Genomic DNA, 56310 nt, shown 5'->3' with positions numbered 1-56310 from the left:
ATTCATATGCGCAACATTCTTGGAATCTTCGTTTGCAAACATTCCTGGAAATTTCGTAGGTGAAGCCAACTTTACGGAGCTCTCGCGCAACCCTGTGGCTCAAAACACTATCCACTATATGCCACTTTGTGCCAAAAATATGCAAATTAAGTGGAGTTTCTGGAGACTTAGCATAAGGGATCAGTTTTATCTTATATGAGTCTACCGAGGAATGTGATATAATGTCTAGGAGAAAAACAATGGTTTTCAATTAATGATAATGAACTTGGCACTCACTGCGTATGTAGGGGGGGGGGGGGAGTTTTGAATGGAAAAGATATTTAGTATTTGGGATTTTAAGCTTTGAGAATTGTATTTTCCAGTTGAATGTCGGAATCTTTTTGCCCGTCGTCGCAGAAGTCCGTCCAGCGTCAGCAGCAGCAGCGGGTTCCCGAGGCAACACGATGGCCCCGCCGAGGTCGCACGCCTTCGACGTCACGGTTCCTGCTGGGACACCCGTGGACGGCATCATCGCCGCGGCTGCGGCCATTGTAATGGCGCGTTCACACTGGAAGCGGATCTGCGTTCGCGAAGCGTTGCGTATGCGCGCCTAAGCCGTCAAAATTTTACAAAGATATAATCGCGATGCACCGGTCTATATCAGAACAAGCCCCGGAGGTCGAGGTTCGAAACGTTCCCGTGGCCCGTGTCACAGAAATCCTCACGTGCAAGGAAATAGCCCCAAACCGACAGGCAAGCATCAACGCGTTCCACTGGACAGCCCTCACGGCCGCCACCTTACCGGTCGATGTCGCGAATTTGAATGGAAAAGAGGATGTAATGCTCTTCGGACTTACAACCAAACATACAGATGGGGTGCACAAGGATCGCCCAGCCCATTGTGCATAAACTGCGGTCAAATGGAGACAGCGACACATGTCGTTGCAGAGTGCGTGGTCGCTCAGCAATTGTGGGCGCGGCTAACACGAGGATTTGGGCTAGACATACGCAGATATGTAACTCAAAATAGCCACCCCAAGAAGCCGTGGGACGGTTGGAGAATGGGCACTGTGGAAGAACAGATGCCAGGCGTCGGTGCAACAAAGACGGCAGAGAGCAATGTGGCCCATCTTATTACGCATGAGGGAGAAATTCCGCTTATTTCTCGAAGAGGAATTTGCAGTCCGAAATCGCGAGATTTTGGAAAGAAGGTAGCGCAGTCGTGTGGTGCGGGTGGTCGATGGTCGATTGTATTGCCCTACCCGCCGTTAGTCGCTATGGGCTTAGGAAGGCCAGGGAAATTATTTTGATGCTTCCGGGAGCTGTGGTTAGTGGCGAAGCGAGACAGCGGGCCCGGCACAAAGTCGCAGTGCACGGGGTCACGGAAGTCTGGGGGTGGCCAGTAGGATCGTGTAATTTTGGTGGTAACTCCGGGGTCGGTTGTCGTTTCGATGGCCCATTTTATGTTCATTGATGGATTCCAATTGACCTGAATTTTAGTGGTATCATTTCCGTAGCACTTGCTGAATGGGGGAACTGATTGTCAATGAACTATTCTATAATTGAAAACGAGCGTGTTGGTTAATAAGCTGAAAGATGTCCTGTTCCCGTCCTCGTTCTCGCTGTTTTATACTTTCAAGTTTTGTAATTATTCTAAACACCATGATCTACTTTTTTCATCGTTTATCTTGTCACAAAGGAAAGAAAACACGTCTCCTTCCTCCAAAATTTTGCGATTCCGCAGCGTAATCGCGAGGCAAAAGTTCGAATACTTTCCGACCTGCAGCCGCGAGCGGCGAGCATGAGAACCACGCGGCATGACGTCAATGAGAGACTGGTAAAAGGATACGAAGTTGTGCAAATACCTGCGCAATAAAAGGCAATTTTTTTTATGAATCTTGTCATTCCAACATACATATAAATCCGTCAAAAAGCTGGTATCATTGACAAAACTTTTATTATACGGAGTTTTAGTGGATCCATCTATCTGAGGTCCACAAAACCGTCAGCTCTATCTGCTATCGCAAACAACCGCCAGAAGCCGGAGGGGGACGGGGATAGAGCCGGACGTGGATAGCCGGACCCGGACGAGATTTTCCTCCTCTCGCCTTGTTCATCGCGCTGCGCAAGCACGTGGTCACGTGGTCCCGAGCGGGTGCACAGTTCTCGCTGCTCACTAATGGCTCTAAAGAGAGAGCTTTACCGGAACCCCGCGCGTCCCCCATTTACGTCACAGCGCATGTGACTCGGAAGATCGTGAAGGAGTTGTGAGGTGCCAGAAACCTCAATCTTTCTCAATTAAAAAAAAAAACAAAACAAAACAAAAAAACTTGAACATGCAGGCAATAGCGTTTTTTTCTCCTTTTTTCTTCTGGAGGGTCGAGACACCAACTTCCTAATTATTTAAAGGAGCTGTGCAACAATTTCAGTGCTCTGCTTAAATACTTTGGGAGTTGGTCTCGACCTTTTTGAAGTAAAGAACAAAAAACGGCTTTTGCTTGCATGTTCTAGCTTGTATTTTAAAAATGGACAAATATTGATGTTTTCGGCACCCCTCAGCTCCTTGACTATCTTCCCAGTCACGTGCGCTGTGACGTGAATCGGGGACGCGTGGGGTTCCGGTGAACATCAATCTCTTGAGCCATCAGAGAGCAGTGAGAACTCACCCGCTCGCGACCACGTCACCACGTGCTTGTGCAGAGCGATCAACATGGCGAAAGGAGGAAAGTCTCTTCCGGGTCCGGCCATCCCCGTCCGGCTCTGCCTCCTTCCCCCTCCGGCTTCTGGCGGCTGTTCGAGGTAGCAGAGAACTGACGGTTTTGCTGACCTCGGATTGGTTGCGCCACTACAACTCCGTATAATAAAAGTTTTGTCGATGATACCAGGTTTTGGACGCATTTCTATGTTTGTTGGAACGACAAGATTTATAGAAAAATCACCTTTTATCGAGCAGGTAATTGCACAGCTTGCTATCCTTTTCCAAGTTCCCCCATTGACGTCATGCCGCGTGGTTCTCATGGCCGCCGCTCGTGGCTGTAGGTCGGGAAATATTCTAATTTTTGCCTCGCGATTACGCGATGGAATCGCAACATTTCGAAGGAAAGAGATGCGTTTTCTGTCCTTTGTGACAAGATAAACAATGTCAAAAGTAGAAGATGCAAATTCTTTTAACGTTAAAATTGTTGCACAGCTCCTTTAATGAAATATGTTCCCGCGAGCATTGCGAACCCTTCCCGTATGAATAAGTTCGAGCAATGACCTTGTGGGATTCCACTTAACTTACCGCGCCGCGAGGTTGTTTCCTCTCCGTAGCTCGCTGTTGAGGTCTGCTACGGCCGGGTCTGTCCGAAGACTGCCGTGGGCTCCGACGGAGAACAGTCACTCCGAGATACAGGAATGCCGAAGAAGTGGGTTTACTGGCGTCTCGCCACCACACTTTGTCCGTCGGCCAAACAAATAAAAGAAAAATAAACGGAAAATGTCGGCTGTTTCAGATCAGACAGATTCACCTGGAGGGGCATACGCTACCGTACTAGGAAAATTCGTGGGAAGGGGGAAGCTGCAAAAAGAAAGGCTTCGAGCACCAGAGCCTTCCCCAACGAGAGACTTCTGGTCACCGTTCGAAACCGGCTTATCTATCCTACGGGAAATGGACGCGCCCGGGGTAACTGGTGTGGCTTAGCCCGCAGATAGGTCGCGTCGACAATCAGTCCCAAGGGTATGCCGGAGGCACGTTTACCCAACAGGGCGCGGGAAACGCTGCCCTTTTCGAGGAATGCGGCCTCACCTCGTATTCGGGAAGCCACCGCCAAAGCGGTCCCCACGGTCGCTTATGGTCAAGAGGTCTAACGAGTTTAAAGGTCCAACGAGTCGAGAGGTCCAATAGTCATGCACCTGACAGCCGAGTCAAGAGGTCCAATGAGTCAAAAGGTCCAATTCGAGTCAAGAGGTCCAACGCGTCAAGAGGTCCAACGAGTCAAAAGGTCCAATTTGTGTCAAGAGGTCCAACGCGTCAAGAGGTCCATCGAGTCAAGACGTCGAACGCGTCAAGAGGTCCATCGAGCCTTATTTTTATCTTCTTTGTATATCATGATATTGCTATTAATGACTGCTTGTGACAGACCTTTTTTTGGATTATTTTGGAGGATACAAGTACTACATAGCCATTGGAGACCCCTAGACAGATACTATTTGCCACAATGTATATGTATTTCAGCGTTAAATAATGGATTGTGCCTGGCGACATATTTTGGACTTGGAGAACTTAATATCTGTGTTCCAGTCTCTCTGTTCTAGGACTTAATTGTGCCATTTCTACGGAAGTGTCTCTCAAATTCCCGAGATATAAAATAAAAATGTACCTCAGCATCTCCCGTTTAGCCTTTCATTTCATGTATCTCAGTATTTGTAATCGCAAATACTTCCTAGGGTAACTTTGTCCAGTCCCGGGCTCTCGTATGTTCTATTAAAATATGATGCACTACTATTTTATGCTTTAGTTTTTATTAACTGAGTTCACCGATTCACTAAAGTGGTAAATAACACAACATGGAAAGAAGCTCAAATATCACTGGAGGGCGTCTTTAAACGAGCCCAAATTATGACTTGGCGTCCAATAGAGCGTTACAAATGAATGCGAGCCCTGTCTGTTTGAAACGTTATGACCGGTGCAAGATATAGCGGGTTAATTTGGTCCGTTGGCTTACTTAAAAGCAGAGAGCATCCACAAATACTTATGCTAGCAATATGTAACTCCTTCACTGCTCTTTATTTTTGAGAATGCTGTGAAATAAACCATGAAACTGAACGTTTCATGATTATGCATTCTTGACACAAATTACCTAACACTTGTTTGTCGATATCATTTACTTTTAGCTGAAATTACGCGATGTGTTAGTTGGTTGGACTTGTAAGATGGTGGGTTACTTGCTCAATCATTTTTAGAAAATTGGGTCATAGAGATTGAAGTTAATTGAAGAAATGTTCGTATCGGAAAGCAGGTCGATCTCTGAAGCCGACAGATCTCCACTGTGTCCAGTGCTAGGCCATGGCGAATGGAAAAATGACTAACTTTACATGCAATGCTGCGCCAGGGCAAACTGTCTCTTCAAGTTCTTCGAAGACCAAGCACTTCAAAATATTAAGGAAACTATTTCGACGAGACGTGAACAAATTTAAATAATTATTACAACTGTTGAAAATGATGTCACAGAAATAAAAAAATAAAAATAAAAATAACTATGTTCAGCTATCCTGACGTCAAACGCCGTAATAGTGCTTTAGTGTGATGGTAGACGTCGAAATAGCAAATAACTATGGACATATCTTTTGTATGTGACGAAAGATGTGTTCAAAATAGTTTTACAATTATTTCTAACCCGGATGTCGAAGTAGCCACTTTGTAAAGAAAAAAAAAGGCATCTCAAATATTGAAATGTTAAGACCTTTCCGGTTACGTGTTCGATATTCGCGGGGGAGAGCAACACGGGAGATGCAGATTTACGACTTTGTGGTCAGGGGTAGAAGAGAGAAGGCACACAGGTTCCCAACAAACGAATGTTGCTACAAGCTTGACAGTTTATAACAGCAATGATTTCCGGTGTTTACAAATCCAGTGCCTGCAGCATGCGAACCCCACAGCCCAGCGCGCGCGTATCGGTCGCTTCAGAAACCTTGCAAATCACGGGTCATACGCACTAACACTGATCACATCACCGGCCAGAAGCGATATATCAAAGCCGTGTTCGTGAGATCCCCCCTGCCGTGTGGAAGTCTTCACAGCTCAACTTTTTGCTCTTTTTTCGACATTTTCTTCTCCGCCTTTATTATTATCACCTCTGTTGATTACTTTTTTTAATGCGTGAGCATTACCTGGCTCAGTCAGCGAAAAAGCCGTCGACAAAATCCGTCGTCGAAATCCGTGACTTGTCCAACACAATCCAACATAATAATAAAAAAAAAACTCTGGTTACGGTATATCTTTGGTCACGTGATCTCTCTGGTTACGTGACCTATCTAATCATCTGACCAAACAAAAAAAAAAAGTCTGTGGTCACGTGACAAAAACAACAAAAAAAAAAAAAAACAACCTTTGGTCACGTGACCTTCCTGGTTACGTGAGCACGAAACCATTCCCTGCCTGGTTTCGAACCTAGGCCCTCTTGATCGCGCAACTAGCGCGCTATCTGTTGCGGAAACACAACTCGGGAAAACGTAGTGCTCGCGCATTCTCACGGTGCCCTCATAGTTGTTTTTTTTTCTTTTTTGCCTGTACTTATTTCACACCCCTTGCCTGTACATATTTCACACCAAGAGAGGCAACGAGTCAAGCTATCTAATACTGGACCTCTTGACGCGTTGGACCTCTTGACACATCGAGGCACGAGTCAAGAGATCCAATATGGGTCAAGAGGTCCAACGCGGCAAGAGGTCCAACGAGTCAAGAGATCCACGGCGAGTCCAGAGGTCCAACGCGTCAGGAGGCCCAACGCTTCAAGAGGTCCAATATTGGACCTCTTGACTCGTTGGGCCTTTTGACGCGTTGGACCTCTTGACTCGGAATCGCCAGTTTCTTACACTCGTCGTCCCCTTGTTTTCAAAGACGGCGGTGGTAAACGCTCCAGTCGAAAAGGGACACTCTCCTAGATTCTACCTCTTTTTTTGTGCGTTATAAAGCTCAAATAAACGCCATGTGTTGCCTATGCAACATGGATACGTACACTTTTTTGTGTGTACGTCCCTTTTATTCCGACATGACGGTACGCCAACACATGTCGAGTTAGAGCAGTTTTTGCAAACTACGCAATGCCGGTCCATCCTTCCTCTGCCGAGCGTCACGTCAGCATCGCGTTGAGATGGTCGAGTGGCCCAGCGATGAATATGATCGGCTGTAAAAGATCGTTCCCGAAGCGGTTACCAAGACGCATTCAGCGCGGTTCCGCCCCCAACGTGAACGGGTATTTACATGGTTCTTACTGACACTCTTGTAGTTCAATCTTATCTTCCTGGACGTCGGCTCCCTCCTGCATCTCCAAACTTCCCCCCTCCCCCCTCAAAAAAAAAAAAAAAAAAAAAAAATGCCGCGGTGTTTTTTTTTTTTTTTTTATTTGCGCCGCTCTGCAGAGCCGTGCGGGCCGTCTCCTTTTAACAACGATGATAGTTATGTTGACTTCGTCGCGATCGAATTGCTAGCAATCGTCCAAGGCGGTTGCTTCGTCCTCGGCAGAGCTGGGCATTTGGGCCCGTATAAAGCGACATTTCGTAGTGTATACGTCCACATCACAGCTCAAGGACACTATCCCCAAACAAGTGTTGCCTACGTTTGTTGTGATTTAAAATACATGTGCTCCGATCATGCTGAGCTTTTTGATTGGCTGTTCGTGATTTCTAAGACACTGTCGTCAAAGGAACAGCCCGTTCGCGCGATGCTCGGGAGCTTGCGGGACACCGGGAGTTCTAGTTTTCGCGTATTTAGCACGTAGTCATGGCGCAGTCACGTGACAACAGTGATCACATGATCACCGACGAGCCCCTTTCCCCATCTCTTCACCCTTCTTTTCAATTCCTGTTTTCATTTTCACCGCGTTCACCTCTCTCACTCCTAGGGGGTATTTCTCTGAACGTCTTGTTTGTTTGTTTGGTTCTTTCTTTTTTTTTCTTCGCTACAAAGTGGAATTTGGAAAGCGCGCTGAAATGAATGTGTGATGATGAAAATAATCCCTGGAGAAGGGGAACAAGAGGGACAAGGGAAAAACATAAATCTCCAAACACAGCTAGGTGACTGGTGAGCGACCGAAAAAATCCGCCTGGTCCGGGTATCGAACCCGGGACCTCTCCATTACAAGTGGAGTGCTCTACCAACTGAGCTAACCAGGGGTTAGACGTCAGTAGAGCAAACGGGTTTTATCAGCTGCCACCAGTCTAACACCAACAAGGGTGAAGCTTGCAATGTAACGTTATAATTATAATGCAATTAAATGCAAAGGGGCAAGCGAGCTGGACGATAATGATTAAAATAATCCCTGGAGAAGGGGAACAAGAGGGACAAGGGAAAAACATAAATCTCCAAACACAGCTAGGTGACTGGTGAGCGACCGAAAAAATCCGCCTGGTCCGGGTATCGAACCCGGGACCTCTCCATTACAAGTGGAGTGCTCTACCAACTGAGCTAACCAGGGGTTAGACGTCAGTAGAGCAAACGGGTCTTATCAGCTGCCACCAGTCTAACACCAACAAGGGTGAAGCTTGCAATGTAACGTTATAATTATAATGCAATTAAATGCAAAGGGGCAAGCGAGCTGGACGATAATGATGAAAATAATCCCTGGAGAAGGGGAACAAGAGGGACCAGGGACAAACATAAATCTCCAAACACAGCTAGGTGACTGGTGAGCGACCGAAAAAATCCGCCTCGTCCGGGTATCGAACCCGGGACCTCTCCATTACAAGTGGAGTGCTCTACCAACTGAGCTAACCAGGGGTTAGCTCAGTTGCTAACCAGGGGTTAGCTCAATTAAATGCAAAGGGGCAATGCCCCTTTGCATTTAATTGCATTATAATTATAACGTTACATTGCAAGCTTCACCCTTGTTGGTGTTAGACTGGTGGCAGCTGATAAAACCCGTTTGCTCTGCTGACGTCTAACCCCTGGTTAGCTCAGTTGGTAGAGCACTCCACTTGTAATGGAGAGGTCCCGGGTTCGATACCCGGACCAGGCGGATTTTTTCGGTCGCTCACCAGTCACCTAGCTGTGTTTGGAGATTTATGTTTGTCCCTTGTCCCTCTTGTTCCCCTTCTCCAGGGATTATTTTCATCATTATCGTCCAGCTCGCTTGCCCCTTTGCATTTAATTGCATTATAATTATAACGTTACATTGCAAGGTTAGACTGGTGGCAGCTGATAAAACCCGTTTGCTCTACTGACGTCTAACCCCTGGTTAGCTCAGTTGGTAGAGCACTCCACTTGTAATGGAGAGGTCCCGGGTTCGATACCCGGGTTCGATACCCGGACCAGGCGGATTTTTTCGGTCGCTCACCAGTCACCTAGCTGTGTTTGGAGATTTATGTTTGTCCCTTGTCCCTCTTGTTCCCCTTCTCCAGGGATTATTTTCATCATTATCGTCCAGCTCGCTTGCCCCTTTGCATCTAATTGCATTATAATTATAATGTGTGATCTTTGCGCTAACGTCCAGTCGCCGGCAAAGCTAAGTTAAAATCTTCCTTTGTGGCTGCGGGTCTAAGAAGCGCGATTATCTTCTTTCCCATGGTTTTTTCAAGTAAACTTCTTTTTTTTTTTTTTTTTTTCTGGAGAATAGATGTGACCGAAGAATTACATCTCGGTGAGTGGTGACATGCAGCAAGCTAATAAGTGCAGTCTTACATTTTTTTGTCTACTTGCGTTTCCACTTTTGTTTTTGCATATTTTATTGCTATATGGTAACCGTGCGTCTAACTAATAGCCCAATGAATGATTATGCGATCTAGAATATCGGGCTTTGACTTCTCTACAAATTGTACAGTCTCGGGCAATATGAAAGACCCACTGGGAGCGCGTAGCCGAGGCGGTGGCTGGCGGGGGCGCTGCGAGCGATCCGGGCAATTCCATTCTGCTTCGAGGGGAGGACGCTCACTCGAAGCTCAGCACAATCTGATAAGCGCGTTTCGCTTTAGCTGAGCCCGAGTGAGCGTCCTTTTCTCGAAGCAGAATGGAATTGCCCGGAGCGCTCGCAGCGCCCCCGCCAGCCACCGCCTCGGCCACGCGCTCCCAATGGGTCTTTCATATTGCCGGAGACTGTACAAAGCATTCGTCTAGACATTTGTAGGGTTTATTACTCTCTGAACTCGGGAGTTTTTTTTTTAAATTTATTTTACAACAAATTCTGTTGTGTTAATCTTGTCGAGATGTTTCATGTACTTCCGGAGCACGGCTTCTTTGTCGTTTTATTCAACACTGCTGCTGCTCAGAATTTTTTCTATTTCTTGTTTTGTTTCGCAAAAATCCCTCCACCTGCCCCTCCAAAACAAACAACAAAGAAACAAAAACAAACGGACGAGCAGAAAGGTCACAAAAAAGAAACCACAAGCAGAGAGAGACAGAAACGCCGGAGAGGATGACGAACTCGTTCAAAATAAAAACGGGAACTTTGGTCCGGGAAAAAAAAAGGGGGGGGGAAGAGAGAAAGCACGTAGTTGGTCACGTGATTCCTGTTGTCACGTAACTGCGCCCTGCTGACGTGCAAAAAAGGCGTCCCGTACGAGAACGTCTCCACTTCTCACGTTCAGATGGGGTTTTAGTTTGCAAGGTGTGCATTTGATTTTCGACATGCAAAGACAAGGTAATCACCTGTCTCAAGCCGGTCATCTTTTCTGAGCTAGCTGTACTATCTTTAAGACATGCCGAATGGGATTGCAAGATTTCTTCTATAATAGCGCGGTACGGACTTGTTGTTTCAGATAAAGATAGTGACCACGATTTGTTACACTGAAACGTAAGCCCCGGCTATGCACGTGCACAGTGCAGATTGGTTACATGGTTACAGTGGCGTATCCAGGAAATGTCTTTCGAGGATGGTTGAGGTGGCCTGGACGTCCGTAACTTGGGACACAGAGAAGGGCCGGGGGGGGGGGGGGGGCTGAAATGTGCTATAAGGCTTGGTTTAAAGGACTGTTTTAAGAGATAGGTGTGTAGGTCTATCACCATTAAGGGGTCCTGAAAGGAGGGTAGTTGAGTCCGTTCCGAATGAGTCACCTTGTTTAATGGCAAACGCTGGCGTTTTTTTAAGGGTATGCTGATACCATTCACAAACGACGGGGTATTGAAGACATTCGCATCTAGAATCAGGACTGTATGGACAGATGCACGTGACATTGTTACTTGGAGCAGATATCCTTGATTCTTTGCTTATTAGATCATCTGAGGATTTTCTGCACTGTTAAAACTTGCTTCTAACTTTGAGCTCTATGTATGATCACCTTAGCCCGCCTAATTTAGAGTATCGAAATGAAGCATAACTTGTGTAACTTGAACTGCTTCTTAAAGTGATTTTTCTTTTAGTTTACTTGTATTATTTAAAATATTCTAAATACTTTTGTGTCACTATATATGAGTTACCTGCAAGTCATGTAAATTTAAAATGGGTACAAACACACTGCAGGATATATTTAAATGATATTTTTATGGCCTAATCAACAATGAAAATTTTTTAATGTGGCACCTTCAGGAATATTTCATGGGCACAGATTTTTACGATTGTGGTTGAACGGGCTTACAGTTATAGACTACCATGTATTTCATTAGTCTGGATGTTCTATTTTTATGAGAAAATGCTTTGTTTACAAAAGCGACGTAATATGGTGTTTTCTGTATTATCCGGTGATTTATGGGCGGTCACCTGGTTTTGTGAAGGTGATGGTACTAACTTTTGAGCAGTTTAGAAAATCTCTTTTATTTAAAGGGACAATGCAACAATTTTTGTACATTGCGCAAATACCGCTTAAAACGGATCCCTGGCGCTAATGACCTAGAAAACAAGCGTTCGTTTTTCACCCCACACAATAGAAGTCCCGGAAAAAAGTATAGAAAAACGAGCAGCGTTTACCCCCTCAACTAACAGCCAGAACAAGCGGCCACGTGATCTGGAGCCGATTATATGCCGCCAATGTTGATCATAGCCACGCGTCGGGGTTGGCAAAGCACACGACACGCGCTGAGTTTCAGACATCGTTATGGCTCGGCTATTCTCGTTGCAGCGATTGGACACGGGCGACTACCCGAATGCTTCTCGAGCTAGTAATTATCACGAGCCCAAATCGAGTGTTTACGAAATGCTCGGGTCCAGTCTATGAACCGCATTCAAATATCGTCACATGGGTGTACTGCGATCTCCACGTTACGTCATCAAATTTTGCTAAGGAGAGATTGAACGAAAATGATCACTTTTGTCCTTGAAATTACACGGCAACCAAGGCGTCTCTTGGGCAGTGGCGTTGCGTGCGAGAATCCTTGAGTCCCACTAGTGCCAGTAAGTTCGTGTAAAGTGAAAAACATTCCAATTGAATATCGTTGCACAGCTCCTTTAATGTGAGATCTTCCCTGCCGGGCTGAAGCAGATCTGTATAAAAAAAAAAAACAAAAAAAAAAAACACTGAGGTAGTTTTCATTTGACCTCCAGAATTATAAATGTCAAAATTATATTTCAGATCGATGCACCAAGGCACAACACCGCTTTCAGAATAGCGCTGTTGTGTGGACGAGGGAGATGTGACGTTTTATAAAGGTATGTAAACATATCCGTTTCTTTTCCAAGCGTAACCCGAGCAGTCAAAAACGCCGAAGGGGTTCCCTCGAAACCGGCGTGTGCAAGGCAGATGAAGATTCAGAATATTACGTCGCACCCAGAGGCTGGTTTTGCGAGTTTTCTCGCCTCAATTGATACGTTCGGGGCAAATGCTTGTGATATTCAAATTCCCATGACAAAAAAATACGCTAAAATTTAAATTTCTCGTTTTTTTTTTTCTCAAAAACTTTGTCAGCTTCCCTACATGGGATAGTGAATGTATGAATGAATGAATAAAGATCAGATGAAACGCAAAATACGAGATTTGCTCAGAAAGGAATGTTAAAACTTTTTTCTCATCCAAAAATACATAAAAATATAATTTTACAGGTTGACATATCTTTTTTTACATACATTATGAAATTTAACGGTCGTCGCACATAGGCCGTTGCTGTAGTAGTCCGTGAAAATGGCGCCTGTATCTGACGTGCGTAACAAACAAAGAGCTGTAATACGGCGTGCAGGTTCGTCTGCTTTTCGCGCACGTCGTGCGTTTGTTTGCCACCGACTTGAACCAGCGATGGCGCGAGCGAATTCGCTGCATAGTCTCCGCACGTTTTCTAGACGTTCTCTGTATTGCCCTCTGATTGGTGTACTCTTCACGTTCCGATGAGTCAAAGGGGCATATTAGAACACTTTCTCGCCGTATTGCATTCTTAGTAGCTAAAAATTAAACAGAAAAAACCTTGACAACCGTTTGTGTGCTCTGTATTGAAGTTGATCAGCCGATTGGAGCACAGTTGGACGCTGCGGGTTCCGAGTGCTAAGGCATCGGAAAGTGGAAAAATGCAACTGCGGAATCGGGCGCAGTTGAGGCGTTCGGCCAACGCCAGCAACCCACACATCTTGCATCGCGCTACACGGGTAGGAATTGAAAGAGAGGAGGAGATGAAAACGCGCGGGGTCGTCGGAACACCAAACTCTTGCTGGAACGCGTTCGAACGCCAGCGTCCCGCGTTTGCCGTTCGAACGGTGAGTTCGAACCCGTTCGAACTCGCCGTTTCAAACAATGGGGTTTTAAACTGGGTTCCTAGAAACCCAGAGGCTCGATCGGAGAGCCCCCGAGAAGTCCTCGAGCACCGAAATTTTTTATGTTGTCCCTACCCCAAAGAAAATCATTGTTTATATATGGCTACAAGCAAACACTCCTGAACATCTTTCTAGAATATTTAGTAATGTTAAGGATGCTTGTTATTTTCTGACCTGTTTCACTGCGAGGGTTGAGGTGGTTATTTGACTATCCCTCAAGCAGACAAAGATTCCTTGTAATAAAAATGTTTTTGAACGCCTGATATGCAACCGACACCAGTGAAATACAAAAATCAACTTTTTATCACTCAGATCATTATTTACAAGGGTCGCCGGCTATAGCACACTCCCGTAGCATTGTAGAGGTAGCTTTTCAGAAAGGTCCCTTTGGTAATGTGTTACAACTTCTACGGTGTCAATGTCGTCCATCTTGCACTCCACTTTGGTTTGAGCGTTCAGCGGGATGGAAAACATTTCCGTTTTCTCCGAGATGTTTGGCCCTCCTTCCGTTTCATCATTGTCCTGTGGGAGTACAATAAAACACCAGGGCATTGTTAGCATTGCCACAAGAACGTTGGACAAAGATTATACATGCAAACGTCAAGGAACTCTACAGTTTAGTTCATAAATTATTCCAGCGAGGCAGTTTGTGTACTATTACGAACACTCTTAGCTATAACACGGCAGCCGGGCGCTTTCCGTATCCCCTGCGCCACATAGCAGGGGCACTCTGAAACATCATGCCTAACCCGCCTACCCTTTGCAGCGGCATCGCTCTTCCAGGTTGCGATCGCACCTTCTCATTGTCGCCTTCTAGGTGCAAAGAAGACACAGCACTTGCCGATGTTTGCTTTACACGCGTTTGTGGGTGCCTCTTTTGGTACGATGATGCACTGACTCACAGAAACGAGTCAGCGAAACGTCCAACGAACGGGACATACCGATCTTAGCGTAATTAACGCAGCAAGAACGTGAAATGGTTTTTGTTTGACTAATAAAAAATAATCTACCAAGATATGTATCAATCATCGGCAACGATTATGCTTAGCTCGGTATGTCGCTTTGCATGGTTGTTTGGCTGACTCGTTTCCGCCAGTCAGGGAATCATCGTATAACGAAGGAGGCATCCACAAAAGCCTGGAAGCAAACATCGGCAAGTGCTGTGGCGGCGTCTCCTTTGCGCCTGGAAGGTGACAGGTAGAGAGTGTGATCACAACCTGGAAAAGTAATTCCGCCGCACAGGGTACGCGCGGGGCATGCGCGGAGTTTCCGAGTGCGCCCGCTATGTGGCGCTGGGGGTAGGGAACGGGGGAACGGCTAGATAGGAAGGACATCCAACCATCACACCCCTGGTGGCTAAATTGAGAACTACACCGATGGGGATCAACAAGAAAGTAGTATATTTGTTTGTATTCTGACGCAGCGCTCGACCCACGTAACCGAACATGGCGTCAGCGTTTGGCTGGTGCTTGTATTCAGTCAGTGAAGCTGAACACGGAAGCAGTAAAAATTGGGGCACGACTCCTGCCCAATCTTTTCCCCGCGCTCAATTGGAAACGAGGAAGTAATGAAACCAGTGCCTTATTGTGTTGGTAAACACAGCACTCTGGAGAAAACAAGCCGGACGTAGCGTCCCTATAGTTCGACCTCCTCGCCAGTTTTCGCGATAGTACATCTTTATTGCTGATAAAATTAGTTCCGTGTTTTTGTAACAGCATTGTAATGAATGTGAGGTATGTATTACTTTTCTGTAGAACAACGCACAATGATGGGACCATACCTTGAGTATGGTCCCGTCATTACGTTTAGTGCAAACTTCCCATATTTCTTAAGTGGACCGGTCCCATACAGGGTGTCCCCCAAAAATTACCGGTTATATTTTCACCGCAGAAACTAACTACGCATAGCCGAACGCTCATTCTTCGCCAAAATGTAGCCCTATAGCGGTTCGAACCAAATACCAAAGTTTTTTAACTAACCAATATTTTATTGAAAAGTTATAAGTGATTTTCTGGAATTTTTTATTAGGAAATGGCGGTCGACCGAGCTCTCGTATATTTGGAGCTGAACGGCGGCAGTTACCAAAAAAGAGCAAAAAAGAAAAGGGGAAAAGAAATGTGGCGTATTTTTATTTTTTATTTTTAGAGAATTACTAATCACTTTTGAATGAGGTAACTGTGAGCTCTGAAACATGAACATTGAGTTCGCACCACTAGCGCTTATACATTTGGACGGAGAATGAGCGTTCGGCAATGTGTAGTTCATTTTTGCAATAAAAAGAAATATGAAAAAAAAAAAAAAAAAACGCTGTAAGTAATTTCTTTCTTTTTTTTTTTGGGGGGGGGGGGGGGCGTATTTTGTTTACGTAGCATGATTGCTTTATTGTACTTGTATGCCTTGCCCTCTCTATGGTTATTGTACATATTTTCGTGGCCCAACGTTCAGTTGGATGTGAAGCAATTTCCCATGCAATCTGGCTCCAGCAGGCAAATATAGTTTGTCTTATGGTGTCTTTCTCCCAAAGTGCGGTGATTTCCTCTAGAATGTTCAGTGTCCATGAAGACGTGTCCCACACTGAAATTCTTAATCTGTATCGGCTTATAAGAAAAGTAAATCTCCAGAAGTTAGCTTCAGGCCATTACCTCATTACTGTGTAACCTCAGGTAGCTTCCATACAGGTTTAATTTAATTTAAGGTCAACTTTATTAAATTTCACAATTGTGCATTTAAAAGCGTTCTCATTCTGTGGTCGACATTACTGCTACACTAGTGCTCGATTTCACACGGCTGAAATGTGACATAAAATGGTACAGTGCTGCTGCTTTAGTGACTGGAAATTATTACAAGCTATGGTAGCTTTATAAGGATTTAGAGGGTTAATTACGTGTTTATCATTAAATATATATGGAGGCGATTCTTTGCACTTTATGTTTAATTTAAATTCTACATCGAAAAGCGCTTCAAAACTGAATTATAAACTATCTACAGATTCTGAAGGTGTTTCTAATTTGATTGTAAAGGGCTGCCGAGAAATTTCGCTCCTATTCTTGTCAAATTGTTGAACTTGTCACAAGGGCATGGTGTCTTTCCTGAAAACTGGAATCATTCAATTGTCGTTACGATTTTAAGTCTGGTAATTGTTGCGATGTTAGCAATTATCGTACCGTATCTCTTTTAAATGCATCCTCAAAAGTGTGTGAGAAGGGGATATACGGTCGCTTGTATAGTTACTTTAAAAGAAAGGTAGGCTCTGTGCAGCATGGGCTTTTCGCAGGCAGATTTGTTGAAACAAATTTGTGCCCATTTTTTAATTGTTCTATGTCATTTGTTCATAGTTGCGGTCAGGTAGATTCAGTATACTTGGATATGTCCAGCGCCTTTGACAGGGTCAATCATGACCTAATATTGGTAAAACTTAGGAATTACGGTCTTAGTCCCGAGTACATAGCTTGTTTCGCGAGTTAGTTGCATTAAAGACAGAACTAGGGTGCCTCAATGTCCTTCTGTTCAGAGTGATGCCACCCTTCGTAGTACCCGACGCCGACAGCACGAGCTCACGGGTAAAATACAAAAAAAAAAAAAAAAATCGACGGAAAGAAATGTCGCCATAGCACAGTCAGCGCCACAAACGCGTGCAGGGACACGCTCTTTCACGCGCTTCTGTACAAGAAATAAAAATGAAAGTGTGGGACAAAGTCGCCAGATGTCTCCACCCTAAGCAAAGCGCACATGAAGGCACCCTAGACAGAACCACTGCTTGTCACGCCCTTCTATGCCTTTGTCGGGAGTGCCTCACGGTTCTTTGTTGTTTATCTTTTTTTATAAACGACCTGATGTCGTCCGTGAAACACTTTCAGGTACTTATGTTTGCAAATTATGTTAAGCTGTTTCGGGAGGTGAAATATATTATCGACTGCACTTCACTACAGGACGATTTCTGTACAGTACAATAATGGTGCGAATCCAACAACTTAATTTTAAACTTTCGCAAAACCCAAGTTATGTCTTACCTTTTGCCTTACCTTTTGCGTGTAATCTAAAAAAATAAATTGTAAGTCGAACCACATTAGTACGATATTCGGGAGTTCTCGTGGATGATCACCTATTCTTTTGTTCTAATATGAACTCCCTTGTCAGACAGCCCCTACGCACACTGGAAATATTTCTCGCTTAACTAGATCTTTTAGCATTTATCATTTTTTACGACTATATTGTCCCGAATGACAATTGATGAGGCGATGATAACTGAAGAAACTAAACGTTTATGGGGCCAAACCGCAGGATAGAGCGCTGGGGCGAGACTAACTGACGCCACGCGGGGCCCCTTATGTACCAGTTGGTTTCTGGAACAATCGACCTAGAAGGTTCGGCGACTAGAACATTCGCACCTCGAACTCTCGAATTCACCAGAACATTAAACTGCAAGAATGAATAAAAGAATGCGTAACTCCCGGGAATTGAACCTTGGCTCTTCGCGTGGGAGGCAAGCACGATAACCGTTAGGCCACGGCCGCGCAATATTGTACTCATGTGCGCTCCAGACTGGGACATAGATCTCCATTTCTATTTCAGCGAGTGAATGTTGAACGCATAGGAAAACAATTTGTACGACTAACATACCATAAATATTTAGGTCTGCATGGCTATCATAAATATAATTTGATCTTAGAACAATTAAAATAAGGCTGTCTTTTTAAAAGAATATTTGTTCGAGATGTAACATTTTTACATAGGGTAATTTATAGTTCAAAAGAATTCTGGCTTCTTTAAGCTTCCGCATTCCTGTTAATGCAAATTGTATAAATGCTAGCTTTTTGTTTAGATATTTAACACTACTTTTCACCGATTTCGCAAATACAGCATATTTTAAACACTGAGTTTACCATTTTTGGATTTCTTTTCACAAATGTGTCGGTAAAAAAGGGAATTTTGAAGCGTGTATGGGAATTTAAGTATGAGTATAAATTTATTCATATGTGTAAATTTATGCAGGTGTATAAATTTTATCATGTGCATTTTTGCAATTGTGTATATGGTTGTGTGGTCCTTTACTGAAAAGGCATTTGAGCCGTTGTTTAGCACGAAAGAAAATAAACATTAAAACTTTAAAATTGAGATCCCCATTTAAATTTAAAGAAACAAATCCTCCTAGTAATTTGATTATCACTCTGTATTCTGCCTTAATTTCAAGAATTTTACTACATAATGACATTCTGATAAGGACTTTTAAGTCACAAAATACCTTATATAAGGTCTAAGGTCTGGATATTTTAACACACAACGTACGCATCGGACACTAAACAACACACAAATAAAATTTATGTCCTTAGCCTTGTATTTGTTGGTAACACCTGACTCGTATTATGCTTTTAATTTGTATGCAAGTATGTTAATATGCCCGAGAAGGTAACAATCAATGTCAATACTACCCTTGCAACTGTTATTTTTAGATTTTTTTTTTTTAAGTTGAGACACGTAGTGCTTTTTGAATCATCAGACTCTTTGATTTCAGAAAAATTAATTTTCTGCCGATTTCGTAAGTAATTTTAACAAAGGCCTTTGAGTATTTGTGATCTTCCGTCAAAAAGAAATGTCTCACCTTGTGCCTATGATGCTTTTTACAGAAGCACGCTATTGACACGATGACCCCGAAAACTACAACACCACTCATGAAGAGGCCTACTATGGTTGCCAAGTTGCTCTGGGGTTCCGGATTGCCGTTGTTCACTGAAAAAAAGTTTTAAAAATTTTACGCGAGAAGTTTTTATTATCCTCTTTATGTTCGTAAGTAAGCAACATTTATTTGAACTGAAGCAGCTCGCTAACGGGTATCGTAATTACTCCTACATTTTCAGAATTTTTCAAATAATTGTTGCATGTTTAATACGAAATATGTGAATTTATGGGGTACTTAAATTTATTAAGGTTTCAAAGGCGATTCTGACACTATGGATTAATAAGGAAGAAAGACACCCCAACGGCGTGAAGAAACTTTTTTTCCTTGTTGATATATTATACCCCAGTGCTTTATGCAATAAAATACAATTACTAATGTAATTACTTTTTCTGATATATAGGTTCGGAATGTTTAAGTCGCTAAGAGATTGTGATGTCAAAGCTAATACGTAAAAAAGCGACGGAAGCGTCACCCAGAAGTAACCTTTAGTTACTTCTGGGTGGCTCATTAGTATAAACTAGATCTTTAGCTAACAAATGATACAAACCAGTTGACGTAATTTGTACTGATTTGATAATGGAAGGAAATTTACATAAAGTTTTTCTATTCCCTAATTATTGTATTAGACATAGACCTCGAGGAAATAATTATATAATGCTTTAATGTAATAGCTGAGCGCGCTTTAGAAATGCTAGAGTGGCACTCACGTGTTTTGGACATTGCTGCTTTTGTTGATGTGATCGATATATTGAGTGTTCTGCTGCTTTCGACGCCATTAGTTGTGTACACAAGGATGGTATAGTAGTTAGTCGGGTGCAGTTCACTGATGTGGAATCTCGGTGTCGGTGATGTAACCCTCTTGACAAGCAGGTTGTTGCTTACGTCATGCAGTTCTAGCACGAAAATGTGGTGGTCGTCACTTTTCCGCTGGCACTCTATAAGCAGGGACGTGAGTGTTTTGTTCAGTAGTTGGCATTCTCTGATCCGGTTGGGTTCCTCTGAAATGTAAAAAAAGGAGAAAGATATTCAGTTTTGCAATAATGCTGATAACGCTTAATCGTTTAATTTACTTGAAAGGTAAACGGTGAAGCCAGATTTAGGTTCATAGCTTATTTTTTGGACGAAACAAATGCGCACTCTAATGGTCTTACAATATGTTAATCATCTCCTCATAAATAAAAACAAATTATAATTCCGTAATGTAGCTTCACACAACCATCTATACTCAGTAGGTGGACTGTGAAGAAGGCTAGAAAACTTCCGATTTTGTATAGCACCGTGAGCGCCGGAACAGCTCGCTGCGCTCGAAGGATTCCGTGATCTATGCAATCTTCCGATTAGACGCGGAGCGCAGGTTTATATGGGACGTTCCAGGCGCTGCATCGACCCAGATATTGCTCATAGCTTACTGTCTACTGCACCTAAGATGCAACAGATCCTTTATAGAACTGTGTCTGCCTTCGTTGCTTTTGTAGAGGGCTGCGTGCGATGTACGCAGAGATCTTCTTTCGAGCACCTACATGTGTGCGATTGCGCGTCTTCTGCCAAAACAGTTTATATTTTGCTCTTGCCTCGGAGTCGCATAACGGCACAATTATATGTTATAAAGAAAGACGTTAGTACCATTTCAGATGTGGAGTTTATAAGCACAAAGGTCGCACCTGACAGTCAACTTTCACCAGTATGTCCCTCCCCCCCTTCTTGCAATGAGAGCCTCATTGCGTCGCTAGACTCCTATCGTTTCTACATACAGTAGGGAGATATAGTAGTTCGTTCCAATACCTCCGATGACGATACCCAATATCGACGTGACGCATGGGCAAAGGCGTCGGCGGAGTACCGCGCATCGGGCGGAGTACCGCCTATCGTTGTCGGAGTCATCAGAACTGTCCCCTAAAACACCCCTGTAATTGTTTTGAACTTATGGAACACTTAAATTTTAATGACATATGTTTACAGCAAGCGATACGAACAATAACATTATGACTAAAGTGCAATGTACGATTTCAAAGAAACATAAAAATTAGCTAGCGGTAGGGAGACTGACTCTCCTTCTCCTCTCCTGCGGTTTGGTGTTTGCAATGTCATTTTAAATTTCCGGTGACCCATCCAAGGTGTATGGCTTTCGAAACACAAACGATCACTTTCGAAACATAAACGATAACCATGACATCAGAATTTCACTATTATCCCCAGCCACTCGCATATTTCCTCGCATTGATAACGTCTGTAAAGTTCGTCCAATTTTCGCCTCGTCAGTTTCGTTTTTTAACTCCACCTTGCCATTCAGAGTAACGGACTGGAATAGCCTGCGCAACAGTATCATGAACACCAGACAGATCATAATACATTCATATCCCAACTGACCATCCATCTGCATTTGCACTAATAGCAAAGTCAACTCGTGTTTATGGAAATGTTTCAATTTGGATATTTTTTTTGTTTCATCAGCTGTTTTTCCCTAAAAATTTTTAAAGTGTTTTTTTCCTGTTTTTGCTGCTTTATATAACAATGTTTTCCAGCATGTAACCCACTTTTTTGTTTGTTCCTTTATATAATGTTTCTTCAGCAGTTACTCTCACCTCGTGTAATGCCCGCAATGGCCTTCAAGGTTTAATAAATGATGATGATGATGATGACTTGTGTGATCTCGAAATGACTTGTAGCAAGTTGCCTTTCCAACTTACAGAGAGGCGACTTGAGCGACATCGCCTTTTGTTCGAACACGTGATCCTGCCTTCCACCAGAGAAAGAGGGCGAGACTGGTGTGGGCATGATGATTGATAGAGAGAGAACCGTAGCGGAGAGGGGGTATTGCGTTACTGTCGAGCATAGCGGGACTTTAGTTATTCGCAAACCTTGAATTGTTTAGCTCGCTTTTCGTACCCCAACGTTTTCCAGTACAGCATAGCGCCAAGCACTTCAGCACGAATGTTAGAAGATCGCTTACGAAACGTAGCATTATGCCAAATGGCGTGGTCAATTTCTTATCGACACCAAAATGTCCTCGAATTTTTTTTTTTTTTTTTTTTTAAGTTTTTGGATAGGACATTTGTTTAACAAAAATACTTACGTCCTGATACTTTCTATGAGTTTGGAGCTGTCCTGTAGAACGCTTATATTTTGAGACGGGGACTCCGAAATAGAAGCACTCTTTGAAATTGGTCCAGATTCCCATTTGAATGACATCAGGGGAAGAGAAATAAAAATCTGAACGGGTGGCAGCGGCTAAGTTTTGCATCAAATAACCTGAATGTTTCGCGATTATGGTGTACACGGATAATAGAAAGTTTTAGTAGATCGTTTTTAAAGGCCCGCTACCGCTACAGGCACGCGCTTCAGAGCATGCATTGAAGCGGCAGCGCGAGCTACCTCTACAAAAAGCGTGACCTGAAAACACGATCTACTAAAACTCTCTAATATGCGAGTGAAATCCAAAATCCTTACCAATGCAAAGCGTACCCAGAATAGTGTCGTGCAATGTTCCGAGATGCCCAATAGGCACGTCTTGGATTAAACGAATTGATAGCAGTGTCTGTAACCTTTCACTTGATCAAACCTGGAAGCTATGGCGCTGTCGAGTGAGACATCCACTGCGTGTGGGCCGCTATATTTTACCGCTTCTCCACAGCGTACCAGCATTTGTGGAGAAGCATTCCTCCCAGGCAGAACGTCGGAGATTTCTACTCACGGTTTTCTAGTCTGAAATGCCAAAACAATTGTATCAAATGGTGGTTTATTAGCCGGAACATATACTATTGCGAATTAATTTTCATATCGATTAACTTTGGTAGGCAGTTTAGCGAATTAATGCGTCTTAGAGTTCAAACAAAGTGCAGGAATCAGTTTCAATAGCCACGACCCAAATTTAGCACGATGGTGCGATTAGGCAGTGCGTGTGTTTTGGGAAACTATCGAAGAAAACTTTTTTCTCAATTGAAAGTGATATAAAAAACAAGAAAAGCCTTTTACAGTAAAATGGCTAAGTGAGCTAGTTGGTACACATTTAACTGAAAAAGCGCCTCAAAATACGTGGACACGAGAAAGAAGGGGACAGGACCACGGTGGACAGGACCAAGCGCTGCTTACAACCGAACGTTTATTGAAAACACACTCATTACTTCTACACGCAATGGTACTCCCGTCACAAAAGAGCAAATTCTTTTTCGGTTAGGTGCACCAACGGTACACTTACGCAGCTATCCACGATCTCCACTCTTATGCAATAGGCCTAAAATGATTATCTCCCTGGTTTATATTAAAATTTTCCTACAATCATAGTATCTTCAAGATTAGGCGTATTGGGGCACCTATCACAATGAATAACAAGATTGCCCGATGGGGAGCTTCTGGCAGATGGGGCATGCTCACCTGCTTTGCCATTTATACACGTTGCAGAATAAACCTGCTGCGCTGCGTGTTTCTTAGCACATGCTTCCGTTTTTTTTTGTGTTGACACTTGAGCACGATCAACACAATGCAGACGCGATAGAGAGCACCACGGGCACATCAAAGTGTGCGTTAACTCCCTTGAGGTTCTGGGACAGCCTATGGACGTATGGGATTACCTCTGGTCTTGTGTTTTTTTTTCTGGCGGCTGTTTCTTTTCCGTGTCTTGCTTTATATTTTGAAACGAGGATTTGTGCAACTTCTTTCACGAAACGTTTTGGATAGCCCGGTAATTGGAGGCGGCTCACCTGATCAAATGATTTAACACAGATAGTATCATGATGTAGAATACCCGAAATTGTGGTAAAAGCTAGGAAACTTGGCCGAAGAAAAAAGGCAGGAGACGTTCTTTTCCCCTGTCTTTTTTCTTCTACCAAGTTTCCGAGATTTTACCACACTCTCTGGTATTCTACATCACGTTCAACTTCCACCAGCTCGCCTGCGCACTCACTGTTTTTGCACATAGTACGCTTGCACGACTTACCTAGGGAAGCTACGCAATGCCTCGTTCCACTAATTTGGAATGGGGCAGACGAGAAAGTCAAAACACCTTTCTTCGAGCGTGGCTGATGCTTCCAGCAAACGTGGTTCCTGTTGAAGTGCAAGTAGAAATCTAAAAACTGAAACCTCTTAGACGCCATGGTTTGGTGGGTGAAGGGGAGACCATGTAATTATGAGGATAACGCAGCTATCGACCTATTGATAAGGTCATCGTTGCAGACGTAGGATTGTGGCACAAGCACCAAAAATCACTCGCGTAGCGGAAAGGCATGAAGCTCTCCCCCATGTCTAGGCCCTTGGAAAATCTCCTGTCATATTCAACTAAAAAGATATTACAAAACACTGGTGAAACTTGCGATCCAACGCATATTCCTTACTTCTGGAGATACAAGTTTTCTTCAAAAAACACTACAGTTAAAGATAAGTACAAGGTACAGTGCTAACTTTGTACTTATCTTCAACTGTTTTGTCGTTTGAAGAAAACTTATATGTCCAGAAGCATGGGATATGGATTGGATTACGAGTTGCACCAGTACTGTGAGGTGTCTTTTAATACCCGTGCCACACGGGCAACTCGAATTCCATTTACAACAAATGACATTTGTGTGATCGGCGAATCAGCTCGCAATCTGTCGCGCGTGGAATGCGCTGCGCCCGGAGTATCGCGCGCTGATTGGCCGTCCGCTCAAATGTCATTCGTTGTAAATGGCATTCGGGTTGCCCGTGTGGCACGGGTATTATTTGAATATGACGGGAATTTCTAAAGGCCTAGGCATGGGGGAGAGCTTCAAGGTTTTCCGTTATGTGGATGATTTTTTGGCGCTTGGGCCACAACCCTATGTCTGCACCGATGACCTTATCAACAGGACGACAGATGTGTATTCCTCAAAATCACATTGTATCACCTTCACCCACCAAACCATGGCGTCTAAGAGGCTGCACTTCTTAGATTTAAACTTGCACTTCAACAAGGATAACGTATGCTGGAAGTGCCAGCTACACTCGAAGAAAGGGATTTTGACTTTCTCGTCTGCCCATTTCAAATTAGGGAAACGAGGCACTACGTCGTCGTTGATGAAAGCTTCTCTAGATAAGACGTGCAAGCATACTATGTGCGATAGCATTTTTGATCAAAGTGGGCCGCCTACAATCAGCGGGCTATCCAAAACGTTTTTTGAAAGAAGTTGCAGAAAACCCTTGTTTCAAAATATATAGGAACACACAAAAAAGACACAGCCGTCCAGAGAAAAAAATCACCATGGAACTACGGCCGCAGTTAAAGAAACGTCCACGGGCTCCTGCCGCATGACGATGTCGAATGCGCAAAAAGCGAATGCCCGTGGGTCAGAGTCCGGTAAAGGCAGATGTGCAGTGCCCGCGCCGCCACCCCCGAGGCGCATTTGCGGAATCGTGCGATGGTTTTTAACGCTTCGCCGAGTCGCGCGAGAGACAGGCGTGAATTGCCAGTGCCGCTGAGCACACGAGCTCGGATTCTCCACCTCTGTCCAGAGTGATGAGCGAAGATTGTAGAATCACGACTGGCGGGAGCGGCGTTTATCCCCGTTTTAATCAGAGAGGAGCGCGTCGCGTTGATGCAAGCAGACGAGTCAGTCAGCAGATAAGAAAAGACAGCGTGAGCACTGCGTGGTTGTGACGTTACTTCCGTAAACAAGTTTTCGTGAAGTCGAACTTTCAACTTTGTACCCCCTTCCAAACGTGGAGACAGTCGTAGTGTTACGTCAGAAGACAAGACCAGTGGTAATCCCACACGTCCGTAGGCTGTCCCAGAACCTCAAGAGCGTTGCCGTACACTTTGATGTGCCTATGGTGCTCTCTGCCCCGTCTAACTTGTCCAGCCTGTGCTCAAAAGACAACAACACACATACACACACACAAAAAAAAAATCCAAAAACCAGAAGCATGTGCTAAAAAACACGCAGCACAGTTCGTGGATTGTGGAATATCAGTGGTTTACGACTACCCATGACTCGATACTGGGTGCAATCCAGAAGGTGTCTAAATGGCAGGGCACGTGAGCATGCCCTAACTGCCAGAAGCTCGCCATCGGGCAATCTCACCATTTACCTTGATAGATGCCCCTGTGCTTCTAATGTTGAAGAGTATAAGAAAATCGTAGGGGGGGGGGGGGGGGGGACAACTTAAAAATAAAACTGGGACAGTAATATTTTAGGCCGATCGCATAAGAATGAAGGGCGAGGGTTGGTGCGTAGTGCACCGTTGGTACACTTAACCGAGAAAGAGTTTGCCATTTCGTGTATCACCTGATTGCGTCTATAAACAGTTTGCCTTTTTGTGTATCGCCTGATTGCATCTATAAATAGTAAGTGTGTTTTAAATAAACGTTCAGTTGTAAGTAGCGGTTGGACCTGTTCATTTTTTATCGTGTACACATATTTTGAGGCGCTTTTTCAGTTTAAATTTGTTTCTTAAATTGGGAGCAATATGAAAATAAGCTTTAAAAATCAATAAAAAAAAGATTCTGGTCATGGTGGCATTCGACTAATCAAAATGCTCTCTTTCTTGTTTGTGTTAAAAGAGATGACCCAATGGTCTCTCCCCCGCCTCCCCCCTCAACAGCAGTATTGTTTTACCTGCACACTAGAAATTTCTTACGATGCATGTCAGTCCGCTAGAAAATTTTATTTTTCGGTGTAACTTTTACTTGAGACAAGTTGTTTTCTTCGATATTTTTACAATACCATAAAGCATAAACCCTTTCCGAAATTGCTCTTGGCAACAATCAGCCGCTGCCTTGACGGCGCTCGAAAGTGCGGCTGGCCACTATGGATAAGGATGGCTAGTTGGGCTAGTTGGTTTTGCATCATGGTGTGATACGCCAAAGCAACAGTCTAGTTCTCCCTTCGTTTTTTGTCCCTGTTGTCTTGGCGTATTACACCATGGCCACTATGATCGATCAAGGCGCTACCATTATGGGGTATGCGCCCGCGATCGCGAGCACCACCGCCGCTGGTCCCGATTCGCTGTCGTGGACAAGGACCTTGGTTGACATTCCAAATTGGTACACTACGGGTACGTAGCGTACCAAACATCTCCCACAAGACGACTAGCCAAACCGAAGGAGCTGTTTAAGTTTGTGACTAAAAGTACGTGGAGGAACCTTCGCACGAAACGGCGACTTTCTTTTAGAGAATTAGTTCTTACATTGGCGATTGAGTAAGTTTTCGCATTTTTTGTTGGCGAAACTGTCCACATCGGCGATGAAGTCGCTTTTCGCGTTTTTGTTGGCGATGCGCTTTGCATTGACGATTGAGTTGCTTGTCCCGCCATCGCTGCCGACGTCTGCACGATCGCGTCCTTAAATCGCGTCTTCAGCTTCGGCGGCAGTAGCAGCCTTCGACACGGCGTTCTCAACTCTTAGGCCTTTCGGTAACGTTGAAAGAACATACTGATAGCTTTATTTTAGCGGACTCGCTATTTCGCAGATTTGACGAAGTGCGAATTTCGGGAAATATTTCGCGGGCGCAATATTTCGAGGTTTGAACAGGTACGCGTAGTATTTATTCCTTATTGCAGGGTAATTTATTTCCGTTATTTTTTTTTTGCGATATTTCTTAAGTCCCGAAATTCCCGAGAAAAAAAAGGTCCTCGCAAAAATTAAGTCGTCTACAGTGTACTTAGAGCAGCTAGTTGCATCAAGAAGCGTCGACAGCCAGCACCATTCCAAAGGTAGCCAGCCTGACTAAACTGCTTCAGCCTAGAGCCTCGAATATTTCGTGTTATTGTGTTTTCCCCCTTGACGTTTTATAACGATTCCTCGGTTGCTTCGAACAACGAATCACTCGGGAAGGAAAACAATGGGGCACCTGGAAGAGGACAGTGCTCGAATTATAAAATAGCTCATACACCACGCCCGAATAAAGTATCCTCGGGGAGAGCTGCGCGTTTGCTCGTAGCTATGGCATTTATTCTTACTGCGCGAGTTGTAACAAGGAATCCTCGTGCCCGCGCGTGAATCCTGACTTAATTTATTTTGAGCGTAGGGAGCGCGCACTTAACGAGTTGTGGTTTATATTGATGCATCGTTTTGTTGACAGCTGTATTTTTGCAGCAAAACAGTAAACTTTCTCCTGTTTGGGAGGTTATCACTCGCGCCTTTCTGCTTGCACAGTGCCGCACAGCAATAAAAGCGCATCTGGAAAGGCACTATGCGGGCACAACAGAGTACTGGCCTCTGCGATTGTACACCCCATAATGGCGGCCGCGGCCCCGCCGGAGTGGCGCACGTGACCACTCCCAGCGAGTGCGCATATTTTGGAATCGGCGTCGCCAGATGGCGCGGAATTGGTAAAAGGGTCTACTGAGGCACATATGGTCACAGCTTTATGGTAAATCCCACTGATCTAGCATATATTTTTTCTTTTTTTTAAATCTTGGATTTTATAATTTGTAATTTGAAATTTTATAAAATATAATATAAATTATATATAATAAAATATGTAATTTTTTTTTTTCTAAACCGCCCTGAAGAAGCAACCACTTTGACTTTCTACCCTCCGCGTTCGGGAGTACATGTTCCGAACTGATCAACATGGCTGTTCACGCAAATGCAAGTACAAACAATGGAAACATCTTTTAGCTTTATGCTATTTTTGAGAGAGTGTACGCGTTCTGAGATTAAAATCTGCTTTTCTTGACAAAAGGGCACCGGCTGTGGCTGCGCGCAACTGATTTTGCTACGGTCCATCAATGAGGCCATGCCGAACTGCTCGCAAAAAGAAAGTTATTCAGTTCAACACTCGGTGTGCCTTGCTTTTGATGGTGCTGTGCGTAACTGATCAGACTTTTACAGTCGATCTGTTATGTGCTGGGATCTGGAAAAAAATGCGTCCATAGATGTTAACAAAAATTTTAAACGGCGCTCCTTTCTTTCCGATTGGTCGTGGCAAGTATAAATAAAAAGAAGAAATAACCCGCGCGAGTTAGCCTTTCTTGGCATTATTAAAGAGTGAGGTCCTGATCTCTTGTTATCATCTACGGTCATCGACTTATCTCAGCTAAGAGTGCGCTGTGACGAAGCTGAGGGCAGAACGCGCCGATCTAATCATCTTTTTTTTTTCGCTTTCGCGATGTTGATAAAGAGACTCGGGCTCAATCTAAAAGAAAACTGTCGTCGTGGTGTGCCTCGAAAAACTGGTTTAAGAACTTGCCCATAAGTGACCATAAGGCAATGATCACTTTAGTCACTAAGAATTGAATAAAGGCAATTAAACAATGAAGTCGTGTACGTGTCTGCATTGCAATCTTAAGTAAATCATATATATGTCGCATAGGTGTCGTAAAGATAACAGCTTCGCTGGTCCTCCGTCTTCACGGGAAGTGGATTGGCTCTACAATATGTTTTTAAAAATCCTTGAAAAGTCTTTTAAAAAGGTTTGGTACTCTGATCTTTCTCGGAGCGAGCTCGTAGCTTTAGCTTGTATATGACTGGTATTTGTAGATCCGACATATATTTCATATATTTCCTTGTTTTTCTCACTTCGGGTATTTTTTGTCATCTAAAAAGTGATAAAAAAACTAACCTTGTGAAGATAGGCAAAAAAGCCTCGAATGAACCTAACTGGATCACTTTGAGCTTACCATACTCCACTTTAAATTCAAAAAGGGTGTTTTGCTAGGTATATTTATTGTGATAGCAGCGTTGCCTGGGGATTATGTATAAACGAATCGTTTTCATTTTGGAATAAAAATGGAAGAAGAATAAATCCGCTGAGGGTTTTACGCAGCATTAGTGGAGTATCCGATTAAAGGCGCAGAACGCAAACCGAGGTTGAAATTATTAAAAAGAAAACCATTTCCTTGCGTCATTATTAAACCTAACCAAAACAAAGCAATATTTTCACGAATGACAATTGATGAGGCGGCGAATGACGGAAGGAAACCGAACGTGTAATGGGCGATTTTGTTCCCAGAACAAAATAGAAGAAGGCTAACGTCGCAGGCGTCGATGACGGCGTAACGCCAGAATGGAACGCTGGGGCGAAACTGACCCAGTACGACGCGGCGCGGCTTCTTTCGAGCCTTCCCTGGGTGCCTAGAATATTATTCCTCGATTGTTCTTGAAATATACATTCTAAAGATGAACAAGCTTGACAGTTATTTACAATTCTTGAATCTTCTACTTACATAAAAAAAGCTAAAGACGACAAGCGGTGGCGGGATTCGAACACCGACCGTCTGCGTGGGAGCCAAGGGCGCGTCTTACTTGGCGAGCGGTTTTCTTATTTATTACTGGCTAGCTGCTTTTTTTTAGCCTACTTGGCTAGCTGCGTATGCGGCAATATTATGAACAAGCGTGTCTGGGCGACCTGCTCCGACGGCTTGACATCCTTCATGATGCAAAACAAAACAAACACTTGGAAAAATCTAGGACTTTGAGCGGGCACCCCGGACGGAGTGTCTGGACAAGAGCGCCTAGCACGTAATTGGTATAGGCCACAAAACTATACTTAAAATTTTAGCATTACGGCTGCAAGGAGAGGAACTAAATAACAAACGTCGATGTTTTTTTTTGTTTTTTTCGCCGAAGTGAAATATTTGCTCACACAGGCAGCCTGCGCTTGTACTTTCGCCGAGCGGTTTGTGTTGTGGTGGGTACGTTAGCGTTCGATTTTAGAACAGCAGACGGCGTCCTCGTGCATTATTACTGCAAATTTGACTGGTCGCTTCGAAGGACTAACCTAAATTACCGATGCAGCAGGTAACCTGTGCGCGGCTCCAGCGACCTAACTCGACCAGGGATGAACAGTCTCTTTCTTTCTGCCCCCTTCTTTCTCTTGCTTTTTCGTGAGAGAGAAATATAGAGAGAGAAAAGTAAAGGAAAATAAGTGGTTTTGCTCATAATATGGAAGTAAGGTTCTACGTTCTTCTCAGCTCTACCGAGTCGTCGTTAGTATTTTCATTTCGAGCAGAAAACTTGCAGAGCAACGGAACGGTACCTTGGGGGAGAAAGAAGGAGAGAGAGAGAGAGAGAGAGAGATAAGAGAGTCCTGCTCGTCGCCACAAAGGAACTGCCGGTCGGTTGCATTTATTTAAATGAAGCGGTTTGCGTTAGACTCGGATTTCTTCACAAAGACGGGTTCACCCCTATTTCGCCAGTGATTAACAAAGCTGTCGTTGGGGATCGCCCAGAGGAGAGTGCGAGCTCTACGAAAGCGGCTCCCGACGCGGTTCAAAAGCGTCACATTGATTCTCATTGAGTTGCTTTCTAAACGCGGAGCACTGCTACAGTTTCAAATAATACTGCAGTGTTCCTCTAGGTGCGCGTGGTCTCATATAGGCTCTTCGAAATCAAAGTCATCTCTCTTCTCAGTCACACTCAGAAGGCTGCGATTTTGAGAAGCGACCCTCGTAATCAGGAAACATTAGGAAAAGCTTAATAACTGGGCTATCGATCTTTCCTTGCAAATGCTTTAATTTTATGTAGAGCATACTGCGGGCCTTTAATGCGCCGAGAAACTGAGGGAAAGGAGAACACGAGATGGCGCGTGGAAGTCAGAACGCCGAGTTATGGTTGGAACCAAATCGTTCCAACCAGAGCTCGGCGCTCTGTCGTCCCCGCACGCTCTCGCCTCCTCCTTCCCCACAGTATCTCGGCATAGAGGCCCCTGCAGGTGTGGGGAACAAAACATCAAACAAGAGCTAACAGGAATGCGTAAGAACAATAGCACATTTCATCCGCTATTTCGAACTCGAATAAACAGGCGCATTCAAAATAAGCACAACGAAAAACAACGTAAAACATTGTACGGCGAGCGGTAGATTAAGGCGCATGCCGGAATGCAGAACCCACACCACTCATATCAGTGCACGTCTGACCGCATTGAATTGCGAAGCGACCTACCTCTGGGAACCAGCTTGAAGAGGCACGGCTTCTTTTGGATGCCCACTTGGTTCTTGGCCCAGCACTGGAACGTGGAGTGCAGTTCCTCGGGCAGAGGCACGAAGGTGAGGACGCTCCTGGAGGCGTACGTGCGTGCCATATCCTCGAAGTTTCTGGCGAAGGCGGTCTCCTTCTGGGCCGCCTCTCCGTCCGCCTTGTGGCTCTCCTTCATGGACCAGCGGAAGGACAGGTTGGTGCTCGGGTCAGCCTCCACGTCGCACGATAGGGACACCTCTTCAAACGGCACAGTGTACACGACCTTGTAGCGGTGTTGCTGCGAGTTGACGCACCGAGGGGAATCTGCGACAAGGGAGGATCCGGTCATCACGCTGCTTTTGTCATATAATGCCACGCGTGTCGCCGAGCGAGCGCGAGCGTGGCCGAATCGTTACCGCGCTAAACTGTTGCGCGGAAGGTCTAGGTTCGCTCCCAGTCAGCGGAATGTTCTTTTATTTATTCTTTCAACTTGGCGTTCTCTTAAGTTCGAGAACATTGTCGTGTGATCGAGTTCCGAAAGTTGTACGCCCCGAAAGTTCTACGTCGAATGCTAAAGGGATTCACGCGGGTACATTATAAGAGACTCCGCATGGCCGAGCGGAGACAGTCTCGCTTCAGCGTTCGTTCCTGCTGTTTCGCCGACATCGACGCCTGAGACGCTAGCCTTTATTTATTTTGTTTTGGGCACAAGTTTGCCCCATTAAAAATCGAGTTTGCTTCAGTTTCCGTCGCCTCATCAATTGTCATTCGTGACAATATCGCGGTGAGAGGCACAATGCGGGTAGAGGCTAAGAGAGAGAAGGAGGTGAGACGACGCGAGGAGGTCAAAACACCGTGCTCTGGATGTAATCATTATTGGGCAGACGCAAAGCCTTTGCCTTTACTCGCTATTCGAACCCGTTCGAACGCCGGCGCCCGGCGCTCGGCGCTCGGCTCACGGCGTTTCTTCTCTAACAGTGATTGGAGACGAAGGCAGCCAGCTTTCTGTCTACCCACGAATCATTCCAACCAAAGTTCGGAGATCTCACGTCCTCGCGCGCACTCATCTCCTCTTTTATTCTGTTTTTATTACCTGTATAAGGGCTATTCACTGGTGGCCATAGCTGAGCTTATGGTCGCTGAACACGTGCTGATGGCAGGCTTCCACGGTGTTTTTGCAACGCGCATTCTACACCACAGTTGTAATTGTGTTATGTGTATGTTTAGACAGCCGCAAGTTAGTCAGCTTCAGTGGGCGTTTGGTGTATCAGTTGCAGATGAGGAATGTAGCCAGCGATCAGCGCACTCAAATATGGCACCCAGTGAAGACCCTGTTTGGCGACGATGGGTTTCTGTGGCTCCCTCTTACCGCTCATTCACACTGGAGGCGGATCCGCGTTCGCAAAGCGGTTGCGAACGCGGTTGTATAAAGATCCAATACAATTGCACGCGCACTTGATGTCATCGTGTGCGCGTGCAATTGCCCTGGACCTTCATATAACCGCGTTCGCAACCGCTTTGCGAACGCGGATCCGCTTCCAGTGTGAATGAGCGGTTATGGTTCCTATTTGTGAGGTCACTACAAAGATTATTGATTGCGAGTGACAATTTCGGTGGTGGCGTAAAAAGCATGGGGCAAGCTTGAAGTCAGAGTGACTTTGAACGAGCACCGTCAAAGTTGACAGTCGGACATTGTTCCTATTTCCATTAATTAATTAGAATCCATCATACTCAAGACGGCATAGCGAGAGTTTGGCTATTCGTGGAAGGCAGATTCACAAGTAAAGAGTGCACTGATGTCTATTGTAGTCAACGAGCTTGAGTAGACTTAAAGTGGTAAACCAGCGGCTAAAAATGTCCCCCCCCCCCCCAGTTGCCGCCATCTTGCCTGTTTGAAACATTAGTGATCACGTAACGTTAAGATGGCTGCGCCAAGAGGTGGGTCAGACCAGATTGGCCAGATCACGGTTAGCAGACGAGAACTCTGGGGCTGCGTTCCAATCTTACTCGAATAGACCCGAGTTATTCCGGTGGATCAAGACACTTGACAAGACAGATAAAGCAATGCTGGACGCGGGTAGGTTTTCGAACGCAACGGCCAGGTACGAGACCTTCACCCAGGACTCAGATAGAAGCCACGTTCGATTTACTTACACCTCCTGCACCGGGGCAGAAAAGTGTAGGGCGGTGTACTTCCGGTCGTATCTCAATATACATACCGGAAGTAGACTGCCCTACACTGTTCTGCATTGGTGCAGGAGGTGCAAGTAAATCGAACACAGTTTCTGTTTCACTCCTGGGTGAAGGTCTCGTGCCCGTTGCGTTCGAAAGCCTACCCGCGTCCAGCATTGCTTTATCTGTCTTGTCACGTGACTTGATCGGCCGGATTAACTCGGATCCATTCGAGTAAGATTGGAACGCAGCCCCAGAGTGCCCATCTGCTGACCGTGATCTGGCCCACCTCTGGGCGCAGCCATCTTAACGTCACGTGATCATGTGGCAAACAGGCAAGATGGCGACAACCGAGGGGGGGGGGGGGGGGGGGAGGGGGCCTTTTCCGCTGAAGGCAGTGTGTTCCGGTTTGCCGCTCTAAGGTAAGACTAAAGCTCGTTGATTGTAATGGGCTGGATCGCGGATCGAGGCTTGTCTTGCTGGTGTCGAGCGGCACCACCGGCAGCCATCGCTTGAGAAACCACTTAATGCATGAGACTCTATGGAAAAAAAACGTCAAAAACTGCAGTTTTCCCCGTTCTTAAGTTGTTGTCGGCACGGAAACGTTTAGGCTGCTCTTCGGAACGCGCGTCAAACAGCTTGTGCACAAACATTGAAACTGAAAGCCCTCACAGTTCTTATAAATAAATGTTTTGTGGTCAAGAGTGACTCCGCTGGGGTAAAAATGTAGTGCTGCTCAATGAGACAACAGTTACCTAGAGTTACCGTGTAGTCGGTGCGCTTTCGATGGGTTGGGTTTAGCAGACGACAAGCTTGAAGGCTTTGCTGCGCGGAATTCGCTCATTTCCAGAAAGCCGCTGTCAAGAGGGAACTTCTTCGATATTCATCAACTTCTATGCTTCCCCGAGGACGGTATTATTGTCACGAAGTTTCTTTCTTTGTTGGTGCTCAAGAAAGTTAGATCTTTTTTTTTTTTTTTTTTTTAAATCGATGTTTGAACGCTTGAGAAATACCGATTTGATCTTCACGTGGATTATATAACGACATTATACAATACTCGCCGTCGAGCACCACGTAGAAGCTTCAGTATTCCTACTTTTGCGCGTTTCTCCCATAAACTTGCGTGTATTGCCCAGTGTCAAGCAATGACGGCCAGTGGTGCCCCTCACAGGCTACCGATCCGTGATCTAGCCTACTACAATAATTATCAGTGGAAGAGTGCGCGTACACACATTTGATGGGCGCTCAAGATAAGCAAGCGCACGTAGACCCTTCACTTGTTCTGAGACAGCTGTCCGAGTGTGGTAACTGTGGCTGAGTGCCCTTGTATGAATGGAATTAAAGCGCTTCGGTGACCGGCACTTTAGCAGGTGCACGCGTGGTTTTAACGCGATGATGTTCGCATTTACATAATACAAAGGCGTTTGGCTTAATACATGTCTCGTGCGCATGCTTGGGTCAGTAGAACAAGTTAAACTATCAAAATTGACAATTGGGCGACTTGGTAAGAGTTTGTCATAACTTACAGCGCGTCTGGAACAAGCACAGACAGAGAAGAAAACACGAAAACACGAAACAAGCACTGCGCAACCAGCGCTTGTCTTGTGTTTCTCCTCTGCTTGTCCTTGTACCGGTCGCGCTGTAAGTTACGATGAAGTTAAAATATCCACACTTTGTGTAGCAAAACAAGTCCACCAGGCGGCGACTCTCAAACTTCTTCACTCTTTGAGCTTCCCTCATGAGGACTGGCGTCAAGGCTCGAAATAGACCCACTACGAAATTCTGCACTACCTTGAAGCTGCTGGGCCACATATCTAAAGCCGCCATACTTCGGGTGTGCACTTCAAACACCTGTACTCGTATTGACACGAGTGCTGCGTCAGCGTTAGGGGTCGACTTGGGCTCACATATATGCTTCCGGCTGGAATAAATGATCAAAATATGTCAGCCACGAATGTTCCTTGGTGGAGCATTGTGAAGGGTCAAGTGTGCGCCGGTTTCTGTAGAATCCGGCGATTGTGTTGAAAAATTAAATGCCTCCTCCTTCCAGATGTACTGCATAAAACACTGACTTTTTTCATATAAACAATTGCTTGCGGAGCTCTGCAAATATGAAAACAGCGCAAAATAATTAACAAACGAGGAGTAAAAGAAGTGCACGGACACAGCGCTGACTGTCAACTGAAAGTTAAATTTTCAGGCGAACCAGAAAATAAACCCCGGAAGAAGTGAAGAACCAAATAAGACATAAAAAGACAGCCCTATAGACAAGACTTCTGCTTAGGGTGACCACCCGTCCAGCGACTCGCGCGACGGTCCCGCAATCAGGGCTCTTGTCCCGCGTCTTGCAAGAAATACCAAAATCTTTAAAATGTCCCGCATTTCATTTTGTCGTAATATTCACTACGCAAATTATGGCGCTTCCGAACAATGGGCCACGGGGAAGCGCGGAGGTCGCTGATAAACTTGTGAATCTCGATGGTATGCCATTTTCTATCCAAGCACTGCGAGAAGCGAACGTCGTCCTTTGTTGCGTATGGCCCGCGGCAGGGTTAAACGCCGTCATGAGTGCGCCCCCCCCCCCCCCCCCCCTGAACCATTTTCTGCAATGTCTGCACCTGGCCGTTTGTTTTCGTCGAGCGCCTCTCGCGGGTTAAGGTCATCTGACTCAGCGAGCCTGGCGTCATCGTCGCTTCGGAAGCACGCCGGCCCAGCGAACGAACCAGACGGGCGCCGTAATATAACATCCGAGCGACGTAAACAACGGCTAAGGTTTCACGACCGAACCACCAGGGCACGATCCGGGGCGATGAGATCATCCGGACGCCTTCATTCAACGTGAAGACACGAAGGGCCGAAAGTCAGCACGTCACGTCTCGGCCCCGGACGGTGTTTTGACCAGCTGCGTGAATTCCAACGAGCCGGTGTTTTGGTGAGACTCTCGGCGCCGTCTAGACCGACAGTGAAGTGTTTACGGCGGCTGAGTGTGCGTAACAATGGAATGTGGGGCGGGATTTGAACGGGACACCTGTCTATGATTGGCCAACCATCCGCCGACGTGGGGGTCCCTACCTAGGGACCTAGGGAGAACCAAGTGTTTAAAACCAGCGAACTTCGACCAGCAAACCCCCTCTCTGTTCTTGAACCAACTGTACATCATGTAAATAAACAGTGCACTTTTCGATAGAGATCGCGGCTCATCGTTGTTCCCGCTGAGCTCTAGCCCGGTGCCTGGCTCGAGTCGCCCCTCCACCACCACGGACACCGCTCGGTCCCAACAACTGGATGGCAGCGGTGGAGATCGGCTCACGGTCGTTGGACACCACGGTCTGGTGAGTGTTCAGGTTTGCTCGGGGGTTTGCCAAGTTCTATTTTCTCGATAGAGATTAGCCAGGGGGAACTTGAGGACCTTTGATTTTGGTACTGGTGAAAGGGAAACGTTTGTCGTAGTACCTGACAGTATAACTAATTCCGAGCGTGGGTGCCACTCATTGCAGAGATGGACTGGACAAAGCTAAAGAGGCTAGAGCTAGTGCAACTGGCTGATGAGTTCGGGCTAGAGATTCCTAGAGCCGCTAAACGACAGCAACTCATTGATGGAATTCTCGCCTTAGAGTTGGATCAAGAAGACGTAGTAGACTGTTGGATGCAGGTTGAAAAGAAAACGAGCGACCGAAAGCGGGAGCTTGACCTAAAACAGCAGGAACTTGTTCTAGAAGAAAAGAGGCTCGAGCTCGAACACCGGAAACTCGAAAATGGACTGCCGAGAAATGAGGGAGCCGGACACTCAGAGAAGTTCAAAATGAGTAAACTGATGCAGCCTTTTAAGGTGACTGAGGACATCGGTCTTTTTCTCGTAAACTTCGAACGTACCTGCGAAAAGATGAACTTCGCACAGGATTCTTGGCCTCAGAGGTTGCTTACCCTCCTTCCCTGTGAAGCTGCGGACGTGGTGGCCCGTTTGAGTAGGGAGGACGCAGATGACTATGCAAAAGTCAAAGCTGGCTTGCTCCGCAAGTATCGTCTTTCTACCGAGGCATTCCGACAGCGCTTTCGAAGCATGCGTAAGAAAGCAGGGCAAGGTTATCCCGAGTTTGCGTACGATTTGCGGGCTAACCTGACGGAGTGGCTGAAAAGCGCCGACGTGTACGGGAACCATGACCGGGTCATAGAATGCGTGGCTCTAGAGCAGTTTTATCGTTGCCTTCCGGACACGGTCAGATTCTGGCTTCAGGATAAATCCGACGTAGACTCTGTAGAAAGGGCGGGAGAGCTCGCGGAGGAATACGCAACCCGCAGGAAAGCGGAAGAGACCCAAGGTGAATCAAAAAAGTCACCGGGTGCGTATAAGTGGTCGAAGGGCAAAAATGGCCGAGATACCCGGGAACCAAATGGGCAGACAGAAAAGACAACTCCGAAAGAGGGGAGTAGTGGTGAGTCCGAACACAGTGACAGAGGGAAGCGGGAAAAGAACAATGCATTTGAAACCCGCAAGCAACCCATTTGTTACAACTGTCAGCAGAGGGGACACATCGCCGCGTCTTGTCACAAGCCTAAAGTAGTGCTTCACTACACGGATGAGTACGACAACCTGGAACTCCTCGAGCCATACATGCATGACCTAGAGGTTAATGGGAAGCCATGTCGTGTCCTTCGCGACAGCGCAGCTACTGTAGACGTTGTCCACCCTTCATGGGTTAGACCGGAAGATTACTCCGGGGAATGCGCTTGGATAAAGCAGGCCGTGGAGGAACAGAGCGTTTGTCTTCCCATGGCGCGAGTGACCATAAGAGGTCCCTTTGGAAAGCTAGAGACAGAGGCAGCCGTCTCGAAAAATCTGCCACAGAGCTGTCCTTACTTATTTTCGAATAAGTCGGACCAGATGCTGCGAGAAAAGGGCCTCGCGTTCAGTGAAAGAACGGTACACGCCCTGACGAGGGCTAAGGCGCGCCAGATAACGGCCGAAGCAGCGTGTCGGAGAGGAGAGACTAATTCGGGGGAACCGGAACTAGCAGAGAATGAGCATCCTCTTTTCGACACCGCAAACGATGCGGTTTGTGAAACCGACTTTGAACCTGGGGTGAGTGAGGCAGAGGGTGATCGAGCTCTCATAAGTGAGCAGGAAGGATCGGAGCTGGAGGGGCCCGGAGGTCTCGTACTTCCACCAATTTCATCCAGCTTTGAAACATTGCTGGGAGTGGAAAGATCGCTCCTGATCACCGAGCAGCAGACAGATCTAAGTCTACAACAACTTCGGAATACAGTTCGGGAAGGCGTCAGTAGAAAGAACATTTCCTACTATGAAAGGGCGGGTGTGTTGTACCGCACTTATAGAGACCGAAAGGGTAGACTGTTGGATCAGCTGGTTGTACCCCAAAGGTACCGGTCGGACCTCCTGCGCTTGTCGCATGGCAGCTCGTGGTCAGGCCACCTTGGGGTCAAAAAGACTAAAGACCGGTTGCTCCAGGAGTTCTACTGGCCGGGGTGTTTTCGCGACGCCGAAGCGTTCGTAAAGTCGTGCGATGCATGCCAGAGGGTCGGAAAACCCAACGAGAAGCGGAAGGCGCCCTTGACGCTCGTGCCTCTAATAGCGGAACCCTTTCGCCGTCTAGTTATAGACATTGTGGGCCCCCTTCCCGTGACCAAATCGGGGTACAAGTACATTCTGACGATCCTCTGTCCTGCCACAAAGTTCCCCGAGGCATGCCCACTCAAAGAGCTTAGCTCGGCCGCTGTCGTAGATGCGCTTCTGTCTGTTTTTGCACGAGTCGGCTTTCCAGCGGAGGTGCAAAGCGACCAAGGCAGCGTTTTCGTGAGCGCTCTCACGACCACATTTCTGGAAAAATGTGGGATTCGTATCGTGCACAGTTCAGTGTACCACCCTCAGTCGAACTCAGTGGAGAAGTGGCACTCAGTGCTTAAACGGGTCTTACGCGCTCTCTGCTTTGAACAAAAAAGGGACTGGGAGGCATGCTTACCCGCGACAATGTTTGCATTGCGCACGGTGCCGCACGAGGCTACCGGGTTTAGCCCGGCGGAACTAGTGTACGGACGTTCACTGCGTTCTCCGCTGCGTATGCTTCGGGAATCTTGGGAGAATCAGGGAGAGGACCCCACCGTGGTGGAGTATGTACTGAAACTCTTGGAGCGCCTTCAAAATACCCAGGAGATAGTCACGGCCAACATGCAAGAGGCGCAGCTTCGGGCGAAGCGTTATTACGACAAGGGAGCCAGATCCCGTAAGTTCGAAGTAGGAGACAGCGTAATGTTACTTCGGCCTTCTGTGAAAAATAAATTGGAAGTACAGTGGGAGGGTCCGTCTAAAGTGGTGCAAAAACTTTCTGCGACCAACTATGCGGTAGAAACAGGAGAGCGACGAAAAAAAGTTCGAATATACCATTCGAACCTGATGAAACCGTACGTAGGGAGGAAGGAGACTGTTAGCTTAGCTTGGAACATGCCGCAAGAGGTCCCCACTGAGTTTCCCATCTGGGAAGGACAGAAGGGCGTGCTCGGGGTGGACTCAGTGTTGGCCGAAGCGGTAAACACTGAGAGGCTCACAGAGGAGCAAGTCAGTGAACTACGAGACCTAGTAAACGAGTTTGAGGACATATTTTCAGATCGGCCGGGCAGGACAGAACTCGTCTGTCATGATATTCAACTTAGCCAAGAGACCCCCATTAGGTCAAAGCCGTATCGGGTTTCGCCTAGACAGCGCGAAATAATGGCTCGAGAGGTTCAGCGCATGCTGGATCTTGGGGTTATTGAGGCGGGAGAAAGTGACTATACTTCCCCGTTAATCTTGGTTGAAGTACCGGGCAAAGAGCCTAGGCCCTGCGTTGACTACCGAAAGTTGAACGCCGTGACTGTCGACCAAACATACCCCCTCCCTAATATCGAGGAGAGGGTCGAGCAAGTGAGTGCCGCGCGGTTTATTTCCACCTTAGACCTCGTCCGCGGTTACTGGCAAGTGCCGCTCACAGAAAACGCGAGCCGGTGCGCGGCGTTTATTTCGCCGCTCGGGACATTTCGCCCGCTTATGCTTAGTTTCGGGCTGAAAAATGCTCCGTTCTGCTTTTCGAAGCTGATGGACAACGTCCTGAAAGGAATCGAGGGGTTCGCGCTACCGTACCTAGATGATATAGCTGTCTTTTCAGAGACATGGTCCGAGCACCTGATCCACCTGAGGGAAGTGTTTCGGAGGTTGCGGGAGGCTGGACTCACCGTGAGGGCTGAAAAGTGCCAGCTTGGACGGGCCGAGGTGTTATATCTGGGGCACGTGGTGGGTCAGGGGTGTCGCCGTCCATCCGAACTCAAAGTGGAGGCAATCGAGCACTATCCTAGGCCATCAACTAAGACCCAGATCCGTTCGTTTTTAGGCTTGACTGGCTATTATCAACGATACGTTGCTAATTACTCGCAGATAGCCAGTCCACTCACGGACGCCCTTCGTGGAAATGCCCCAAATAAGGTAATTTGGACTGAGGATAAGGAAGAAGCTTTCAGCAAGCTAAAGAAGGCGCTGTCGGACCGCCCTGTTTTGAGGGCTCCAGATTACGCGCAACCGTTCTATGTGCAGTGCGACGCCAGTGACAGGGGAATGGGGGTGGTATTGTGCCAAAAGGACGAGGGTGGGGAAGAACACCCGATCCTCTACGCCAGCCGCAAGCTGACCACACGGGAGGAGGCTTACAGCGCCTCCGAAAAGGAATGTGCTTGCCTAGTCTGGGCTGTACAAAAATTATCTTGTTATCTGTCGGGCGCTAGATTTACATTCGAAACCGACCACTGCCCTCTTACCTGGCTGCAGCAAATGTCACCAAAAAATGGAAGGTTGCTGCGATGGAGTCTGGCACTTCAGGAATATAACTTCCATGTGACCTACAAAAAGGGGAAGTTGCATTCAAATGCCGATTGCTTGAGTCGTTTGTTCTAGCGTAAAGCGTTAGCTTTTTTTCATGATAGTCCATTTTTTTGTGTGTTTATGGGTGAACGAGTGCGTATCTATAGATATTGGAGTTGCTCTCATTTAATGTGGGTTTTGTATGGTCTAGCTCTGCTGGTCGCACCCGCACGCTGGAAAAAGTAGGCCGCTTTTGGTTAGGACATATTTGTTTGCGTGTTTCACTTGGCAGCCCTTCGGGCGGAGTTGGGCACTTGCTGGTGTTTGGGGTCTGACGGTTCGTGACGTCGTGAACCACTAATGCCGTTCTTCCGAGAGTACAAGGGACGGTGGACCCAGGCCTGGACTACGGGCAACGACCCTGGCAGCGGGACAGCTCTCTCGTTGGAGCGGTTGCTGACTGCTCCATCTCAAGACCCTCTTCCGGTCGGCGGAGGAGCTGTTGCGTATGGCCCGCGGCAGGGTTAAACGCCGTCATGAGTGCGCCCCCCCCCCCCCCCCCCCCCCTGAACCATTTTCTGCAATGTCTGCACCTGGCCGTTTGTTTTCGTCGAGCGCCTCTCGCGGGTTAAGGTCATCTGACTCAGCGAGCCTGGCGTCATCGTCGCTTCGGAAGCACGCCGGCCCAGCGAACGAACCAGACGGGCGCCGTAATATAACATCCGAGCGACGTAAACAACGGCTAAGGTTTCACGACCGAACCACCAGGGCACGATCCGGGGCGATGAGATCATCCGGACGCCTTCATTCAACGTGAAGACACGAAGGGCCGAAAGTCAGCACGTCACGTCTCGGCCCCGGACGGTGTTTTGACCAGCTGCGTGAATTCCAACGAGCCGGTGTTTTGGTGAGACTCTCGGCGCCGTCTAGACCGACAGTGAAGTGTTTACGGCGGCTGAGTGTGCGTAACAATGGAATGTGGGGCGGGATTTGAACGGGACACCTGTCTATGATTGGCCAACCATCCGCCGACGTGGGGGTCCCTACCTAGGGACCTAGGGAGAACCAAGTGTTTAAAACCAGCGAACTTCGACCAGCAAACCCCCTCTCTGTTCTTGAACCAACTGTACATCATGTAAATAAACAGTGCACTTTTCGATAGAGATCGCGGCTCATCGTTGTTCCCGCTGAGCTCTAGCCCGGTGCCTGGCTCGAGTCGCCCCTCCACCACCACGGACACCGCTCGGTCCCAACACCTTCCAGGAGACCGACGCGAATGCGCCGTTGTGCCTCTCCCCTTGATGGCAAAATATTGCAAGCGAAAATCGCTGGCCAAAAGCTGAAATATAAACTATTGTAATCATTTGCAAATCTTAATTTATTATGCAAAAAAGTTGTAAAAAGTTTTTTTTTTTTTTTGTGAAGACGGCCATTAAAGACAAAATAATCTTTAACTTCTGACGGCCGAAAAAAAACAACATAACTTTCTCATTTGTGTAGGAGTATGTTAGTGTAAGAGTAAGTATCGACAAGAAACAATAAGCCGGAAAATATTTACTGTTTCTTATTTTCTTTTGATGCATTGGGGTCTGGTGCAGTCATTTTTATGTTTTCAACTTCGACACTTTCATTAAAATATTTTCAATTACAATCGAACAAAAATAGGTCACTTAATTGCCGCACACAATTATCAGGGGTATGATAGGCTTTCAGACAGCATAGGATTTCGGGGTGTGCGTGTTGGTAAATTTCCTTTAATACTTTTTTTCTTGACTGATAAAAATACCGTCCTCATCTTAATTACCCCCCCCCCCCCCCCCCCCCCGGTCAAAGTGGCCCGCATTTCGCCTGCAGAAAGGTAGTCACCCTACTTCTACTACGTCATATATCTTTGACACGTGCTTGCCACTGTTCTTGATAAAAAGGACTTCGTCATCCCCCAAGTTCACCGACGGTACGCTAACATATTCCCCTTCTACTTTTGATGAAATAAAAGAGGCCTCTTCAATCTCTCTGGCGGTCTTATTTTTACGTTATTCTTACATCTCATTATATTTCACGCGGCAGGATCATCAAGTCATTGAAAAAAGGCACGCGACCGCACCTACCGCAATGTACCGTTAAATGTCCAGCGCAGGAGGAACAGAGAACAAGGGAATGCTCCCTCGCCCTCAGGTTCACGCACCTCCCCGTTAGTCCAATGTACAACCAGCCACATATGAAGGGGACCTGGTACAGAATCCTTAGTGCGCATGGGACAAAAGGAGCGCGGTGGTTAACATCACAATAGAAATCTCTGACACTCCCTCAGTTAACAGCCCAGCACAGTCGTGACAGCTTCTGGGGTGCTAAAAACTCCACTGGCACGTTACACTGGTAAGCAACTCGCTTAACCTAATGGGAGAGGGCGTGAGCATAAGGCACCACCATCGGCCTGGTTATATGTTTTTGTCTAACCTTAGGACTGGGTTGACCCCTTCGCACCTTTATCAAGGACTTTGCTACACCCACAATAACGTCGTAGGGTAACCCGCCGATGTCAGCCTGGACACCTGTAACAATAGACTGCCCTCGTACCTGTGGTGGCATGACTTTAACAGAGAAGCCCGCATATACTACGTAGTAATCTGCGGGATATCCTATGACGTTGCTTGTGGGTGTAACAGAGTTCCTGATGCTCGTTACTCGTTAAACGGTGTTCATTACTCGCTAAAACAGTAACGTTCATTGTCTGATTTCTCGCGGCTACGCGTTCATATAGAACATTTAGATACGCACCTTTTCGATGATTGTGTGGTTATAAAAATTCAGTTTTTGAATTCTATTATTTTTTTTTATTTTATGAAGATATGCGCTGCAGTCGGCTTTTAATTTTCAAATATTTTGAGTTACATATCTCTATCGCAAATGGCTGTGGAGAGTAGTTTGGGGAGCCCTGGAGCGGCCAGTTCTCGACCAGTTGGGTTGTTGCGAAAACGCGTCGGAGGTTTGAGTTGCAAACACTTTTTTTTGGCTCTCAAGTCCTTTGCTTCGTGGTTTGAAAAATTGTAGGTGTACTTAAATGCACTGTCATTGTCTCTCTAAAGAACACCGAATGCTCACAATGAATGCCGAACCGCCTTTCTTTCCGCTTCCAACGAAAATAACAAAAATAAATCCACCTCAAATTCGTTAAAACCAGGTCTTTCTGTACATGGCGTGCACGTGACGCCATCGCACCATGCTGGTGATTATTCTCACTTGTTCTTGCTGAGTACAACAAATCAGATCTGCGAAATGTGTGTCGCACAAGGCACGCGCTCAGCAGGAGACCACCACAGTTGCAGCTGGTGTGACATCGAGGCAAGCCATGTGTTGGCGGCTGGTGTTGACGGCAAGAATGGGATTGTTTACGATAGAAAAAGAACCTCAAGGCGAGCGGTTGGGGCATTTAAAACGACGCGTCCGTTAAGGCTTCACTTAACCCGTTGCATACTCACGTTGTATCTTGAGCTGCAGCCTTTTGCTCGTGGTCACTCCTTCGGGGTTCGTTACCGTGCACGAGTAGTTTCCGGAGTCTGTGTACTGCACGTTCCGGAGCACCAGGTACCTCTGGTTGACGATCAGGGGTCCGCGGCTGTTGTTGTTCTGCTGCAAAGGCGAACCGTTGAAGTCCCACACGACGTCCGTGATGCTGGGGTAAGCGGACGCGTTGCAGACGAAGAAGATGTCGTGGCCTTCGTAGATCATGGATTCCTTCAGCCCAGCACCGAACTCGAGTGTCACTTGCGGCTTATCTGCAACACACGCATACAAAAAAACATGCCGAAATTTGCTTTTTTTTTTTCTTTTTTACAGCGACATCTGTTAGTGGCCCGTTTGCCGATTTCACAACTGCGCGAGAGTAAACGCCGTCAGTTTCCTCGCTAAATTTAGCGGAAAAATTGACGTCACGTGACCTATACACCAATTCAGCTTCCTCGCTAAATTTGGCGGGAGGATTGATGTCAAGTGACATGACCATCCCGTGACCCACTCACCAATTCAGCTTCCCCGCGAAATTTAGCGGAAAAATTGACGTCACGTGATCTATGCACCAATTCACTTTATCCGCTATATTTGGCGGGAAAGTTCATTTCACCTGACCTGAAGTCATGGGACCTAGACAAATTCAGGTTCCCCGCTAAATTTAGCGAAAAGAATTGACGTCACGTGACCTATGTACCAATTAATTGTCCCTTCTATATTTGGCGGGAAAACACATCATGAACTTAAACTAATTTATTCATCAACAACGTACCGACGCTAATTCAACGCAACGTCATTTGAGTATAAGATCATCGCATTACGCGTGATCGGCTCAATGCAATCGATCGTCATCGTCATATCGTCGAGTAAGCAGCACAGGTATCGCTGCAATGCATCAGGTCGTGGGATCGTCGAGCGATTTTCGTCCTCTTTATTTATTTTACATGTCCTACTGCTGGTTTGTTGGACGATGACATCTAAAGCCTCTTCATGTTTTAAAAGTAGCGCAAGGTGCATCGATGCACGAGGCACGTGCAATGTGCAGCCCTTGGGAAGATCATGGCGGCACATCGCAGCACTGATACAGTGTACTAGAATGACTAGAATACTTGGGTAGTGTTGGGACCTGAGCGGCTCGGCAACGGGAGCTCGTGAGGGCGCGTGTATTGACAGTTCGTGGCGGCGCTGTAGTCGAGTTATCCAAAAAGAAATCGCACAGCCCGCCTTTTTTTTTTTTACTTTGAGCGGTGCTCCTGTCGGTGCGACGATTTTATACACTCCGTTTCACCTTATGTTATTGACCCTTTGCAGCAGCTGTGCATGGAGGCCGCCATAACTGACCTTCAGTTTTTGTTTCCTCTTATTTCGTTAATTTCACTTCATCATTACCATAGCAGGCCAGGTTATTGCCGTACTAGATTCAACTGTGTCCTTTTCTAAAGCATCGGCCTTTGTAGAGGATCGTCAACTACCGTTTCAGTTGCTCGGCATCTCGGTAAGACAAAAGAAGGTCAGCAATGGCGGCTGTAATTTGGCGCGTGTGTAAAGCGTCTATACCGCAGCGAAGGCTAGAAGTGCGAGCTCATAGCGTTGGCAGCTGCCCTTGGTGCACGAGAGCTTGTGCCGCCGAGATGCGCCCTACAGCAAGGAGCTCGCGCTTGTAGCCTTTCCTGCGGTCCGACACAAGGTGAAACAGAGTATAGTTCCGTGTGTTTTGCACTTCGAGCAGTGCGCGTGTCGGGACCACGATTTCATAGTTCCGTGTGTTTCATCGTAATATGCTTTGAATCTTGTGTTCTGATTTTGCGGATGGTGAACGCGTAAGGGTAGTGCCGAAATGCCGTCGGCGAAACAGCGACAGAACTCTTGAACAACCGACAACAAACTTAAAAGCTTCTTACTCCCATAATCGAAAAGAAGAAATGACTACATCCCAGGCATGTCCAATGTTGTGAGTTCATGCTGATGCAGGATATTTTTTTTTATTCTTACAGAACTTTACATAATTAATTAAAAGGTGGTAGTAGATACGTGTATGGCCGTCTGCACTGTACATCCGTAGATCTCGGCGGACCCTACATGAGTGAATAACCATTGCGATATTTTGATTACTTAGCCGAATATGGTAATTAACTTTTTAATGAACGGTTTCATGGGCCATGTTGCAATTGCAGCTTTAAAGGGAGCCATTATTAAAGGCCAACCGAATTTAGAAAGTTCGCGAACAAACAACGAGCTTTGAGATATTCATCGCTAAAATTTTGCCTTTCTTCGCTTAATTAGAAAACCGCGCGCTGAAAGCGCGAATGAGGTTGTACTGATATTGATGCATAGAAGAATGACACAGTTGTTTCTGTCCCCTCGTCACAAACTCGATAGTGTGTCTTCAGTGGACTCGCCGGCGCCACACATCAAGCCGACTAAGTCACTCTTCTACGTATTATATTCATAACGCGGTTTCTGAATCAGGCGAAGAAAGGCAAACTTTTACGATAAATTTCGCGAACCTCGTTGGCCTTTTCGCGAATTGTCGAAATTGTGTTTGCCTTTAATAATGACTGCTTTTAAAACTGCAATTGCACCATGGCCAATTAAGCCGTTAATAAACAAGTGAACTAGCAAATTTTGAATTAATTATTAAACGTTGCAACGGTTGTTCACCCATTTATTGTCCACCGAGCTCTACAGATATAACGAAAGACGGCATCCACATATCTGCCACATCCTTTTTTTGTAAAATATCTAAGGTTCTGTAAAGAATAAAACAAAAACACCCTGTATGACTGCGTGAACCAGATACGCCCCCTTGGAAACCATGGGTCTTTCCCTTGAAATACCCAGATAAGGCGAGACTTACCTGGTTGTCAGAAAGCAGCTGTCGGTTAAATGTATTGTTATGAGCGTGTGGGTTTCAGATGGTTTACCCTGAAGAGGATAATGCGCTGCATACCGTAACCATGTATGCGCTGCACATTGTAACCATTATTTCAATGCCGTGCTGTAAACTATTGCAACTTTTTCCTTGCCTGATCTAGGTGTGCTCATGTTTTATGCTCAAAATGATGTGAAATTGTTGTTTGTTTTCTTTGAATCTTATAAAGCATTACTTGTTCATCCCACATTGTTTCAGTGTTTGGACTTAAGTTCAATGTTAAAACGCGTGATAAAAATTGTCACGGCTTATAAGCCATTTCTTACAATTGAACGTCGGGTCGTCCTTGGATGGTCGTGGCAGCCATGAATAAATATAAAATTCTCATCTCTTTGCGATGGTCGCTTAGGTGGTTTGTCGCATAAATGAACACAAGAATGAGTGACAAGTGAAGCAAGCTGATTAAGGTCAAGAAAAAAAAAAACGCACAGAAAAGAAGACAGAGAAGTTAACCTGGGGTATTAAAAACATACTAAACAATCTCGGACTTAAATATGTGCCGTTTTGTTCCATTACAAAATAAGATAGGAAAAAAACAACAACAACAACAAAAAAACTGCTTCTGAGTTTTAGATATCCCTTTCAAACATATAATGTTCGGCCTTTGCGACCAAGGGAATGGGCATTTCATTTAAAACGCTCACCATCCGACAAACCGAAAGTCGCAGCTAATTCTACGCTTAAACAATTGCAATCCGCTTCATTAAAGTCGCAATTGTTTTTATGTAAAGGAAGGGTAATGTAGCTTGTACCGTCCAATACACTAAAGCATCATGTTGCTAACGATCGTGCCGCAGCGTAATTGATGCCGCGGTACGACCGCTGGCAGGTCGTAGCCGTATCACAAATTCTATGTGCACTCCACCAAAGCGGCACCAAAGATTCATATTTTCGCGCATGCGGCCGCGCATGCGCACACCTTCTGGATAACGCGCCAGTGTCGACACCTGTCGCGATCAATACCACGCGCTTCAGGCGAGCCCCTCCGGTCCCAACACTACCCAAGTATTCTATACTCCGCGACAACTTTTCTTGGCAATGCAGAGGAAGGTACAGGCCCGCGTCCCCTCTCCCATTTTAAGTGTACGCAGGCTCTCCTCCTCCCCCATTTCCGGGGAGAGGAGGAGAGCCCGCGCACACTCAAAATGGGAGAGGGGACACGGGCCTGTACCTTCCACTGCATTGCCAAGAAAAGTTGTCGCGGAGTATAGTACACTGTAGCACTGAGCTAGATATCAGACGCCATGTTCTTCCCAAAGGTGGCGCGTGGCACGTGCTTCAAGTAAAGCCCCTCGATAGGTGTGCGTTTGTCGTGCAAGTAGCGTCAAATGCGCGAGTGCACGAGACTCGCATCTCGAGCGGCCCTTGGAAGCGAATGACGGCGCAGCACTGAAATGAGCGGTCCGGAAGCGAATGGCGGCGGAGCACCCGCTCGTGGCCAGTGTCTCGCGCGGTTCCTTAACAATGGTTGGCTGTACTTGTAAAAAACGCCTTTATCAAGGGGCTTTAGCTTTGAGCATTTCGACAACAATGAATGGCGCCACCTTTCCCAGGATAGAGGGGCTTTAATGAAATCTGGAGGCCATAGCTATGTGCGCGACTGCTGAGCACGTGCTGACGGCGAGCTTCCACAGTTGTTTAGCAACGTGCGTTCCACATCATCAAGGTTGTCAGTTTTAGCAGCGAGTCCCCACTAATCTTCTAAGAATAAATACAACCTTGGTAGTGTACAAAGCACGCTGCGGAAGCGTTGTGGAAGCTAGTCGAAAGCTTTCGCTGTGCAGAAACGAACTCAACCAACACCAGCTATAGACTGCTCCTCCAATAACTGCTCTCCACATCGTGTGACGTGAAACGATGTGTCCGACTTCTCCGGTCACCTCGACTCGGCTCGACGAAGCCGAGCCGAGCCGCTGTTCACCCGTCTTCATATAAGTTGTCGAATTCGTCAAATATGCAGCCATTAAATGTAGAAGGTATTTACTATGTGCACAGAGCTTAAAGGAGCGATGCAACATTTTTTGTACTTTGCGCAAATACCGCTTAAAACGGATCCCTAACGTTAATGACCTATGAAACACGCGTTCGTTTTTCACCCCACGCAATAGAAGTCCCAGGAAAAAATTTAAGAAAAACGAGCAGCGTTCACCCCCTCAACTCGCAGCCAGAACAAGCGGCCACGTGATCTGGAGCCGATTATATGCCGCCAGTGTTGATCATAGCCACGCGCTAGGGTTGGCAAAGCGCAGGACACGCGCTGATTTCCAGACATTGTTATGGCTCGGCTGTTGTCGTCGTTGCAGCGATTGGACACGGGTCACCACCCGAATGCTTCTCGAGCTAGCAATTGTCACGAGCCCAAGTCGAGTGCCCACGCAATGCTCGGGTCCAATCTATGAACCGCATTCAAATATCGTCACTTGGGTGTACTGCGATCCCCGAGTTACGTCATCAAATTTTGCAAAGGAGAGATTGAATGAAAATGATCGCTTTTGTCCTTGAAATTACAGCGCAACAAAGGAGTTTCTTGGCCAATGGCGTTGCGTGTGAGCATCCTTGAGTCCTAGGTGTGCCAGTAAGCTCGTGTAGAGAGAAAAACATTCCAATTGAATATCGTTGCACAGCTCCTTTAAAGGGGCTGTGCAACGACATTCGGTAGGAATGTTTCTTACTTTACACCAGCTTCCTGGCAATAGTGGGATTCAAGAATACTCGAACGCAACACTACTGACCAAGAAGCATCTTCGTCGCGGCTGAATTCAAAGGATGAAAGCTGAGCTTCTCTTTCACTCTCTCGTTCCAAAGCCGCCTTTTGTTCCTTCGCAAAATTTGATGACGGAGCTGTGGGGACAATGGCAACAGTACAATCCCCGGGAATGCGTCATCGAGATTTGCGGTGACGATATTCAAATGCTGCTCCCACAGTGGACGCGAAGACTGCGTACGCATTCCATCTCGGCTTGTGACAATCGATGCTTCGACATGTATTCGGGTAATGGCCCGTGTCCAATCGCTGCAACAACGACAATAACCGAGCCATAACAATGTCTGGAACTCAGCGCGTGCCCTGTGCTTTGCCAACCCCAGCACGTGGCTATGATCAACATTTGGCGGCATCGCTCCTTTAAAACGTTCAGATCGTTGGATGTTTCGCGGGGTAGAGTGCCTTCATACACACGCGCGCTTTTGCTTGAGTGGCGACATCTCAGCCATTTTTCCACCCAATCGTTCTTTTATGCATTTTGGAGCGCGCGCAATCTGCTGTCACTCAGCTCGAGCGCATAGCTTTAGCTAATGCATAGACGCCATTTTACCGCCCAAGTCACGCACCGAGTGCGCGAGAGAGTCACGCGCTGGCAGATTCAGGGCAACAATGGATGTCTTCACCCTGAGACAGACAGACATGTAGGCACCCTATCGCGGGGGTTCGTCGTCGTCTTTCTTTTAGTGAGCTCTTTTGCTCAGCAGGGTTAAGACTATACTCCGCGACAACTTTTCTTTGCAATGCAATGGAAGGTACGTCCCGCGTCCCCTCTCCCATTTTCAGTGTACGCAGGCTCTCCTTCTCTCCCCGGAAATGGGGGAGGAGGAGAGCCTGCGTACACTCAAAATGGGAGGGGACGCGGGCCTGTACCTTCCACTGCATTGCCAAGAAAAGTTGTCACGGAGTATAGACCTGTCATAGATGTTTTTTCCCCGTTAGGCAGCTTTACACGTAGTCCGTGCCACGTGAGAGAAGAAGACGACTGACTGTCATGTCAGATGGAACACTGTGGTGTATGCCTCAGTGTAAACGTTCCACTTGTAAATAGACTTGTAACCCTTCCGATATTAAATATATAACATTAGTGACGAGGTAAAGAAGTAAGCGACAACGGCAACGGGGGACGAAGCGGACGCGCTCGGCCAGCAAGGTACGATGGCGGCAGCGACGACATTTGGCACCATCGGCGAGTTTGTGCCGAGTACCGACGCGACATGACTTTTGTACCTGGAGTGACTAGAGTTCTACTTCATCGCGAACGACTTCAAGGCGGCCGACAAGAAACGTGCAGTGTTATGCACGGTCTGCGGGGCGGCGACGCACACCATCTTCGTTCTCTCTGTTCGCCGGCTCTTCCGTCCGAAACAAGTTACGAGGATATCGTCTCGAAACTGACGGCTCACTTCAACCCTAGGCCGTCCGTTATCCTTCACCGGTTTTAGTTCGAAAAATGCCGCCAGCGGCCGGGTGAGAGCACCGCTGACTGCATCCCCGAGTTTCGCCGGCTGTCGGAGCACTGCGATTTTGGGTCGACGCTGGACGATATGCTTCGAGACAGGTTGGCCCTGCGGTCTCCGGTAAGAATCTCTTCAAAGGCGGCTTCTGTTCAAGGGCGGCTTTCTTCACCAGGGCCATGGAGAAAGCGATAGCGGCGGAATATGCCCCCCTTCAGACCAAAAGAATCCGGGGGACGGAGTCTACGGAACTGTGTCGAGTTGTAAATAACAGGGCGCCGAGCGCTAAGCCCAACGTCACAGCGCCGAAGTCACAGTCAAGCGGCAAGTGTTTCCGTTGCGGAGGGTGACACGCGCCGGACAAGCGTCGTTTCCAACACGGGCAATGCCACTTTTGCAAGCAAGTTTTCCAGCGGAAGGCCAGGCAGTTTTCACCGACGTCTACGCTCAAGTCGTAATGTGACAAACCTCAAGGTGGTCGGCGGCGAGCGGGCCGTCAGGGCGGTCGGCGACAAGGCTGCGAGACGGCGGTCGTCTACGGCATTTTCCAACTGCCGAAAAGCCCAGGTTCTTCGTCGCAGTCGAAGCAAACGGTGAATCCCTTGCAATAGAATTCAACTTGGGAGCGGTGTGTTCCGAAGTGAACGAAAAAACTATGCGCCGGCTGCGTCTCTCGAAGTGCAAGCTTCAGCCGTGTGAGTTGCGACTTCGCACGTACAATGAGCAAGAACTGAAAATGCTGGGCTCCGCTACAGTTGACGTCAACTACAAAACGCGCTAAGAAAGACTGCGTCTTGTCTAGGTCAAAGGAGCAGGCGTCGGCTTGCTAGGCCGTGACTGGTTCAAGGCTCTCGGAGTTGAGCTGAAGGTCAACCAGCTGGAGGCAATGACGAGTAGCCAAAGCCCGTCGACAGCAGCTGTGCTGCGGAAGCACGCCAAGGTTTTCCAGCCTGAATTGGGAAAAAGCAAGGGACCACCAGTACAGGTGGCAGTGGTATCAACCGCCCAGCCGAAGTTCTTCAAACTACGTTCAGTTCCTTTTGACATGATTCCAAAAATGGACGAGGCCCTGGACAAGTTGGTAAAGCAGGGCATTTTGGAGCCAGTTCGGCATTCCAGATGGGCGATACCAAAAATACCCGTTGTCAAAAAAGACAGCTCAGTCTGAATCTGCGGGGGCTACAGGGGTACTGTGAATCTAGACGTGCGATAGGAGGCCTACCTTTTGTCAACCCCGGAGAAGTTGTTCGCTAAACTGGCAGGTTGTGCCAAGTTCTCCAAGCTTGAGTTTTTTATTCATAAACAGACCCAGAGGTACCGTCACAATTACATAAAACTACAGAATAGCGTAGTTGTCAAGAAAAATTACCGTCTGCAAGTCCAACAAAACGTGCCCTAATTAAAAACGTCCCCTCCATATCCTGACCTCAAACTTTTTTTCCGAGAAAATATCCAGGGGTTCACGTCTTATGCACGTTTTGTTCCACATCACATTACAAACCACATCACTTACTGTCACGTCCGAATCATCCCTGGTCCGGTCAGAAATCACTTCTAACGGAAAAACTACCGTTGCGGAACGACTAAAAAATAGAGGAGATGTCAGGCGGTCAGGCTTATGGCGTGACGTCATAGGAAGAGCGTAGAGGCCTTAAAGACTATGTGGTGTTGACTTAACTATTGTTGCCATTGAATAGCACCTGTTTGCGACGAGATGTTTCGGCGGCTCCCTTTTGACGTCACAGCTAGGGTCATTGATAGCTAACGTCAATTTCTATGGTGTATGAAACGCATGCGGTAGAAGTTTGCACTCACATGAGCGTCCTAAGCAACACCGTCAAAGTTGACAGTCTGGCATCCTTATCCTATTAACGAATTAATTTCATTCAAGACTTTCATAGTGACCGCTTGGCCAATCACGAAAGGCCGACTGCGGCGATGCTCTTGGTCGCGCACGTCGGCGATAGGCCAACGCACTGTTTACGAACAAGCCCACACGAGATGTGCGCACTGGGCGTTCGGGGGAACCAGATTCGCGTGGGGCGTCTGCGCACGCGCCCTACCAATACCAAGTCCACTGCAGCGGCGTGACGTCAGCGCCGCGTGTTGGTGTATACGTTCAAAAGGCTGACTGTACTGAATCCACACCTCTTAAAGGGGTATCCACACGAAGGAGAAATTAGGGATGTCGCGAACCAGTCAGGTTCGATTTCGAAAGGTTTCGATATTTGCGAAGCGAACTGAGGTTCGATTTCGAAAAATTTCGATATATTCGTACCGACCGCGGTTCGATTTCGAAAAATTCGCAACTTTTGTCCACAGCGGAGTTTCGAATTCGAAAATTTTGAAGCTTTCACGGTTTCTAAAATTTCGAATTCGAAAATTTTGAATATTTTTTTACTTCAGGTTCGATAAATTCGAAGATTTCGAAATTCTTTGTAAAAAAAATTCGAAAACTTCGAACGCTTCGAATTTTTATAGACATGAAGGTCGAACAATTCGAAGATTTCGATTTTCCTTTTGCATAAAGTTCGAAAAGTCGAAGGTTTCGATACTCTTTTAACGCTAAATTAAAAAAAAAAAAAAAAAAAAAAAACTTTGAAGATTTTGATTTTCTTTTTAATCAAAGTTTTCAAAGTTCGAAGTCCGACTTTCAAGTTTTTCCACAGTTTCAGTTTCAAATGACGTTTTCACGACTCACTTGTTTTCACAAAATCAAGTTTAGAAAAGTTAGGGTGTGATATCTAGATTCTGCGAAGTTGGTCAGGCAATTAAATGAGACGACGAGTGTCCCAGACGTGCTAGAATATTTGCCAGTGCAGAATTAACTTAGACGAAAATAAATATCAAGTTTAGGTCATAATTGCATGCAGATACATGTTTGGACATTTCTTCGAAACTCTCGTTGAATAACAATAATCACATCTTAAGACGGCACTTACCTAAACTATACATAGATCATTCTTAAAAAAGTATAACATATCTACCATAAATAGCTCCGGCTGCAGCGTGCTTCAAATCTGGCACAAACGATAATCGTCAAAAACCCGTCGTCCTTCCTCGCCCCTTCGGGGATTTATTTCTTTAAACCTAAGCATGCCAGATCATTGAAATAAACGACATTGTCTTTCGTAAGGAACGCAGCACCGCGTGTAAAAGTTCGAGAAAAAAAAATTACGAATGTACCCCACTACTTGAAATCAAATGAAACCGTCCGCCGGTCTTTCGAAGTTCGACGAACGTCGAACGTTTACCCTAAAAGTTCGAAGTTCGTCGAACTGAGGACTTTTCAGAATTCGAAAGTTCGAAACTTTTCGAATTCTCTTGATAAATAAGTTCGAAAGTTCGAAATTCATCGAATTTTTTGGTCAGTCAAGTTCGAAAGTTCGACAAGCATCGAACCTTGCAGCGCAATAAGTTCGAAAGTTCGAAAAAGATCGAACTTTTTAGCGTAATAAGTTCGACGGTTCGAAAAGCGTCGAACTTCTTAGCTTAACAAGTTCGAAAATTCGACCTCCGTCGAATTTTACGATATAAACAATTAAAAAATCGAACTCTTTCGAACCTTTCGAACCGCTTGATTCGATCATCGAAACTTCGATTCGAAAAAAGTTCGCGGCATCCCTAGGAGAAATCCGCTCCTTTCCTCCGCGGAGCGCGCATCACGTGAGACATACGTCATCCCTTTTTGACGCCTCGTGGCGCCGTTCTCTCGTTCTCCTCCGTGGCGGAGGCGCGAAGCTTCGTACTCGAACTCCGCAAATGCGCGCG

At 46.3% G+C, this 56310-nt stretch overlaps 1 protein-coding gene across 1 annotated transcript; it reads right to left on the bottom strand.

The window, feature by feature from the left end:
• Window positions 1-13625: 13625 nt before the first annotated feature.
• Window positions 13626-45658, bottom strand: LOC8053575 (the record flags this gene model as incomplete). The annotated part of the gene is made up of 5 exons (XM_042288268.1): window positions 13626-13865; window positions 18943-19070; window positions 19728-20018; window positions 31853-32191; window positions 45362-45658. Coding segments are annotated over 5 exons (1241 nt in total), but the record flags the coding sequence as incomplete, so codon positions are not given.
• Between the last annotated feature and the right edge of the window lie 10652 nt (window positions 45659-56310).

This window comes from Ixodes scapularis, unplaced genomic scaffold (assembly GCF_016920785.2).
Source record: "Ixodes scapularis isolate PalLabHiFi unplaced genomic scaffold, ASM1692078v2 ptg001463l_1___fragment_2___debris__unscaffolded, whole genome shotgun sequence".
NCBI lineage: Eukaryota > Metazoa > Arthropoda > Arachnida > Ixodida > Ixodidae > Ixodes > Ixodes scapularis.
Note: the sequence above shows the minus strand (reverse complement) of the source record. Positions and strands in the feature narration are given on the sequence as shown.